Here is a 71,249-nt window from a genome sequence, read left to right as displayed (position 1 = left end):
TTTGAATGTTCAACTAGGAGAAACATCAAGACTTGTTTGGCTCGAGGTGGGGGCGGATCCACTGGTTGAATCTGGTAACTTAATGAGGGCTTACAACAAACCATCGGAAGTTACTAGGACACACCCATCTTCAAGCTCGACATCGGAAGAGATACTAGGACATCGGAAGAGATTTGGTCCGCTGGAATTGCTGGGTGCTGTTGAGGACTGAACTGCATTCCCATCGAGCTCGACAAAATGTACTATTGTAGAGTGACTATTTCTTGTTTGTTTTAACTTGTAGGCAATTCTAGGAGGGATGAATAGAGATGTTTGGATAACAATGTGAAAGAGAATCATCAGTTTCACCTTTTCCTTTCATAAGACAGATATGTTTCTTGTACCAGGCTCAAATGATAAATGATAATGATGAAGTTCTTTCAAGTATTTTTTATTGGTTTGTCCTCCATGACTAGTTTTTAATCCATGGAAAAAATGACAGCACCGCAGAGGAATTGGGAAGGATTCACAGAAATCATCTGTTGAAAGATTTAAACCAAGAATACAGAAAGCAATATGTTGAAATGAAATTCATACACTATGGCCATTAAGATGGAAAAAGTGAAAAGAAAATGAAATGTAAGTGTCAATATGATTATTCCCTAATTTCCTGGTGTTCTCCACTATAGAATTAATGTTTTTCTGTTCTTGCTTCATCTTAATTCTTTTTTATCTTGTAATTTGTCATTGTTGATGCAGGATGATTGCAAATCCTTGTTTCTTATATTTGTTATGCCTATAACAGGTAGCAACTGTTGGTTGTACAGCTTGGTGGGAGTTGACAACGCGGAAAGAAAGGTATTTAGTTTTTGCTGCTTAAAGAAAATAATTTGGACATACTCTCTGTTGGGATTCTTATTTTGTTCTTTTTACTTTCCACAGGATAAAGAAGGAATGGAATCTGGCACTAATAAATGTGCTGACAGTATCTGTCTGCAACGCCATTGTAGTTTGGTCATTAGCTCCATGTCGTTCATATGGGAACACATTTCGGTTTGATCTCCAAAATACCTTACAAAAGCTTCCCAACAACATATTTGAGAAGAGCTATCCACTCTGAGAATTTGATTTGCAGAAAAGAATCCATTCTTTCTTTTACAAGGCTGCACAGCTTTGCATCTGCTGGAGCTGTTCAAGGTGCTTTTTCAAAGTGTTCTGCCTCAAAAAAGGAAGGAAGGCAACACCACATTTTGTGTTGTTCATTCCAATTTATTCTCTTTGTCAGTCGGCTCTTTTACTCCGAGCAGTATATTTCTGCTGATGTAAGAAATTTCCACTTGAAGGAAAACAAGATAATGGTAACTTAATTTGCTATTTGTCTGAGTAATTTTTTCCTTTTTTCAAGTTATCAACATCTTACTGTGAAAAAAATCCACTGGTCGAATCTGGTAACTTAATGAGGGCTTACAACAAACCATCGGAAGATACTAGGACACAACCATCTTCAAATTGGTTCATCTCAAAAAAGGCTCTCGTATCGGGGCTAGGACTGTTGGGTATCAAACAAGGCGACAATGGGGATTCCACATCACCTCCAAAACCGAGAAGAAAGAGGGTTATCAGGAAAAAGGTGGTGGGTTGAACGTAATGTTCGCATATTCACTCCAGTGCCTCAAAAACCAATTGTGCATCCAAAAAGAGATTTGGTGGATTATTATTTCTGTAGGGATTTTCGCTGGAATTGCTAGGTACTGTTGAGGACCGAACTGCATTCCCGTCGAGCTCGACAAAATGTACTATTGTAGAGTGACTCTCTCGATTGTTTTAACTTGTAGGCAGGTTATATTTCAATTCTGGGAGGGATGATTAGAGATGTTGGATAACAATTTCAAAGAGAATCATCAGTTTTGCAAATATATTTCTTGTATCAGGCTCAAATGATAAATGATAACGATGAAATTCTTAAAAGGTATTTTTTTTTTTTGGTTCATCTTCCACGACTGGTTTTTAACCCATGGAAAACATGACAGCACCGCAAACTAACTACTCTACTGCAAAGGAAATGCATGTATCCGTAGCATACAACTAAAGGATATTGAATTTTAACTTCCACGACTATTTCTACTGGATAGACACCCAATAATCCACACTCCTCTAACATGTCCCTCACATACTTTTTTTGAATTCCTTTATAGTCACTCTAAGATAGTTCAACATCATCTATGCATACAACTAAAGCCACAACACCTAACTGTCTCCGCAGGACAGAAATAAAATGATCATAATGGTTCCTACAGAATCTAAACTTTATAAGCATTTAGCAAAAATATTCAAACTATGCTTTGGGACTCTGTTTAAGGCCATAAATAGACTTATTCAACCAATACATTTTCCTTGTCTTCCCTTGAGTAACATATTATTCAATGATGGACCCACTGCGGATTATTTCATGTGTCCCTATTAAGGACTTTCATTATTTGGTATGTGTTATGTGGGCCCATGCCCATTTCCGTTGTTGGTCTTGTATCTCTTTGATTGAGTCATTATTATTGAAGAAGGACTTCTCGGTTCTAATTGTTGTTAGCATTAATTATTGAGATGAAGAAGAAAGCACATGGTAGCCCCATAATACTATCTTCCGGCGATTACCTTTTACCCCCTTATTTGGCAGTTTGACTCCTACCTTTTGAGAGTCGGTGCCCAGTGTTCATACACCGTGATAGAGAAGTTTATAACTACACTGCTGAGCAATGCCTATAGACTCAGTACATATAGAAGATAAGAGTGTTCCCTACATCCAGCGTGAGTCAAGTCTATTATTCACCCAAGAGGTATTTTTTTAGCTACCCTGAGAAAGTGGGTAGACTCTGTGCCCTAGTGAAGTGCTACCTTTCTACCTTTGAAATTGAGCGGATGGTATTATTTACTATGACCCTTTGATTGGAGTATAGAACTTTGTCTTACGGCTAGGAGTGGTTTTTTCTCTCACCATTATTATGTCAGCTAGGTCTCTTGGAAAAGAACAAAAGAGACCACCACCAGTTTTAGGGGGAGTGTTGGAAGATATGGTGGACTATCATTTTATACGAGGAGATCCTATACACAATTTGCAACAAGTTGGGCGTTTATGTTATTCTCTGACACCCAGTTTGAGGAGGAGTGTTGGAAGGTGGGCCCAAACCCACACGGAAGGCCGACAAGTCTAAGTGTGTGGAAGATGGGCTAAAGCCACAAGGCCAAGAAAAACCCACACATCCAAGAAAGGTAGAAGATGGTCTCAAGCCCACAAACCAAGGAAAAAACCCACTTGCCCACGCAATGGTGGCATGATGGTAAATAATGAGTAATCTCATAAAAAGACATTGGTGTAATTGGTTTATGATTTATATATCTTATTCACTCTTACTAGGGTGAAGGGTATTCTTGTAATATTAGTACTTTTGGTATCTATAAATACAATTTAAGGAGGAGGGTTTGGACAAGTCCATTACCCTAATCTTCCTCTTTTTTGCTTCAAAATCGTCACTCTTCTTCATCTTTTCCTCCTGAAACCTATCTCTACAATTCTTCTTCTTCTTCTCACCCCTTAATCCTCTTCTATTGTGATTATACATCATGGAATCCTAAGTTTTAACATGTTTAACCATATATACCCACTTAAAGCCCATGGGGTTCTTAATTGAAGGAATAGGAACTATAGCCCATGTCTGATTCTCATATGGTTCCTGCATTTCTTATTCGATTGCCTCCTTCCATCTCGGATGCCTCAAAGCCTCCTGATAGGATTGTGATGCATATATGGAGGAAATAGAGGTAGGAAATTTACAATACGAAGAAGACTAACGATGGTGGGACACAAAATTGGATATGGGGTGAGAAGTAGAGGGCCTAGTGCAAGTTCGGGGATTTTTCCTATTGAATTTATGGAAAAGAGAAATACTTCATTAACTTGTTATAATCAGAGTACATGAACCTCTATTTATAATAGAGGAAAGTAGTAAAGTCCAATTACAATTAAACTACCTTTGTCCCAATTACACCTAAACTCTAACACTTAAAGATAAGTCCTAGCATGCATAATTAACTAACATGATATAAATAGAAGACTAACATGACTAAAATGCCTTTAAACTGAAACTCTTCTGTGAGACTTGCTTCCATAATAATTTTAGCTCTGTAAGACTTCTTATTGTGTAAAAACTCATCATGTCATAATTGTATGGGCCTGGGACTTCTCCTTGGTCTATGGGCCTTGTGCCCATTTTCCACATCTCTTGGATGTGTGGGCCTTGGTTTTATGGGTTTGGGCCCATCTTCCAACACACTTGGATATATGGGCCTTCCTTTGTCGTGTGGGCTTGGGCCTATCTTCCAACATTTCCTTAAGGCAATAGGTCGAATATCTTATTGTAGTCCAAATGTAATAGGAGGAGATGGACTTACCTCAATGGGATATGTAAGCTCCGTAGGGGTGGTATCGGCCAATGCTTCAGGGGGTTGAGGAGTTTCTGTAACACGAGGCCTAACCAATGGAGGAGAGGCTTGTACAGAGGAAAGACCCACAAGTGACCTTTGGAGAGTAGGATTATAGCAAATATAACCCTTCTACTATGAGAGTATTCTAAGAAGATACACTAGACAAATTTTGGATCAAGTTTATTTTCCTGTGGTGATGAAACATGAACAAAACTTGTACACTCGAAGACTTTCTAGGGAAGCAAAAAAGGGTTATCATTTGGAAACAATAATGAATATGGGGATATATGACCGAGAACGAATGAGGGTATCCCATTAATAAGAAAACACATAGTAAGTATGGCATGTTGCTATTAGAAGTTTGGTACTTTCATGGTATATAATAAGCCGTGAGCTACCTCTAGTAGATGACGGTTCTTCCGTTCTACTACACCATTTTGTTGAGGGGTGTAGATACAAGACGTCTGATGGATAATGCCATTTTCTTGACAAAAAAGAGTCAAGGTCACTAGAGAGATATTCTTTGGCATTATCAGAGCGAAATACTTTTATTTTTTGACCAAATTGAGTGACCACCATAGAATGAAGGACTTAAAGATGGAGAAAATTTCAGATCTCTCTTTAAAAAGAAATATCCATGTGGCAATCTCTACTTACTATCTTTCAAGATGCTTTCTTTAAACCAAAAGGTCTAACATCAAGGTGGCTCCTACACCACTAGATCCCAATTCAACCAGGTATCCCCCACGAGCACATGACCCTATTGCTGCCCACATGTTCTAAAGGGTGAAATTGAAATGTTGGTCAAGGAAATGCTTCAAGAAGGTATCATCAAACCAAGTAATGATCCTTACTCTTCCCCTATGCTATTGGTGAAAAATAAAGATTGAATCATGGAGGTTTTGTGTAGACTGCCATTCCCTTAACAACATTACTGTAAAAGATAAGTACATGATTCCTGTTATTATAGAGTTACTTGATGAATTGAGTGTAAACTAGATGTTTGCTTGGGTTGTCATCAAATCCAAGTAGTTGATAGTCTATAAAAGATAAGTACATGATTCCTGTTATTATTGAGTTACTTGATGAATTGAGTGTAAACTAGATGTTCGCTTGGGTTGTCATCAAATCCAAGTAGTTGATAGTGACACCAAGAACCGGCTTTTAAATTCACAATGAACAATATGAGTTTTTGGTAATGCCCATTGGCCCAACCTATGACCCAACTTCCTTTCACAGTATGATGAATGATGTGTTCTAACCATTCTTGTGGAAATTTGTATTAGTATTTTTTATGACATATTGGTTTAGAGTAAAAAATTTGGGGAACATCTACATCATCTTCTTAAGGTCTTGAGCATACTTCAATACCACCCCCTCTATGTCAAAATAAGTAAGTTCATTTTGTTTCACTGTCCACTATTTGGGATATGTGGTCTCTCAAGAAGGTATCTAATCGAACAAGATAAGATTCAAGCAATGTTAGATTGGCCCATACCCAAAACTTTGAAACAACTTTGAAGGTTCTTAGGTCTAACTAGATATTATCGCTATTTATCAAAGATTATGCCTCAATTGCTCAAGCTTTGACTATCTTACTAAAAAAGATGTTGTTATATGGGATGATGATGGTAAAATAGCTTTTGTGACTCTCCAACAAAAAAATATATGTTATGGTCCCTAGCCATGGATCGAGTTACTCAGCGTGGGATTTGTGAATCCAGCACTGTAATAGAGTTGCTGCTCTCGGTAAGGATGGAAAAGGAGTCTCATTTCTTTGGTTTGTTCTCGGATAGGAGGAAAGCAACCTCCTTTGTGGGGCTAGGCTGCTGTTCTCGGTAAGGGCAGAGAGCCCTTGCTGCTGCTGCTCGGACAAGATTGGAAAGGTCCCTTTTTTCTCACGGTTGAGAGGGTTTAAAACCCTCTCTGTTGTTGCACGGGTTAGGGGCTGAAAAGCCTCTAACTTGATAGTCCTTGTATCAAAGGTTAGGAGTTCCTAACCTTGTTTCTTGCTGGCCCTGAGACTGAGAACCTCTGAATTTTGGCTGCTCGTGGTATGGTGATTGAGAAGCCTCAAACCTCGCTCAGAAAGAGGGAGAGAACCCCTTTATGACTGCTGTGGATGGATGGGAGGCTGAAGCCTCTGATTGAGCTAGGAAAAGGGACAAAAATTCCCTTCTTCTCTTTGGTATGGAGCAAGGTAAACATAAATCAAAATAGGGAAGAGGGAAATTCAGATTCAAGAGGGAACCTGGACCTAGAGCTCATCAAGGAGACCTCCAACCCTAGAGCTCGTCAAGGAGAACTCGAAAGCCTGTTTAACCTAATTTAATGCTTGCCCTTTTTCCCATTCTCCTTGCCCTCTAAGTAGCGTTGACGCCAACCATATTTTTAGGGTTAATTGTTACAATTCTGCCCCTATGGCAATTTAACTTAAAAATAAGGCATAAAAAACGAATGTAAAACAATATGGAAAGAAAAATATTAAATCTATGACTCAATGCGCCTCCTTTGTATGACTCGGTTAGCTATTGAGTCCTCTGCAATGTACATTGCTCGTATATTGGCCATACCAAAATTTTTGAAACTCTTTGGGGCAGTCTTTGGGCATGATGGACAACCAATTTCTAAATATAGTCAACCTCTGAAGGGTAGGATGCTATTTTAGTCCATTTATGAAAAAGAGAACTATGCCCTAGTTCAATGACCCTATTTAATTGGGAGAAGGTTCAAGGATCAAACTGACAGCAATGAATTACTACTTCAATGCAACAACGGTGGCTGGTCAAAATAATGGGCTACATATTTGAAATTATCTATAAAAAGGAAGCGAGAGCACAATGGATGAAGTCTCTCCTGTCAGTATGACACTACTCTCCACTATCTCAGAGCTTTTGTTCCTCCCATGCTAAGTCACAATGCTCTCTTTTCCCAAGAGAAAAAAAAATCCTATGGCGGAATGAAAAGAGATGGGTCTTTTTCCATAAAATTTAATTGAATGTCACCTAGACCAGGAATTTTGCTGGGATAAATGATAGCGGAATTTAGAATTCATAAAAACTGAAAAGCAGAAGCCCACATTCATACATACCTCCAGCCATGGCAGACAAATTCTATGAATTTTCAGAAAACTTGTCTAGTTTATCCAATGTCCGATTGATGGAGAACACATATAGTTTTGCTAGACCAAATCCTTTTTCTCTTCAACGTGAAAAAACTTCACATACCAACTTCTCTAAACTCTTTAGCATTAAAAGAGGAGAAGTTGAAACTAATGGGCAGTTTACAGCTATCACACTTTTTCCTACATCTAAGGAAAAACCACCTCATAATGGTTCAACTTCAGAACAACATAGAAAATAATTCACTAATAGGATAATTAACAAAATAAAACAAACCAAAGAAATTAATGGGAGGTATATGACAAAGATACAAAATTATGGGGCTAAGAAAAAAACTCTAGAAATTTAAATGGCAAAAATTAAAACCAAGCTAACAAGAAGAAAAACCTCCATAATTTTGTAGAAACATCTTGTTTTTAGCGAGGTTACCTCATATATTTTGCTCTAATATCATGTTGAATTATAGAAAAACAAAATAATTCATTGAGTTGATTATAATTGAGTAAAATGAACCTTTATTTATAATAGAGAAAACATGTAGAATCATATTACAATGAAACCACCCTTGTCCCAGTTACTCTTGAAGTCTAATACTTAATAGTAAATCCTAATATAATTAAATAATTGAACATAAATTGAAGACTAACATAACTAAAATGTCTTTAACAAAGACACTTCTATGAGACTTCCTCCCATGAGACACATGTAAGACTCTACCATATTAATTCAGGCACTGTCAGACTTCTTACTTTGAGAGTCATGTAAAACTCTCTCATAATTTTCTTCAACAACAAGTACCAAAGATGTCGACGAAGGAGAAGTAGCATCATATAAGGTGATGAACATGACACTTTTTTCCTAGGATGATAGTGGGGAGATCTAGGAGTCTAGAGAGAGTCGAGAACTTATGTACTAGAGCAATGAATTCACTCTCAATGAAGTAGGAAGCCTCCTAGCCCCTTGTGATAAAAGCAAGCTTCCACATGGGAATCAAGAAGATGGGAACTGTAACCATTGTAGCTTGTAAGAGATCCATTATCAGTGTTGACTGAGATTTGGAATCCACTTATTTTAATGTATATTGTTCTCTGATAAGGTCATTTCTTCTCCTCAATCAACTTGATAGGAAATAAAGGGTCACATCCTAAAGATGACCAATGTAGAAAATAATTAAGGTAGAGCATAAAGTTGAAATGGAGCTATTTAATTCCTTTGATCAAAGTTGAAATAGAGCTATTTAATTCCTTTGATCTTTGACTTCTTTTGTTTTATTTAAATGACTCTAAAAGAGTAAAAAAAAAAAGAAAAAAATTATTGTTTTGTTGTTTAATGACTTTTCCTTCCACCCTCCTATCTTTATGTGAATAGGAAAATAATGAGAACCTCAATTAAGTATGAGTTTATGCCAACATAAGATTTATTTGAAATGAAATTCTCATCTCTCTACTATGTCTTTGTCACTCAGGTTAGTTTATTCCCCATATATTTTTATGTTTTTTGCATGATTTCTTTATGAGATTTTTTTTTTTACATATTTCTTTTTTTATTAATTTTTTACAATGATTATATGTTTCAAAATTTTGTGGTTATAGACTTTTAAAAAGTAATTTATGCTTTTAATAAATTGCATACTATATATTTAATGACTATTAGAGGTTACTTGTGAAATACTTTTTTAATGATTCAATATTTAATATTTTACATTTATTAAAATTTTAAATATTTTAGTGCTATTTAATTTTATAGAATTGTTATCAAACCCAAAATTGTGGATGATCGAAATAAAAACTTTGAGAATGATCAAAACCTGATTGACCAACCAGATTTACCAAGTAACTTATATAAGTTAGGGAGGAAGGGTCACTCCTTGTATCAGGATGACAAAGGGGCAAGTTCAATAGACCCATCTCATTTAATATAAATTTTTTTTGTATACTTGGTGGAGAGAGAACGAGTTTCCCCTAAAACACTCATTTTCCAAGATGACTAGTTCAATGCTATATTTACATATTCTGAATCAAACAATAATAAAAGATTAAATTTTATTGAAGGGGGGGGGGGGGGGAGGGGCGGAGGGGCTAGGCCCTACTCCATCCCCTATCTCCTTTGGCACATGAGAGAAAGAGAGGGCCAACCTTCTCCTTACCATGATAGAAGAAGGGAAGTTCATCCTCCTTCACCTCTTTCTACTTTTTATAGGGAAGGAAGATTTTTTTTTCGATGAAGGAGATAACACTAATATGTGTCTATAAGAGAAAAAAACACAAAATAAAGCTTTCCTCTTCCTTTTCTTACATATAGAGGGGAACTATTCCATTTTTTTTTTTTTTAGAAAAGACTGGACCCAGAATGATCCCTCATTTTATTTTTTAAAATATTTTAAAATAATATTTATTTTTAAAATTTCAATAACTATTTTACATTTAAAGTTATCTGATTGCATTGGTCATAATTAAAATTGAGTCGTGTTAAAAAATACATGTCTAGTTTGTTATCTTATATTAAAATTGTTGGAAGTTGGGCCTAAGCCCATACGACCAAGGAAGACCCACATATCCAAGTGTGTTGGAAGATGGGTCCAAGCCCATAAGACCAAGAAAGACCCACATATCCAAGAGTGTTGGAAGATGGGCCCAAGCTCATAAGATATGGGACCCACCATGATCACGTGAGGTGGCATAAGAAGTCTTACACAATAAGAAGTCTAATAGAGCCATAATTATTATGGAAGCAAGTCTCACAGAAAAGTTTCAGTTTAAAGGTATTTTAGTCATGTTAGTCTTCTATTTATATTGGGTTATTTAATTATGCTAGGACTTACCATTAAGTGTTAGAGTTTGGGTAAATTGGGACAAAGGTAGTTTAATTGTAATTGGACTCTACTACCTTCCTCTATTATAAATAGAGGTTCATGTATTATGATTATAATAAGTCAATGAAATATTTCTATTTTTCATTAATTCAACATGGTATCAGAGCAGGTTCTTTGAGTTGACTCGGTCAACCCATAGGGATAATGTGATCTTTTCTGATTTATTATCTCTAGCAGTTTAGGTTCGTATGTATCTTTTTTTAGTCCCTATACAAGTTATTTGATTTACATTTTTACCTTTATAATGAGCCTTTCATATTACAAATTATATATTTACGGAACAATATTTGAGTATAATTTCCAAGGAAAAATGATTTTTTCCAATCAGAGTTATCTACAAAGAAAAACCGATATTTGAAGCAGGTAAGGTCAGATTGCAAAAGAGGTTTGAGTAGCAGTAGAAAGTTTCAACTTCCAAACTATTTTATGCTATCAAGAACGAGACTTTATATGGAGAATTATATATAAAAAGAAATATATGTAAATTTATTTTCTTACCTATCCAACGAATTCTCGATCTGAGTTTTTTATATGGAGGTATTGATCATGGAAGACTCAATGGTCATGCTGGAAAAAGGGGAAAGGGTACTTAGTTGGTCAGAGACAAAAATCTATCAGATTATATATCTCAATAGAAATATATTGTATGAAGAGAATTTATACTTTTATGAAATGTATTTAAGTCTAGTTTTAGAAGGAGAAAATTTTATATCAATCTGATCTATATTTAAGGATATATTCGAATTGGAAGAAACAAAGGTCATACTGGTATCCTATTGCATTGAAAAATCCGAATTTAAGCCGATTGTTTTGCGTCACTTTTTGAGTCGCTGTTATTGATCAACTATATCAGGAAAATATCTCACTTACCCCTTTTTGGTTACTACATCTATGTTATTTGGTTCAAATTGGGAATACTACCATTACCTCCTAGTTTAAAGGGGAGAAGTACAAGAAGTACAAGAAAGAAGTATTTTATTCCATATATTGTGGTAAGTTTTATGTGACCAAAATATTCAAGAAAGGGGGAGCACAAAAGATGACACTTTTGCATCTAAGAATCAATTGTTTTTAGAAAAGAAAATTGAGATCCTGACTTGCAGTAATAATTGTGGTAATTATTGGTGATACCTGACTCGACTCGACTCGATTCTATTTCTCTGGTTGTATTATTATTTTGAGGTATTTACAACATATTCCTTGATCAACATATTATTTGGTGTAGATACTTGCATCGGATTACTTCATGGATCTTTTTACAAGGATTTTATTATTTTGGTTGGTGTTATATGGGCCTAGGCCTATTTGAGTTGTAATTATTGTGTCTCTTTGGATGAGACATTTTTTTTTGAAGAGGTGGTGGCCTCAACATCCTATCTTCCTCTTTACCCATTACTTATTGGTTATTTGACAACCTTACCCCTACCATCCTTTATTTGACTCTCACATACTTCTTTGGGCCAACTTCTTGCGTGTTGTTTCGGTTAGGAGTTTAAGACCATCATGGTTGGGTGTTTTAAGTCTATTGTGTATATATATATACCCATGGGTCTTATATCGTCGTCTTGTAAATGATAGGCATTACCCACTTATCACGTCTTTTATTGTCGTCTTGTGAATGACAGACATTTATCACATATCACATCTTTTATTGCCGTCTTGTGAATGATAAGCATTTATCACCCATTTATACCTGTGAGAGTTGGTGCCTGGGTTGGGACACCATGATGGAGGAGTTTATTACTACATATATATTACCGCCTTTAATTGGCATTTATTACTCCTACCACTTGAGAGTCGTTGTCCTGTGGAGGGACACGATGAAGGAGGAATTTTACTATACTTTTGAGCAGTGAGTATAGACCCACTACTTGCGAAAGATAGGAGTGCCACTACCTGAGAATGATAGGAGTGTGCCCTATATCCAGCATGGGTTATGACTGGAGCAATATCATACGGGTTAGAGTGATTTTACTCTCACTTATCTTATGCCCGTTGGGCCTCATGGAAGAGAGCACCAGCGTGAGGGGGAGTGTTGGAAGATAAGGACTACCATTTTATATGAGAAGATCCTATACATAATTTACAACAAGCTAGGGGTTCATGATGTTCCCTTACCCCCAGCTTGAGGGAGAGTGTTGGAAAATGGGCCCAACCCCAAACGACCAAGGAAGACCCACATATCCAAGTGTGTTAGAAGATGGGCCCAAGCCTGTAAGACAAAGGAAGACCCACATATCCAAGAGTGTTGGAAGATGGACCCAAACCCATAAGATATGAGACCCACCATGATCACGTGAGGTGACATACGAAGTCTTACACAATAAGACGTCTAACAGAGCCACAATTATTATGGAAGCAAGTCTCACAGAAAAGTTTTAGTTTAATAGTGTTTTAGTCATGTTAGTCTTTTATTTGTATACGGTTATTTGATTATGTTAAGACTTATCATTAAGTCTTAGAGTTTGGGTGTAATTAGGACAAATATAGTTTAATAGTAATTGGATTCTACTACCTTCCTCTATTATAAATAGAGGTTCATGTACTCTAATTATAATAAGTCAATGAAGTATTTTTTTTTTTCATAAATTTAATAAAAATCTAGTTTTTTAAAATTTTTGGTGCATATTTGAGGTCGAATGAAAATAGAGGGATCATCAACTTTGTTCTTCTATGGTAAATTCATAAACTTTAATTTTTTTTACAACTTTTCGGTGCATCTTTTGTTTTAATCCAAGCCAACACTTATAAGGCTATTTTTCTCAAATAGACACATCCTGTTTTTTACTCTTGTCTGAGTTTTTCCAAATTTTTTATAGATTGCTTGAAAATAAAATGGTTTTTCTTAATAATTGTCACATTGCAGTAATTGGATCCGACTGATGGTGTCAAGTCCGGAATTCGTAACAGAGTAATAATCTATAAATCACAATAGCTCCCTACACAGTTCCGTTTGTCTCTCTTTCTTCCCCTCGACCCTCCAGCAAGAACACCCTGAAGCCACCGAGAAATCGGGCTCAACACCTTGCGCCGGTAACCTCCTCCTCCACAAGGCCAAAACTGCCTGTTGAAAAGACTTCTGGATGGGGACGCTGCCGGTGCCACGTTTTGAACTCCCCGGGTCATGGAAGCACTTAGTCTTTCTTCACCACCTGGTCATGGAAGCACGAAGACAGAGAGAAGAAAAGAAGTCGGCGTTGAGTTCTTTCTAGGCGTTGCAAGAAATGGGTCTCAAACCCTGGCGCGGCCTCCTTCTCCCGAAAGAACCGCTATTGTAGTGACTCTCTTTTTTAATTCTTCTCTACCCTTACGTTTCTCTGTCTCCGTTCTTTTTCTCTCGATCTTAATTTCTTCCATTTTTTTTCCATTTTCTTTATTATTTTCATGTGTTTTTTTTTTTTTTCCTCGCCAAATGCAGAGCTCCAGTGCTGTGTTTCTTTCTTCCCCTTCCCGCGTTTTTTTTTTTTTTTTTGTCTTCACGATCGTCTAATGTTTCTTTTATTTTATTTTCTCGCCGTTCTCTTCCTCCCGATATTTCTTGCATTCTTCTTGTTGTTTTCCTTATTTTTTTTAGTTTCTTCCATTCTTTTTTTTTCTCGGCAAATACAGAGCTTCAGCGCTCTGATTCCCCTTTCTTGCAAGAGGGGTGGGCGTCAACATTTTATGCGCAGAGGAATGATTCCCCTCCGTCAGATGCTTTGGTTGTTTGCTCCTTTTTTATGATTTCCTGATGTTCTCCACTATAGGATTAATGTCTTTCTGTTCTTGCTTCACGTTAATTGCTATCAGTCTTGGTCTTGGTCTTCTGTAAATTCTTTTTTATCTTGTAATATGTCATTCTTGATGTAAAGAGGGATTCGCGGAAATATCTGTTGGAAGATTTAAACCAAGAATACAGAAAGCAATATGTTGAAATTAAAATCAGACGCTATGGCCATTAAGATGGAAAATGTGAAAAGAAAATGAAACTTAGTTCGATTTCATACATACATGTTCTTATGTAAAATGTAAAGGAGGATTCATAGAAATCATCTTGTGAAAGATTTAAACCAAGAATACAGAAAGCAATATGTTGAAATTAAATTCATACACTATGGCCATTAAGATGATAAAAGTGAAAAGAAATTGAAATGTAAGTGTCAATATGAGTATTCCCTAATTTCCTGGTGTTCTCCACTATAGAATTAATGTCTTTCTGTTCTTGCTTCATGTTAATTGCTATCAGTCTTGGTCTTCTCTAAATTCTTTTTTATCTTGTAATTTGTCATTGTTGATGCAGGATGATTGCAGATCCTTGTTTCTTATATTAGTTATGCCTAGAACAGGTAGCAACTGTTGGTTGTACAGCTTGGTGGGAGTTGACAACGCGCAAAGAAAGGTATTTAGTTTTTGCTTCTTAAAGAAAAGAATTTGCACTTAGTCTCTATTGGGAATCTTATTTTGTTCTTTTTACTTTCCACAGGATAAAGAAGGAATGGGATCTGGAACTAATAAATGTGGTGACAGTATCTTTCTGCAATGCCATTGTAGTTTGGTCATTAGCTCCATGTCATTCATATGGGAACACATTTCGGTTTTATCTCAAAAATACCTTACAAAATCTTCCCAACAACATATTCGAGAAGAGCTATCCACTTCAAGAATTTGATTTGCAGAAAAGGCAGAATAAAAAATGGGGTGGTAATAAAAAATGGCATTGCAGAATAAAAAATGACAATACTGTTTGTCAAAATAAAAAAACAGCTAACCTGGGTGGTAATACTATTCAGGGCAGAACCAGACTCCGATGGGGAGGACAATGCTCCATACGGAGACATTGAGTTATATTTCCAGCCATTGATCCCCATGTTATGCACCTTCGTGTGAGTTTCCTAATACCTGAAATACATGTTTTAGTTGTTGTTTTTGTTTTAAGTGTTGATGTTGTTTTCAGATATATCTTGTTGCTGTTTGAGAAATTGAGTTGAAGTTTTTATGAGCTGTTTGCTATTATTTCTTTACTGTGGAGAGGTTATCCTATTGTCTTAATCTTACTATGTAACCACTTATGAAGTGGATTCTCTTCTTTGATAAGCTGTGATGCCTCTTTCTGAAATACTGTTGCATAAATTACTGTTGTGTATACTGTTGTGATGCTTCTTCATCTCCCTCTTTTGATCACAAGGTTTCCTTGCCTATTGTTCCAGTGTTGCAGAAAGCTTCAAGGCCGTTGCCACTAAGAGTAGCTGCAATGTCCAAAATATTGGTATATATTTATTTATTTTGTCTCAAAGTAAACTATTTTGCCCCAGTATCCACTTGCTTTTCTATGTTGTATGTTACTTTTCTGCTCCAATATATGTTTTTGAATGATACAAGCCGGTGTTATATCTTGAGCCAATGTTATAAAACCACACCAGACTGTTTGGTTGGACTGGGTTTGACTAGAAACGACCCCTCTTCAAGGTAAGAGGATTATAAGACCTTGAGTATGGTCAAAACTTGGTTGGTTAGTCAGGTTATTGTTGCATGGAGGAACTTCCCTCATGTGACACAAAAACAGAGGGGGATGATGATAGGGAGAGTGGGGGATCCCCTCCCCACCATTTTGTGATGGCAGGTGGGTCCCTCCCTTGTTACAAAAGCTTAATTGGGAGGAGATGGAGCTCCCCCCCTCCCTCCCTCCTTTGCTCTAGCAGGGGAATGGTCTACACTATCCCCCATGTGTGGATGTCCACCCCAGCCTTTGTTTTCTTTGTTAAAAGAATGATGTTATTTCAGGTTCACTTGTGATCAAATATGGTCGACCCAGGATCAATCTAACCTGATCACTTCACAGGGTTGGTAATAGTGTTGGTTTTATAACATTGATACAAACAATGTTTATTACACCTGGCTCAGTCATGACTCGTAAAAGTGACTGGGTTTGGTTGAGCGCCGGTCAATCAACTTTGATCTCTGGTGGACCCACTGCTGACCTCAGCAGATGCCATAAGTATTTAAAAAATAACCATATATCAGGATAGATGTCTAGGCTTCCGTCTCTCCCCCTCACCTCCACTCTGTTACAGAGAGGCCTGGAAAGAGAGGGCTTCACCCTCTCCTCATTTCTTTTTGGTGTAGGTGGATGGCCTTCTCTGCCTTTAGAAAACCCGATACAGGGGCATAGTCTCCCCTTTCTCCTCTTTGCATGGTGGCAGAAGTTCAAAGGCCCATTGCTCACCTGCCGTGAAACGTGGGTTCCTCCCCCTTTTGTTTGTCCTTGAGGCTTGTAAGACAAGGGGGAGGCAGTGGCCCCATCTTTGGTGGTAGACTGAAGGGGGAGAAGGAAGCACGGTGGATGGGAGGGCTCTCCCTTGTTAGCAAATGAAAGGAAGAGGGGTGAGGCTATGCTTCCTCCCTCTTTATTTTGTCACTGTGGGAGGGGCCCTACCCTTCCCTCAGTCATGTGGAACTTCTGCATGTTGGTGCCCTCCCCTTGTGGGGTGCTGAAAGAGAGAGGAGGAGGGGGAGGGGGGGAGCCCTCTCCGTGGACTAATTATGCAGGGGAGGTCCATCCCCGTGTGGCCTGATCATTGAGCTGACTTTATCGCATCAGTTTGGTCAGCTGGGTAACTGTCAAAACACAGTTAGTTGGCTGTGTTTTGACTGGTTCTCAGGATTTGTTGAATCAGACCTGGTGGAGGGACCAGGTCCAATAACATTGGTTAAATCTGGTTGGTAACTGGTTTTTATTCTAATAAAACAGGAGAGGGAGAGGGGGGTGGGTGGGTTCCTGGGTCCAACTGAACCTGGTTCTATCGCAAGCCTCTCTTTGATAACTCTGGATACAAGACAAACATTTATTAGTAATTTCATGGTCATGCTTTTAATTCCTTTCTCTAAGGAAAGAACTTATTTAAGCTATTTGCATTAATTTTACCGGCATACACTTATTCTATGTTAATATGTTATAGAAATCCTCTTTGTATGATTAGATATAACTTGTTTCTGTTTCTGTGTAGGTCCCTACGTGGCTTGACAGACAAGGTGTTCATTTGCTTTCAATAGGTGTACTTGTTGTGTCCAGGACATGGATCTCTGATCGGATTGCATCATTGAATGGTGTGATTACAGTTTATTCACAGCCGTGCCATTGAAAATTATTAGTTCTCTTCTAGATTTAATTTGCATCTCAATTTTGTAGGAACCAGTGTGAAATATGTTCTGGAGCAGGACAAGGCTGCCTTTATTTGATTAATTGGTATTAGTATCCTCCAGAGTGCGGCAAATTCCATTGTTGCACCTTCACTAAGGTAGTTCTTTCTTTATTTCTTTTGAAAAGACTAGGGCAAGTCTTTTTTTTTTTTTTTTTTTTGAGGTAGATCTTTTATTGTTCTGGTTTGAAATTTGAATCCAATTCAATGCTTTTGGATACTTCCCATAGGCTGCTGACTTTGTAAGTGTCTTTTGTAGGTGAAAATTGTTTTCCTGAAAATTTTGAAATGCAAAAAAAAAAAAAAAAAAAAAAAAAAATTTAGCAGAATTAGAGAAGCTTTTTATTCAAAACAATATTGACATTATGTATGTTTTTATAAACTCAAAAGGGTCTTAAATTTGTTCTAAAAGGAGAAGTTCTTTTCTACCAAGAGGTTAGCATAAGATTTGTGTATGGAAAAAGAAAAAGAAAAGAATGTACACTAGGATAAAATACTTCCCTATATGGTTCTAGTCTGCACTACAGATCATGTTGTGCTGAGCCTACCTGAGGTGGTTTTCTTTTTTTAAATAAACTGTGCCTTTGATTGTACAAGCTTGCATCTTTTGTAATTTTTTTTCTTTTTTGTTTTTACGAGTAAGTTTTAAAGCTCATATGAGATTTAATTGGAAGTCAGAGCCATAATGGTCTGACAAAGATTCTTTGCTTGATGTTGGGTTGATTACTAGTACTCTTGATGCTTGCTTTGTCCCAATCTGCTTCTTTGCTTGAGACTCGATTGAAAGTTGTCAGAAAAAGGAGTTTTACATGTACATGCCAATTGTTTTGAACTTGTGTGTTGTCTTTTCTTGAAGTTCTATTAATGTATTTGAGTGTACATTGTTCAACTTATCTCATTGATGGTTGCTTTTAGTTCTCTATTCTTCACCTGCTTTCCTCTTTCATTTGCCACTCTGATCAATTCTGTGCAGAACACCAGAGAAGGGATGGTTCTTGATATTTGTTGCACTCAGGCTATTAGGAATGACTTATGGTTGTTCAAGTTTGCATTGATTTATTGGTTTGCCTGTACATTATTATTATTTTTTTTTTCTGCTCTTATATGTGACATGATTTTGTCACAAACATTTGAAAGGTCTTTTTTTTAAAAGAAAATGTGGTTAATGTACTTCACGCATTTGCTCCCTGTCAACTTGTAATATTATAGATGCAGTTCTTCATCTGTAATAATCACCTTCTATTTGTAATTAGTAGTTCTTTGTCATTTTCTTCACTGACTGCTGGAAGTACAATGACTCCTCTACAAGGCTCTGCTGCAATCTACGAGGAAACTAAAGTTTCAGATGGAGATATCATTTCTTTCACTGAAGTGGACATTATTACCCCGGGCCAAAAATTACTGGGTAGGAAGTTGACTTGTGATATAACACCAGGAAGGAATCTCCTTGTCACTGGTTAGTGAAATGATGATGGTTATTGTTACTTACTCGTTTTTGTGGAATTATTATTTATTTTGATTCATCTCTGTTTTAATGGTGTCATTATTGGTTATTTAGGACCCAATGGGTGTGGAAAAAGCTCAATCTTCAGAGTTCTTTGAGGCCTCTGGCCTATCGTTAGTGGAAAACTCAGAAGACCCATCCAAGATGTCACTGATGTGGTCACTCAATGTGGCATATTTGTTGTCCCTCAGCGGACTTATACATGCCTAGGAACACTTAGGGATCAAATAATTTATCCTTTATCTTGTGAAGAAGCAGAAGCCTAGGCACTGGAAAAATCTGGACAAGGGGAGGATTCATTCCCCTAATCAACCTATATTTTTTGTTTTACTTTTATTAGTCTGTTCTGCTACAATTATGCTCTTCCAGGTGCAAATAATTGATCTGAAAAAGGGCACCAGATCAGTCAGTTGTGTTTACTTGAACCAGATGTTTGACAGGATTTTAAAAGCTCAGACTCTGATTTAAGATTGGTCGGATAACTTGCTATTTTGTAGCCAAGTAACACTTGCAAATTGGTCTCCCTCACTCTGCTTGCCATACTCTTCTCTTACTCTTTAGCTCTATCTATCTTTGTTGGTTATTTGGTGTGATATGCTATAATCTAGTCAGAGAGTTTTGCACACTAAAGATTTTTTTTGTTTGATTGAAGTATTGCAAAAGGCGAAGAAATTTTTGCCAAGATTCATTCTCGTTGCTCAATCAGATTAACGAGGGCGCGATATAAGCAGCAGTTGCCCAAATAGGTTAAAATAAAGGCGGATGAAATTTCTGTACAGAAGAAGAAATGTGGACTCTGCCGTTTCTTTCACTGTTCGTGCCTTTCATATGCATGTATATTTTACATGTTTTTTTTTTTTTTGTTTTTGTTTTGTGCACCTGTTCTTGTAACTCGAATACTGTGTCAATATGTATTAGATATTTCTTCTTGCCCTCGACTTGTGTCTCTCTTCATTTATTTTTTTTAAACTGGCCCAGTTCTTAGAATCATTACAATCAAAATTAACTCTCTGTCGACCTGCAACCAAATCTTTACTTACGATCCCATGGCTTCCATTGATGTCGGTCAACCCATTCTTCTTGTTTCTTAGGTTCTCTGTTCTTTTTCTTCTTTTTATTACTCACCTCTTCTTGATACTTCTGGACCAGCGATTTTGATCTTTTAGATTGGTTATATTCATCCACCAAATCTGCATCTGAAGCAGTACGTCGCCTGTCTTCCACAGCTGCAGCCTCCAAGTAACTGCATAAAATAAAAGGTTACAATATTTTAAAACAAGAGTATTCTGACTATTAGCATAGAAGAATGTAATACTTCATCTTTGCTTTCTGAGTTTTGTCAAGAGGACTATCCGTCCAAACACTCGTATCCCCACGTCTTTTGCCATTCCTACTAAATGACGTAGCAGAGTGCATGCTCACACCCACCTGAAAACATAACAAGAACTTAAAACCAATGACAGGATAAAAACTTAAACAGAGAAAAGGAAGAAAACTAGGCTTAAGACTAGTTTGACATGAGACAACTACATTGCCTACTATTTCTTTCAGGTGGGAGTGTGGTCATCCACTCATCTCTTTTTGGTTCTGCCAAAAGCTCATCATCACCCACCATGGATATGCCTGTCATCACACGACTGAAGAACAGACAAGTCAAATTATTTAGAACATATTCAATGCAATTTCTGCACAGGGATCTGAACACTGGAAATGCTATAAGAAAACCTGAACAGCTGCTACCCAAACAAGTCAATCACATATTTCTTTTTAAGAGTTAGCTTCTTCCTTTCTTGTGTTGCTCTGTCAAATAGTCTCTCCCAAGAGTTTGACATGGCTAATTCCAAAAATTTCAGAATATGACTGCTGAAAAATACTGTAGAATGGTACTTTTGGTAATTTCTCATTGTTTGCACCTCCTAGAAATAGGCTTATCTTATTCGGTATTTTTATATTTTATCAAGTTTAAATTTTGTAAAGGTAGTTCTTGTTAGAGCTTTGAACCATGACCACAACTTTCTCCAAAACTTCTTCAAGTCTCACAGTAGCAGGGTCAGGTGCAGAAGTGGTCCTTCTACTGTACAAATTTCTTGCTCCAATCCCTTTGTGTCTAACTGCCTTAACTTCATGTCCTTTATCAAAACGCTTAAACCGGTTTCCCCTCTTCTTCCTTTCCTCTGGTGAATTAGTTAGGTTCATTGAAGCTGCATAATATGAAGTTAAACCTTGCTCCTTGTCACTACCACTTGAAGAACCATCATCATCGTCAAAACGTGGCTTGTTAACTGGCCTCTGGGTACTTTTGCTTTGGCAACTTAAGTTTGGTGAGAAAAAGACCTTCATGTGACTTTCTATTTCATCTTTGCTCTTTGACTTTCCAGTATCTACCACTCTCCCTTTCTTTGGAGTGGTCCCAACAAACATCTTTTATTGGATCATAATTAACAAAAGCCAGCTTCTCGACCAACTTGTTCTCAGGAAGTGGTTCCCACCAACTTTTGGTCTGTTTAGAGGGACTTTTTTTTATATTTGGACAATGAAGAAAGAAGAGGACTGTGACCTTGGTCCTTCACCAGGTTTGCCACTGGTAAAGGAAAAAGTGGTTCAATATCCTAATTTTGAGTGAAAAGTGTACCGTCAACAGATACTTTAGTTATTATCTCCTTCATAATATTTTGGCAAACTGCTTTCTGTGAGTTATCCTTGCAATGAGCCAAAGTCCTTTCCACATAGGTACGTAATGATGCAGGAAAAACTCCTGGCTTAACCCCAGTATCAGCAAATAAACCACTAGTGGAGGTTTTTAGATTAGGTTATGGGATTGAAACACTAATATAGGCAGGTTGAGATAGTGTATCTGTTGCAAAGGTATCCTTGTAGGCTTTGGTGGTACCCAAGGTTAAACAAACCCTTGTGCACCACCAAAGCCGACAATGATACCTTTGCAATGGATACACTATCTCAACCTGCCTATATCAATGTTTCAATCTCAGAACCTAATCTAAAAACCTCGGCTAGTGGTTCATTTGCTGATACTGTGCTTAAGCCGGGATCTTTTCCTGCGTCATTATGTGCCTATGTGGAAAGGAGTTTGGCTCGTTGCAAGGATGACTCACAGAAAACTGTTTGCCAAAATATTATGAAGGAGATTATAACTAAAGTATCTGTTTATGGTACACTTTTCACTCAAAATTGGGATATCGAACCACTTTTCCCTTAACCAGTGGTGAACTTAGTGAAGGACCAAGCTCACAGTCCTATTCTTTCTTCATTGTTATTAACTGTGGAGAGGTTTAAGCGTTTTGATAAAAGACATGAAGTTAAGGCAGTTAGACACAAAGGGATTGGAGTAGGAAATTTGTACAGTAGAAGGACCACTGCTCTCCTTATGAGTAAGAGGAATGAAGAGGGTCAAAGCTGAACTGTAGAGGACATGGACTGGGATGCATTAACTGTCAAAGGCACCTGCCAAGAAATAGAGCAACGCTACTTGCGTCTCATTTCTGCACTTGACCCTGCTACTGTGAGACCTGAAGAAGTTTTGGCGAAAGCTCTGGTCAGGTGAGACCTGAAGAAGTTTAAGCGTTTTTTTACAAGATGCAGTTTTTAAGATTATTTGCTTGAGTGCAGTATAGTAAAATCAACAATATCATCTTCATCACTCATTCAAAGAAAGCCATCCCTCAAATTATTTGCTTTTGCATGACATTTTTGTGGGTTCTCTGCCTGAGTCAACAGCAATTTAATCGTCAAATATGCAACTAGACACTTCTGCTAGATACCTTCCTGAGAATTGAGAGCATCTTTTAGTTCATATGCACTAAAGCAAAGTATAGAATTGCAGGATTAAGTCATAGGAAAACTGTAAGACAATCTTTCAACATTCCTTTTTGTTTGGATTTTGATTTATCAAATAATTGTACATGACTACATCTACCTGCCACTCACATTTCTATGAGGTAGTTATCTATGATCCAATTTTAAACAAAACATGAAGACAGATCCATCAACTCTGCAAAGGGTTCTAGGGCACAAACTAAACAAAACGAGCAACAATTCCTAGAGTGACTGTTCTTATCATGTTTTTTCTTTTTTTTTTTAACATTCTTCTCATCAAGTTTCATTTATAAAAAAAAAATCATCTACCAGTTCATTCTATCCAAAAGATCCAATGTATTGCTACTTCTTGTTCTTCTAGGAACAACAGTGACTGAGAAAGCATCACAAAATAAGAGCAAGAGATGCGAAGGAATCTTTTAAACCTTAAAAGCCAAATGAATTGATATCATAAGGAAGAAAAAGGGGATTGCTATTATTTCTTTTTCTATGGAGAGGTTATCCTATTGTCTTTATCTTACTACTTAACCACTTATGAAGTGGATTCTCTTCTTTGATAAGCTGTGATGCCTCTTTCTGAAATACTGTTGTGTAAATTGCATTTCTTGTTTTGCATCAATTTTTCCTAATGAATAGTCAATCAGTGTGTGTGTTCTTAACACATCAATCAGATTAGTAACTTAGTTTATTTCAGATTAAAGAACTGTATAGTTGGTATGATGTGGCTAGAAGAACAGAGATCATATACAGCTGCAGACTGCATTGCCCCAGCAAAAATCTTCTAAAGCGGCTTTCACGGTATTCTTTTATAAATTTCTTTGAAAAGAATGATTGACTAAAGTTCCAGGTTAATTGAGTAGAAAAGAAAGAAATGTAACAAATGGCACGTCTCAATGTGTTTGGTACAAAACTCACTAAGTCCTTTGTCTTTATGATAGTTGACCTAATTGCATCTCAACCAGTCCTAGTCTTTGATAGCTCTTATCCAGTTAGCCATATCTAAATTGGGATTCTTGCACCAACCTTTTACTTGAACCTCAAGCAGGCCACAGAAACACTCCTTAAAATTTCTCAATCCATGGAGAGGCCAGTGAAGCTCACCTTCCATAGACTCCAGGGTGCCCAATCAATAGACTCCAAGGTGCCCAATCAACTGCAGTAGGAGACAAGTAATAGCATCATGATTTCAGGCGACTCTCCACAACCAGCCGGCCCAACTTACATTTAAAGTTTCCATCAAAATTAAGCTTAATGAATCCATGGATGACCAAGGGGCAATAGTGGGATGATATTGTAAGAAAGACTAGCTACATGCTTCCAATTTCTCTGTATTACCGCACTATGGAGTTCTTTAAAATCTTGAAGAAGGTCAATCCCACAGTGGATCTGGTGAACAAATCTTCTAGTGATGTCTCTTCAAGTGACCAGGCAACTTCTGTCTGAGAGGGTCAACCTTATGTAAAATGTTTGACGTTGAATGTTGTGCCATAGCATGGCTTTTTGACTTGTCATAAATAGGCTTCATCACTGGCTTCATGGATGAAGTTTTTGCCAGTATCAATGGGTGGAGCCATAAATACGATTACAGAACATGATAGTTTAGACTTTAGGACACGTATCAAATATGTGAATGCTGTCCATATTTCATTTGTAGGTACCTCAAATGTGGTGTGTGGGCAGGGAAGCTGTTTTGCTTGGTCATGATTGTGGATTTCTTGTTGTGGCCTCTGTTAGAGCTGCTGCAGGTAGCTGCTTAATGTACTTTCACTTTTTTATTTTTGATTACTAATCTTGGTCCTGCATTTGAAATACTTAGTTTAATTAAATTGTATGGTTCAGCCATCAAAGAATATAGAGGAGGTACCTGAGAATTTGACGGCCATGTGCTAGCTGCTGTGCAGCAGCCCTCTGTTTGGTCACCTCAAACTCAATTTTGTGCGAGCTTGCATGGCAACCTGGAACTATGGGTAGGAAGCTTTATCAATTTCATTATCACTATCTATGAGAGCTTGCATGGCAACCTGGAACTTTGGGTGGGCAGCTTGCTCCATGACCATGATGGTTGGAGTCTGATTGATTTGCAGTTTCATGAAATTAGCTCTCAGCTTTCAATCCAATGAGCTTGTCTTCTGGTTTGTATTTTTGGTTGAGGAATCTTTTTTTTTTCATCCTCTTCTGTAATAAAGTTGCCGTTTGCCATTTACTACGGAAGACTGAACATTAACAAAAAAATTATTGTGACTTTTCATGGAACGTTTTATATGGATGAGGTGATTTACTTGAGAAATAGAGATATTGCAGTTGATCAATTTCATTATCACTATCTATGCCATTAATCTTCTTCAAGTGTCTAAACGCTGAATCATTACCGACTCAAGAAACCTACTTGTTATTTACAGAATCCATTTAGTGTTTTTCTCATATTTCCCTTATTTTTCGTTCATATTTTAAGAATTTTTCACCATTATTTTTTAAAAAAGAATCTATTTATTATTTTTAAAACAAAGGGGAGATTTATTTATTGAATCATTAGGGAGATTTTTTTTTATTACAATCTCATATCCTAATCCAATTTCAAATTTCAAGAATCATAATAATATATTCTTCATACACCATCTACCACTATTTCCACCCAATTTTTTTTATCATATTATTTGCTTCTATAAACTTTTTTTTATAGGATGGATATAGGACATGCTATCTGGATGGCCCCTTCCATAGTCATTACGATCTCATTAAGATTTTCTCTATTTCATATGATATTCCATCACCTCATCAACGACACCATACACAAAGAAAGTCCCTTCACAAGATAAGGTTTTATCTTGCATGACAACAAGTTGTATTTCCCCAATACAACTTGAGGGAGAATGTTATGAGAGAAATTAAATTAATTTCAAATTTTAAAATTATGAACTAAATTATGTAATAATTTAAAAAATTAATGACAAATCAAGATAAAATCTTATTGATTTTTTATTTTTTTAAATAAATAAAATTTGAATCCTTAATTAATAAATTAAATAATCCGTCTTTAACTTATAAATAGGCTTGTATTGATTGTAAAAAATCATTTCAATTCAATAAAATTTCCATGGACATAGAGACTTCAAGCATCTTCTGCAAAAACTTCTTGGTTTATCCTTCAATGGCTTCTCTCCTCCCATCTTCCTTGCTGTCGATGATGACAACATGGGAAGGTTTCTTTCCTGTCACTATTGCTGCAATGACTCTGAATGTCAATGATGGAATAAAGTGGGAATTCTAGACATAGTATGGCACAATAGGGCCCTAGGTTCTTTCCAAGGAGCAATGGGCCGGGTATGAAATAAGTGACCAAACAATAGGAGGTCGAGAAGGAGAGCTTACCTTAGAAGAAACTTGAGACGCCACAGGTATAGTGTTAGCCAATGCATCAGGGCACATGGTAGGTACATCAATACGGCTATGAGTTGCAGAGTCATCAATTGGCACATTAGGTTTCAAAAACTTGTTTGCTGCAAAAAAAGCCAGGTGGAGCATCAGTAGATGGGTAAAAGGGGTCAGTCCTCAAAGAATGACATCAGTAGAAACAAATAATTTTCGAAGAAGCAGATTAAAAAAGACATAACCTTTTTGAGTCCGAGAGTACCCCAAGAAAATACATTTAATTACCCTGAGATCCAATTTAGTAATTTGTAGGAAAGTATTGTGAACAAAATAGGTACACCCAAAAATTCTCAAAGGGAGAGAGAATGGCTTATCACCAGGAAAAAGATAAGAATATGGTGTCTGGTTACCAAACTCAAAAGAAGCTAGCCTGTTAATAAGATAACAAGCAGTGAGGATGGTATGGGGCCAGTAGAAGTGATGTACATGTTTATGATGGAGAAGAGCTCGAGCAACCTCAAGAAGGTGTCTATTTTTTTTTTCAAGAACACCATTTTGATGTGGTGTGTAAACACAAGAGGTTTTGTGAATTAAGGCTTTTTCTTGACAAAAGGATTAGAAATCTATAAACAGATATTCCTTGGCATTATTGGTACGAAGAATCTTTAAAGTAGTGTTAAAATGAGTAGACATTATGGAACAAAAGGACTTTAAAAGAGGTAAAGATTTTAGATCTTTCTTTTAAGAGGAACAACCATGTTGCTCGAGAGAAGTCATCCAAAAATATAAAAAAATACTTTCATCGGGAAACATTGGAAATGTTCATAGGCATCCATATATCAAAGTGAACTAAAGAGAATGGGGCAACACTTTTGGTTTCACCACTCGGAGAATAAGTATTGTAGTGGTGCTTACTCACTTGACAGTCTTCCCAGTTGATACTTGGATTGTAATGTAGGAACAATTTGTTTGAGTGACTGAAGAGATTGTATATGTTGAGCACTGGTGGTGGCAGTTAGTGCCGATGAGTGAAGATAATAGAGCCCCCCTGTTTCACGACATCCACCAATAACCTACTTTGTTTGCAAATCCTAAAGAACACAAGAAGTAGGAGAAAAAGTGATGGAACAATTAAACCGTTTTGTGAGTTGACTAACAAATAAGAGGCTTAATAGAAACTCAGGCACAAATAGGACATCTTTTAAATGAATAGTATGTGTAGCAAATATGGACCACACCCCACGTACCTTGGTTTGAGATCCATCAGCTATAGAAACAAATTTTTCAGATAATCAAGGAGGTATAGAATTTAAGAGGGTACCATTACCTGTCAAGTGCTTAGAAGACCTAGAGTCAATGATCTAGGATGGACAAGTAGCTGAGACCAAATCTGTTATAGGAGTAGCAGTAATAGGAGAATTCTTTGGCAAACTCTTAATCAAACGCTTAATCTACTGAAGTACTACAAATTTGTCGACAAAGACACTCTTCATTGTAATGCAAGCTGTCACCAGTCAATAATAATCCAAGGTAATAATTCAGGGTGTCAATCAAACCAAAGTCAAGAGATCGGGTTGAGATGACTAAAGCAAACGACTGGGTTGAGCAAAGTCAGGTAACAGAACAATATGGTTAAATTACGGGAAGAATCTATAGAGAACTCGAGACCCAGAACAATATAATAGAGGCAGAGAGCAAGTGGGCTGAATCAGACTCACTCAAGTTTGAGTTGACTCAGTTCGAGTTTAGCTGAGTCAAAATCGAGTCAAGTCCGAGTTGACAACAGTGACTCGATAGTTATTCACGACAGTGATTAATCTCAGCAGTAAATTCGAAATTTGTAAATCTGAGATGGGCAGGATAGGCAGCAACGATCAACAGATATCAACAATTCGTACAATTAGCCGAGTCGTATAACATACGATATCTGTCCAAATAGAGCAATAATCAGATGTTGTCCGAGTTATTGTAAAGCAAGACACAAATCTGAGAGCAAGATTACTAGCACGAAGTTGTGATCTTTTCGAACAGAGGAAGATCAAATATAATTTCAGAAACCAACAACAAGAACAACAACAATAGAAACGGAGTTCCAACAACTTGTAGTTCCAGCAATGGTGAAAAAACAAAGCTTCAATTTGGTCTTGAAATGAACAACAACAAAGAGACGATGATAATTAAGATACCAAAGCAGAAAAGACTTCAAAGTCCAACCTTCACTTAGCAGCAATAGATAATCGATGTGTTCTCTGGATGCCTATTGGCCAAGTAGACTTGTGTAAGTCTTGATCAAAGCATAGTAACTACAACTTGTAGTTCTCAAAGATGTCATCGGATCCTGAACAACAAAAGTAAACTTGAAGTCATCAGAATCCGAGTCATTCTAATGGTCTTCACCATCTTCTTTGGGTGTCTTTACTTTTGATTCTCCTCCTCTATAACAATGTTTTTCATTTGAAGAGAAGACAAAGACTGATGGAAAAGTATAGAAGAAGCAAAAGCAAGAATAGAATAAAAAACAATTGTAAGGAGGCTATGGATAATTCTAATCATAGAATAACAACATAGAAAATAATTCGCTAATAGGATAATTTAAAAAATTAAAAAAACCTAAGAAATTAATAGGAGATAGATGAGAAAGATACAAAATTCTAGGACTAAGAAAAAACTCTAGAAATTGAATAGGCAGAAATTAAAACTAAGCTAACAAGAAGAGACATTTATCGAAGAACAAAGAAAACATCTTGATTACCTCATAGATTTTGCTTTGATACTATGTTAAATTTCTTGAAAAGAGAAATAATTCATTGACTTGATTATAATTGAGTACAATGAACCTCTATTTATAATAGAGAAAACAAGTAGAATCATATTACAATGAAACTACCCTTTTCCCAGTTACATCCAAAGTCTAATACTTAAAAGTAAATTTTAATATAATTAAACAACTTAAACATTGAAGACTAACATAACTAAAACACCTTAACTAAGACTCTTCTATGAGACCTGTTCCTATGAGTTTCTTGTAAGACCACCACCATATTAATTCAGGTTTTGTGAGACTTCTTACTGTGAGAGTATTGTAAAACTCTCTCATACATGTTCTTCAACTGATAGTACCAATGATGTTGATGAACGAAATGTACCAACATATAAGGTGATGAACATGGCACTATTATTTTCATAGGATGACAATGGGGTGCTCTTGGGGTCTGGAGAGAGTCATGAACTTATGGACTAGAGCCATGAATTCACGCTCAATGAAGTAGGAAGCCTCCTAGCCAATGATGCCTTTGATAAGAGCAATCTTCTAGATGAGAATCAAGAAAATGGGAACTGTAACCGTAGTAGTTTGTGAGAGATCCATTATTAGTGATGACTTAGATTTGGAATCCTCTTATTTTAATGAATATTATTTTTTGATAGGTAGAGAAGAAGGTTGAAATAAAGTTATTTAATTCCTTTCACTTCTTTTGTTTTATTCAATGATGTGTACGATGTAAGTATAATTTCCTTTTAGAATGAAATTTGAAGATGATTTCAAGCTTCACCTAGGTTTCAATATCCCAACAAATTTCCTAAGTTATCTATCTTAGGCTAAATTAAGATCAATTGAAATTCTAAATCCAAAATTCACATTATAGAAGACAGAGAAAATTGGGAGAGAAATAGGAGGCAAGTTTGAGAGATATCAAGAGACAAAATTGATTTTGAGAGATGACCGTGAGAATTGGGATTTGGGTGAATCTAAAAGAGTAAAAAAAAAATAGTTTTATTGTTTTGTTGTTTAATGAATTTTCCTTCCTCCCTCCTATCTTTATGTGAAAAGGAAAACCATGGGAACCACAACTATGTATGAGTTTATGCAACCATAAGATTTATTTGAAATGGAATTTTCATCTCTCTATTTAGTCTTTCTTGGTCAGGTTAGTTTATTCTCCATAGTTTTTTGTTTTTTGCATGATTCTGGTATGAGTTTTTTTACCATTTTTTTTCTATTAATTTTTTGACAGTGATTATATGCTTCCAAAATTTATGATTATAGACTTTAAAAAAGTAATTTATGCTTTTAATAAATTGCATCGTAAATATTTAATCACTATCAGGGGTTACTTATGAAATACTTTTTTGATGATTCATTATTCAATGTTTTATATTTATTAATTATTTTAATGTTTTATATTTATTAATTATTTTAATGTTTTAGTGCTATTCAACTTCATAGAATTGTTATCAAACCCAAAATTGTGGATGTCTAACAAAGTATAATAAAATAAAAACTTTGAGAATGATCAAAACTTGATTGACCCACGAGATTTACCATGCAACCTATATAAGTAAGGGAAGAGGGTCACTCCTTGTATCGGGATGACAAAGGGGCAAGTTTGATAGACCCATCTCGTTAAATATAAAACAATTTCGTCTACCTGATGGGGAGAAAACGAATTTCCCCTAAAACACTCATTTATGATTGCGATAATATTACAATGTGGGACCCACCATGGTTGCATGAGCTGGTGGGACCCACCATGAGGATGTGAGAAGCCAAGATGAGTCAACACACAAACTGGCATGAGTTGGATGACGAGCTAGAATAAGTTGGCAGAATTATAAATTTAGTGGGACCCACAAAGATACCACAAGTTGGCATCTTTGTCCCATGAGCTGAAAGATCTAATGGGACCCACAAGAATATAGTGTGAGCTGGCATCCTCAACCTAGCCAGCTCGTGAAGAAGGAATTAGGAAAGTTAGTTTTTGGGTAAGTTAGAATTTGAGTAAGATATAAATTGAATTGAATTATAGTTGAAAAGTGTACATAAATTATATCACGCCTCTACTATAAATAGAGGAGCTTGTATTAAAAAAAAATCAATTAAAAAGCAAGGAGTTCTCTCCTCTTTTCTCATTCACGTGAAGCTCCTCTCTTCTCTTCTCTTTTCTTTTCTTCTCTTCTCTTTTCTTTTCTTCTCTTCTCTTCTTTTCTCTTTAGTTTTTTCTTCTCTAACCGAGAGCTATTTTTCCCTCTTCTCTTTTTCTCTTCTCTCTCCCCTTGCTTGATTTATTATTCATGGGGTCCTAAACTCAATAGATAATAAAGGGGTTAACCTTGAAAACTTGACTAGACCTGAGCTACAAGGCATAAATACGTACATATTCTACTAATTTACAAATATGGTTTTAGTCTAATTTCAATTATAGTATTAAAGTGTTATGGTCCCTTGTCATGGATCGGATAACTCGGTGTGGGATTGGTGAATCCAGAGTTGTTAGAGAGTTTTTGCTCTGGTTAGGAGGAAAAGACCTTCCTTTTTGCTGTTGCTCTAGGTAGAGACTTAGAGAGGCCTTGTGGCTGCTGGATTAGAGGTAAAAGATCCTCCTTTTACCAGCTATGTTGTTGTTCTCGGTAAGGGCTGGGAAGCCTCTTGCTGCTCACGAAAGGAGGGGGATGGCCCCTTGCTGCTCACGGCTAAGAGGGGTTAGCACCCTTCCAACTGCTGTCCAAGTTAGGGGCTGAGAAGCGTCTAACTTGGGCAGTCCATGGATTAGGGGTTAGAAGTCCCTAACCTTGCTGCTTTTTGGTTTAGAGGCTGGTGAACCTCTGGCCTTGCTGCTCTCATTCTAGGGGCTGGGAAAGCCTCTAGCTTTGCTCGAAAAAGAGAAGGAAATTCCTCTCTTGCTGTTGTGCCCTGATTAGAGGCTAAAGGCCTCTTGTTGAACTCGGAAAAGAGGAAGAATCCTTCCTTGTTCTCGGTGAAGAGTATTGTAAATTAGAAAATCAAAAAGAGAAGAAAGAAATTCAGATTCAAGAGGGAGCCTGGACCTAGAGCTCGTCGAGGAGACCTCCAAACCCTAGAGGTCGTCAAAGAGAACTCTGAACCCTGCTTAACCTAATTCAAGACTTGCCTTTTCTCATTCTCCTTCCCCTCTAAGTAGAGTTGATGCCAACATAGTTTAGGGTTTATGTTTACAATTCTGCCCCTATGGTAATTTAACTTAAATAATGCAATAAAACAAATTTAAAACAATATGGAAATAATGTAATTAACTCACTTAGTGCACTTCCTTCGGATGATTCGGTTAGCTATTGAGTCTTCAACATCTCCCCTCCCCCCTTTGGAGAAAGAGTTTGTCCTCAAGCTTGTAAGTTGGGTAGACCTACTTGAAGTTGTCCAACTGTTCCCATGTAGGTTCGGTGGTTGTCCAATGGACAAGGATCTCCCATTGATCATTAACTAATTTGGTTCGTAACACCGTGGCCGGTGTAATGATGACACGTCCATTGTCTACCAGAGGAAGGAACAGAGTGGACAGGGGGGGGAACCCATTGTAGGGTTTTAATTGGGACACATGAAACATATCGTGCAACTTGGCCGTGGCTGAAATTTGCAGCTGATAGGCCACTAGTCCCACTCGTCGAATAATTGGGAAAGGCCCAAAGTACTTTGGTGAGAGTTTATGACGCGACGGTCCTGCAATGGAGTGTTGTCTTTATGGTTGTAGTCGTAGCCAAACGAAGTCCCCTACCTCGTACGAGACGTCTTTGTGCCCATTGTTGTAGAAGTCTTTCATACGAACTTGTGCTTTTAGGAGGCGATCTGTAATATTCTGCAGTACCTGGTCGCGGTCCATGAAGGCCTGATCAAACGCTTCCACGCAGGTGGAACCTGGAGTATAAGAGAGAAGCCTAGGAGTAGGGGTGGCATCAAACCGAGCTGGTTCGCGAGCGGCTCGAGCGCGGCTCGTTAACGGTCTCGAGAGTTGGGACTAGGAGCGGGAGCAGAAATTGGATCAGGAGCGAGGGGGGAATTCTTCCTCCCCTTGTCACCGTCGAGCCCCTCCCGTCCGCTACTGTGGCCAACTCCATCGCCAGCCGCCTTCGATTTCTTCCCCCCCCCCCCCCCCCCCCCCGCTATTCTTCATCTTCTCAATGTTGTCTTCTATTTTATCTTCTTTGTTTTGTGCTTCTTTTGTCTTGCTTTCGCTTTTAATTCCTTGTTGAGTTTTTTTTTTTTTTTTTTACTTTTCTTTGTTAGGATGTCTACCCCTTGTTATTCGTCATTCCAATCACTGAGCAAGGAAGACGAGCTACAATAACTCAAAGCAAGGCACACCATAATTACTATTATTAATTTTTTATTTTAAATAACCATTGTTATTATTTATGTTTTGTTTTATTTTTTTATAATTTTTTTGTTTTTTATTTTATATTCATATTTTGGGTTTTTTCATTATGCAATACTTAGTATTTAATTACTTTCCAATTTTATTTTTTAATTATAAAGTATAATTAAAAATAATAATTTATTTTTATTTGCTTTCATTCCTTTTAAAATAGTTTTAGCTTTGTTTAATGTTTGGGTCAAGTGGAGTTTTTAAACACTCAACCTAACCTCAAGCCTCGACTTCAAAAACCAAGGTTTTTTCCACACCATTTCCTTTCCCTCAACTCCGTTCTTGCATCATTCCCTCCGACTATATTTTTAAGAACTCAACTCTACCCCGAACCCTTAACCTCAAACTCCAACTTCTAATTTAACAAAAAAATGCTAAAAAATGAACCTAGATCCACCCTGTTTCCCCACCCTAATTTGACAAATATTTTTTGTGTTATATTTTTGTATGTATAATTGTAATTTTTTTTATATTAAATAGGTGATTGAGTTATATTTGTATTATTTTTATTTTTATTATTACGATGTTTGTGTAGAACAATGTTTGTACAATTATTTCATATTTAGATATTAGAAAATTACAATTTGCTTATAAAGTAAGCGTTTGTTTAATTGTTATATTTAATATATTTTATTTATTAACTCATATTAATTTAATTTTCTAAAATTCAGATATATCAAAATATTTATTTAATAAATAATTTATGTACACTTTATACTACATTTTTCATTGTGCACACTAATATAAATAAGTATTTTACATTATATTTTTTATTATGTATACTAATATAAATAAATACTTGCACCCGCTTTTCCGCGAACTTGCACTAACATACCCTAATCTTATTTTTCTTAGAAAAGACTGGACCCAGAATGATCCGTGAAGTTAAAATGTTATTTTTTAACAGCCTTTCGGAGGGAGATGCGGCAAAGTTGGAAATGGTGGGTGCCGATTCCTCTGCAATTTTCCTTCTCCATCGGAGGTTTATTATTCATTTAAAAAGCGGAGGCGTGAGATTTAAGCAAAGCTGACTCTTTCTGGCGCTTTGACTAAAGCTGTCAACACAACGACTACCAATCAGAATAATTTCTAGAACGGCGAACGAGCGAAGAAAGGCGGCCAGAAGCTTGGAAGAAAGAGAGGATGATGACCTATAAATACCCGCTTCTTCCCTTCCTCTTCTCCTCGAGCGAATTCCATTTCATGGGCTCTTGTCTTTGGGACGTTTTCTGAACTGAGCCCTTTTTATTCTTTTTCTTATTCATTTTTCCTTTTTTCTATTATTCAGTGCTTTCTTTCTCTTCGTTTTTGTCCATCGAGGAAGAGAGAGAAAACTGATTTGGGGGCGATGGGGAAATACGTGGAGATGCTGGATGCTGGGGTCAGGATCGCGGCTCGCTTCCATTCTCACTGCCCTCAGACGGCGCGTATGTACTACAAGCCTCCCCCTACTGACGATCACTGCAACAAGACCAACGGCGACGGCGGTAGCGGCAACGGCGGCAAGGACATGACTGCTTCCTCTTCGCATTTTTTTCGCAACCTAAACGCCGTTTTTGGCGTGGATACAGCTGAAGTCATTCTTTATTCCGTTTTATGAGAGAATTATTTTTGTTCGAGAAGATTCAAGGCCCTTTTTAGGGGGTCTGTCGTGCTACTGGTTTTGTTGCTTATTTACTTGTGGGTTAACAAATTAATCATGAAATCAGTTTGATTTTTTCAGAGAATCGTTTTTGTGAAATTAAAAAAATCCAATCCCATTTTCGTGAATCTGATTCTTAGTTATAAACCATTCCCGTGAAAACCCACGTTAATCGATTTCAAACCTTGCCTGTACCCAAATGAAGTCCAATTGTTGAATCTGGCCAAAGTTTGTCCAATTGTCTTGCTCACTCTCATTCATTGGAAACTTCCAACCTCAACCTTACCAGAAGAAAAGTTTGATGATACATTTGGTTACGAAGATACAATTGCTTATGGATTTACAAGGCAGGACTAACTAAGAATTTACATTCCTTCCCCCCCCCCCCCCCAACTCACTCTACTTTCCGGACAGAATACACACAAACCAAAGAAAAGGGGTGAAAAATAAAGTCGTTCTTTCCTCTTTCCCCTTTCCCCAGAAGGGTTAATCAGAAACGTCCGAATCAAATCAATCACATTAGATGCCATTACATGGACTTGGACATCATTAATCTAGCTTCTGATTTATGAATTGCATCCAGTCAGGCGAGCTGCATTCTCGCTACCACCTCCATCTGATGATTTGTCAATGATGCGCACATTGTACTGTTCATAGACCCTTGCCCTATTTTCAGCCCACCAGTGTTCAGCCTGTTTTTCACTGAATCGCTTCCGACTGCATGACAAAATTTTAGCAAAGATAAGTCTCCACAAAATAGAACCTTTAAAATTGTATCTTCAGAGTCTGTATGCTTTCTAGGATTTTAATAGGAAGAGAAAGGAAAATAAAAAAAAATTGTAATAAAGATGAATTGCATGATTATACCGTTGGCATTTAAAAGTTCTTTTAGAACTTCCTTTGGCAGAATTCTCTTGGTAAAATTATGATTATGTCATAGGAATGCATGATACTAATAAGACTGCATCACCAGAAAAACAGCCATGGTCTTCCAGAGTTGTGCTTTGTTGAACAACCAGCAAAGACTAGCTCGACCTAACATTAGAAGGAGAAAAAGCACTGCAGATGCTAAGCCTACCTGAAGCGGACCCGTTTGAGATCTTTCACACCACCAGGTAAAGATGTGAGGGTAATGTACACACCAGGCTCATCTTGTTCAACCCATTCAGCTTCATGATTTGTTTCTGTATCTGGTGTTCTGGTCCCGTTCCTAGCCACCACTTCTGATTGCAGTAACTTGTTATGGCTCGTGTTACGATTGCTCATAGAGGTAGGTCCATTAGAAACAAGTATGCTGTTTGAACCATTTGAATCTGGCTCAACTGGGCACAGTGAACTACTGAGACGATCAACTTGTGCAGCTGAAACATCACTGGAAGCAGGACTAGTGCTGATAGACAATAGGGAAGATGGCCTGCTGCTTCTTGCAGCCCCCACAGGTAACCTCTCAGCCATGTCTTTCAGCTGCCAGAGATAAATGCAAAACCATAAACAAAGAGCCTAAGAATCCATGAGATGAGGCAATAGAAATTATTGCAATTTAAAAGTACTTTCTTGTTTGTTCTTTTCATATGGACTTTCAGCAATTTGAGTGAGACTGTGATCAAGAAGACAGATTGAAGCCAATTTAATGAAATAGAAATATATGGATTTTTCATGTCCAAACACCTTAAGTTTATGGCAGATAAATGGAACCTGTTAGAGAATAGCAACACGCCAACAAACTTACTTGAGTAGTGAGTGACTTAATCACTTCCTTTGCGGCTTTGCATTTTGCAGCCTCTTCACCAGCAATTGTGATTGCCTCCTTCAACTGTTTGGTTGTTCTTTCCAACTCAACTTCCTGAAGTTGGGCTTTTCGAGTGAGGCTCTCCACCTAAATTATATACAATTATATACACAGTTAACACCTTAGAAAAGCCGAGTTCAATTTCTTTAATTTCTCTTGAATGGCACAACTATCTATTAAAATGGAAAGAAGATAGAAAAAGCTAAAGGTTTCTACCAACAACCTACGTTTTTTTTTTTTTTTTTTATAAAAAGAACCCAGAACTTTCAAATTTTCTTGAAAAAAAAGCATACTCTCATATTCTTTCCCCAAATAAATAAGTTAGCTTATTTAGGAACAGAACAATTTGTGCTTTACATATAGGATTTCTACAAGAAAAGAGGAAAAATCAACTTCCTCAATATAATTAAACCAGAACATATATTATACCAAACTATTAGTCCAACCAATCCAGGGGTTGGGAAATGTGATTATAGGAAATAAAGTTTGGAAAAAAAAAAGGTATTGGATCAATTGATAAGCTATAAAGAAGGAAGCACATGTAGTTTTTATCAAGGGGCCTTCATTGATGAAGAAACCTTCCACAAGTCTAAAAGTACTTTTCCCAAGTCAGAGAAAAATATAAAAGATAAAGAAAATCCATGAAGGTTTGGAGGTGTGTGTGTCTGGGTGTGTGCATGTAGTAAAAAGGACTATGAACCTAAGTCCATATAAGTTTGTTAATCTCATGCATTCATAATTGGTGTCCATTTTAGATTCTTGTCTTATGTTTATCTTGTTCGTGATTAAATATAAATAATGGTATTTTTAAACAGCAAAGAAAATAACATTCTTGTAAATTTTTCCAAGGAAATAAAAAGCAGGGTGCAGATAAGAATGGCAGGACTATATGTTCGAAACCATAATTGCTGTTGACTTTCCCTTACATGTATATGTATAAACCGTTAAAGATCGTCAGAAAGTAAAGAAAATAGTGCAATTTTGATCTTGCAACGATCAATAAGTGATTAACAAAAACTGATCAGGTAGTCTTGCATGCATAGATCAATCAAAAACTATTTTTTTTTTTTCTTTTTTAGAATGTTAAACCCCATATCCTGGTGAGACTAGAATCCAAAACCTCAATATAGAAAACTCCAATTGTTGCCATTGAACCAGAGGCCCAATCCACTATTCCATAAGTCAGTGGCGGAGGGAGATCATCAGCTCTAGCAGGAAGCTAGTAAATTTTATGAGAATCTATTTACAGGTTCTAATCGTTGGGTATAAAATATCTACTCAACAAACACAGGATGTTAGGACGAACAGAGACTTATCTTTTAGCAAAGAATGAAGATTTTGGCATTTATGCGAAATAGCCCTTCTGTGCATGATCATAGATCCTCCTTTAACAGAGTTCATTTTACCGATTATGCTCAACTGCACATTAGCTTTCACAAATGGAGTGACAAAAAGGCCTTAAAAAAATACTGCACCCAAATCTGTTTGCAATGTGCAAACCAGAGAAATCTAAAGAAAAGAAATGAATTAGACAATCAATGCATGAAAAGAGAACATCCATAACCTAGTACTATTTGAACCCCAAACCAACCAATTTTATTCCCTGGCTTTTTGTCATACTGACCATGCCCACAAATGCAAAATTCAATTCACCGTGCATAAAACATTTTTCAGTTTGTCAGAGATCAAAGACAGATGGTATAAAAAAGGATTAAATCAACTACCTGTGCTCTTAACTGAAGAACCTCTTGGCTCAGGCTATCATTTGTCTTTTTAGCGACATCTATTATGATTTTGGGAGATGTCAACCCACCCAAAGTTGGTGTTGGGGTTGTAGATCGTGGAGGACTAGCTCTCCTAGAAATGGGTGATGTTGCTCGAGAAACAATTCTAGAACCTGGTACGGAAGCCGAGAAAAACTTCTTCGATGATCCAAACACTGGATTGAAAGATCTTGAAATGTTAAGACCACCCCACTGGGAACTTCCACTAGGGAGGGGAGAGACACGACTGCTATTAGACTCAAATTTCTTATTTCTCTTGGAGTATCTGCTGTCCACCTGCTTGAAAGACTCGATTGAAGTCAATCTTGAAAGTTGCACTTGGGATTTTGACTCAAACTTGTCCTCCTTCTCCACCAGCTCACTCACACCATGGTTCATATTTCCCCGTCTAGTCCCTGTAAACTGAGATGCTGAATCAGTTTCCATGGCTTTCCTCAGTTTATTGAAGCAAATATCACAAACCCGATAAGGTTTATTTGGGTTTGGTGCCATGGAGGCCTTCATAGCCTTCTTGCTGCTGCATGAGTGACAGAACACAAGGCCACAGTTATAGCAGTTATGACGTTTTCTTTTGAAATTAAATGGCAAGCGGCAGCCTGAGCACATTGATTGGTCCACACCTGAAACAGATTTATGAAGACAGATGACTGCAGTAAAATTGGTTCCACAAGCAATACTTTTGACTTGTTTGTCTTTCAAAGCTTCAACTAGTGTTGGTACATTCCTATCATCGGTATCCCCTTGGCCCAATCTACCATTCGCTCCCTTGCCCCATGTATAGACTTCGGTTCTTGAAGTTAATACAGCAACATGATAAGCACCACAAGATATCTCCTCAACAAAATTCTTTTGGAGTTTGCCTTCAACACGGTTGGGGATCTTGCCATCTGCCTGGGGGTTTCCCAACTGACCATAAACAGTGCTTCCCATCGTATAGACATGGCCAGAGGTTGTGAGTGCAACTGTTAGGCTGTGGCCACAAGCTACTTGGCAAAAATTTGGCTCCACCAGTGCAGCTACACAAGTAGGCACCAGTCTTGGCTCTTTATCACCATGCCCAAGTCTTCCTTTATCTCCATCTCCCCAACTGAATAATTTCCCTGAAGAACAATTGCTTGAACTCGAGGTGCCCACCATGACTTCCACAACTGCAGCAGTGTGCCAAACACCACAAGCTGCTCTCACAGTGCGCAGCCCCTTGAGAGATTCTACTTCCCTAGGTAAAATTACACTCCTTCGATCCCCATGACCCAATACACCAAAAGTCCCATCACCAAATGTGAACAACTGGCCTGAAGAAGTAACAATTGCTGTGTGCCACGGCCCACAAGAGATAGCTGACACATGGATACCCTCCAAGGGGCCATTAACTCTTTTCGGAACCCAGTGGCTCACTTCATTTCCATGGCCAAGGAGCCCAAAATTGTATGTACCATCACCCCATGTGTATAAATCTCCTGATAGTGTTACAGCGCAAGTGTGATTTTCTCCACATGCTACTAGTTCAATGTTCATATTAGCCAAAGCATCAATAAGCTTAGGATGCGATACATCACAATCTACTCCATGGCCTAGCCTGCCTCCAGCTTCCTCCCCCCAAGAGAAGATTTCTCCTTGCTTAGTAACTAAAGCTGCATGTTTTCCACCACAAGCTATATTGTGGACATCAAGTACTACAGCAGATTCTAATGCTTTAGGTAAAACGGAGTCCATTTTAATCCCAGAAGAACTGCCAACTTGATGAGTCCCACCACCTAGAACTCCATCCCCTGTACATTCTCCCCAAATAAAAACATCCCCTAAGGCGTCACCCTCATCTGGACCAGAGCCTTGGCTTGATGAGCTCACAGCACTAGAAAGGCTTACCCTAAAAGCATCCATGGAAATGCCCTTCATGTGGCCATTTATTCTATCTGAGCCACCAGATGATAAAGAATGCATTGACCCACCTGCAGAATCTGATGGAAAGAAACCCTTTGGTGGTACAGCAAATAATATCACATCAGAGAAGGCTTTGTCCAAAACGTTCTTAGGAGGGCTTTCATAAGGACTATGACCACGAACGGAGTCTCCTCCATCCTGAATAAAACACAACTTGCTTTAATTTGTAATACTTACAAGAATAGTCAATTCAAGTTCTTTTAAAAAGAGAATTGTCAATAAATAGTAAAAAGATAGTAAAATAAAAATTGCTCTACCCTGTGCAAACTATCGACACTACCAAAAGGTGAACTCAAAGGTGAACTTCTTCGGGTGTATGTTCTAGGACTATTGGCATCAGATGAAACTCCATCACTTCTTGATTCAGTTCTCCACTTACGCTGATGCCCTCGTGAAATTAATGCTTTTAAACCAACAAACCAGACTTCAGCTTCATCTTTATCCTTGCATATCTGGCAAGAATAAAACGATATCATCAGATGACACAAGACTGCAAAAGTTGAATGGACCAACAAATCTTTCAAAGGAGCTCTCGACAAAACATCTCCTAAGAGCATATGAGAGCACCATAATTAAATAAACAAACTGAATAAGAGAAGAAAGGCTTACCAGATCCAGTGATCGATCATTATATATTAAAGAAAATGATTGATATTCTTTCTCAGGCCGTGGATACCTCTGGAAAATAGCCTAAATGGAACAGCACATAATCCATCAATTTCATTTGTCTAGTCTCTGGAATTTATCTGAAATACTGAAAAATTTTCAACAGAAAATATTTTAGTCAAAAAAATGGTAAGCTTTTAAACAGGTTTAGCTGGACACAGAGGTTTACTTTGTTTTATTTTTGTTACATGTATTGGAAGGGTATTTTGGTCATTTCACAATATTCCGATTGTATCTAGAAGAGTGTCATTAGTTTCAGGAACTTTAGAAGTGTCTATAGTCCAATTTTCATAATCTTTGGACTTGTAGATATGAATATATATAAAGTGTACATGTTAGAGGGGTAAAGGAGTCTTTTCTTCTACAACTCACTTAAGTAAATAAAATTGGTTAGGGGGGCTCATGCCTTTACCCTAATCCAGAACTCACGTCTTCTCCAAAAGCTGCCTCCTCTTCTCTTCTCCTCCTCTCTCTCAACCCTATTTCTCTCAATATTTCACATGGTTTAGAGAGGCGTTTGGAGCATTCTTCTTCTCTCTTGAAGCCATCAATCTCATAAGAAATGGGATTTCAAATCTACAGTTTCAAATTTTTTTTTTAAATATTGATAATTTTATTTCACAGAACAAGAAGATACATCAAGGGAGACCTTCCCTAACAACAAGAGATAGAAGGGGGGGCCTAATTTAGCACACAAATCAACAACCGAATTGGCTGATCTAAGTATATGAGACAAAGTACAAGAAATGGTGGATAGAATGTCTAAAATATCAAGAAAAATCTGCCAATGACGCCATGGGGGGAAAGATGAGGTTGACCATCCGATGACTATCTTGGAGTCTCCCTCCACGATAAGGGGACCACTGAAGCGGTTCTGAAAAATTTTCAAGCCATGAAGGAGACTGGAGAGCTCAGCAATGGTGGAGTCAGCAATTCTGAGGGCCAGAGTAAGAGAGGATGGCAGTGCCCCCTAGATCAAAAATCACCCCACCAAATCCAGCCAAACCCAGGTTCCCAAAGGAGCTACCGTCAAATTTTAGCTTATAATATTCGGAGGGAGGAGGCTCCCAAACAGTAACTCGGGGGTGGGTAGAGGGGACAAACATCTGAGCGATAATCTTCCAATTGGTGCGAACCAGGGCACAAGAGAGGCAGACCAACTCTTTCCGGGTGCGGATCTAGGTAGATATGAGCCCAATGGCAGTGAAGGAAACCTCAACAACATAGCAGAAAGTACAATCAAACCATCTGGAGTTCCTTTCCTTCCAAAGGCACCAAGGAATGAAAGCAATGCAGGAAGCCAACAGAAGCTTGCCCAGAAGAAAAATGACACATGGTGCTCAGGTCAAGCGGGATGCAGAAGTTGAGTCCCATGTTGTCAATCATATAGGTCCAGACCTTCCAGGCGAAGTTACAGTGGAAGAGGAGGTGATTCACAGTTTCAACCACTGTCCTACAGAAAGGGCAGAGAGGATTGGGAGTGGTGTTGCCACGCCTAATAAGGTGGTCTGTAGTAAGGATCTTGTTGTGGCAGGCATTTCAAAGGAAAAACTTCACCTTGGGCGGGGCCGAGAGGCGCCAGGCAAGAGCAACCGGATGTGGGGCAGAAGGCTGGGTCCATCCCATAAGATGACGGTAGGTCGAGGAGGCCGAGAATCACCCGCTGCCATCAAGGAGCCAAATCATCTGGTCAGCCGTATGAGGGTGAACCATAACACTATCGAGACTGTCAATCAAGCCACAAACATAAATGGCTTCCTCATCAGTAAGGCTGCATCTAAGGCAGAGATTCCATGAGCCATCTAGCCAAGAGTCAGAAACAAATAAGTCGCGGTTGGTGGTAAGTTGAAGCAGTGGTGGGTAAGATGAGGCAAGAGAACATCACCCGACCACCAATCCATCCAGAAACGCAGACTGGAGCCATCTCCAACAAATAACCGAATGGCAGTGCGGAAAGAGGAGAACAAATGAAACATGGTCTTCCAGATGGGGGGAATCTATAGTTCCAATTACCATTCCGCTATTCCATAGCTGTTTCGTCTGATTATTTTTTAAGGCATTCCAATTCCATTTAATTACCTAGTTAACAACTGGATAAACAAGTATATGGATAACTAAACGGAAAATAGTAAAAATTAATAAAAAAACATATAAATTTCGTAAAAATTAGAAAAAAGATCATAACAACATGCTTATAATGTCTGAAAAATATTAAAAAGTCATATAACAACATACATAATAAGGTCCCCCTACATATGTATATAAGGAAAGTATAATAATACCCTTACATAATCGATAAATAGGTATGAAATAGGTATTATCAGATTCAGTTACATTTAATAAATGGTAAAACGGTAAACAGGTAAAATTACACGATTACATATACGGGTAATATCTTCCATTCTGTTTAAGAAATGGTGGACAGAAAATCAGGTAATCAGATAAAATTGACAGGATAAATTGGTAAGGTAGGGACAGGGTTGGTATTTCAACCCCTCGTGAGTTTTGCAGGGATGGGGTCATGGGTCGAGTGACCCAATCTGGCAGTATGGGGTCGGGCAACCCAATCTGTTGCCATCCCTACTAGGAAATCTTTGAAATTTTAATAAAAGAAATATATCAGTCATGTAGGACTACTCATCTTGGTACCATAAAATTGGGTCTGTTGTACACAAATCCAACATTTCTACTGAAGTCACATACTTAATATTCTATGTCCATCAAATTGTTCAGATTTTTTTTCTTTCTTTTGATAACAATGAGAAACAAGATTACACCATCAGATCATTGAGAGTTTCACCACCAGAAAAAAGATTTTCAAGAGATTCAGTTTCTTCCATTGAGCATTCTGACTTTGCTGGCATATCATGGTTTTCGTTTTTTAGACTTCAGATGGAACACATTGAGGATAATGGAGAGAGAAGAGAAAATGGAAGAAGCAGCCTTGGTAGAGTTGCATTGATCAGTCTCAAAACTCGGCATGATCCTTCTTTAATATATCACTTTAAGTATTTTCAATAAAAAGACAAAAATGCCCTTAAATAGGCCCATAACTCTCTCTATAAACATCAGAATTCAATGTAACTTAAAACACAAATATATGTGAAGTAACCTAACTTCTGGAACCATATGACAACTATATGAGATGGTCAAATGACCAAAATACCTGTATCAGTATTTTAACACCCCTTCTCAAGTTTGAGAGTGAATGTCAAAAAGTTCCAGCTTGATACAAAATCCTAAGTATTCATGCCTTCTAAGGGATTTAGTGAACACATCTCCAAGTTGTTCTAAGGACTTCACATAAGGAGTGACAACTTTCCCTTGTTTGATAGCATCTCTAATAAAATGACAATCAACCTCTATGTTCATCCTTAAGTGGAATACAAGGTTACTTGCAATGAATATAGCAGCCTGATTTTCACACTTCATACCAGTGGAACAGGAAATCCATATTCAATAATGATAAACTTGACCCACATAAGATCACTAACTATAAGCCATTGCCCTATATTTTGCCCCAGCATTAGATCAAATTACTACAGCCTGTTTCTTGCTCTTCGAATTCACCAAGTTACCTCCAACAAAACAATAGTAACCAATGATAGACCTCTTATCCATGATCTGCATCAGAATATATTCATAGATCAATCTTCTCATTTTGATACACAATAGACAGATGCCAAGAGCACTTTCAAATTTTTTAAGATTCTTTGAGCTGCTAACCAGTCTCGGGTTTTCCATAAACTAACTCATCACTCCCACTGCAAAGGATATATTAGGCCTAGTGATTGTAACATAAATCAATTTCCCTACTAGGCATCTTTACTAGGTATTGTCCTTGAGTACAAAACTATGAGAGTCATGAAGATCAACATTCATTTCCATGAGAGTCTCCACTGGCTTAGTGCCCAAGCGACCATATGCATACAAAATATCTACAATATACTTCCTTTGAGATAAAAACAACTCTCTTCGTACTCCGAGCCACTTCAATGCTAAGGTAATATTTCGACTGTCCCAAATCCTTGGTTCGAAAGTGTGTGGCCAAATACGTTTTCGCCTCTTCAATTCCTGCCAACTCACTTTTAGATAAGATGATGTCATCAACATAAACAACTAAAATAATAAATTCTATATTGGTCTTCCTCTTTAGTACAAACACATAATGGTCATAGTAACTTCTATAAAGCCCAAATCTCATCACAACAGTGCTGAATTTTTCAAACTCAACACTCTTGGGCTTTGTTTAAGCCCATAGATAGTTTTCTTCAACCAACCTGCTTTTGTTGTCTCCCCCTGAGGAACATACCTAGGAGGTTCCTCCTTTAAATCTCCATATAGGAATGCATTTTTGACATCCAACTAAAATAGTGGCCACCCTCGATTAACTTCCATAGAAACCAAAATACAAATGGAAGTGAATCGCGCCATAGGCGAAAAAGTTTCAAACACATCAACCTCGTATGTGTATAGCCTTGGCTACCAATTTGGCCTTATACTGCTCAATAGTCCCATCTGTTTTATATGTAATTGTATAGACTCAACGACACCCCACAATAGCTGCCCTAGAAGGTGGCTCACAGAGACTTCATGTGCCTCTAGAGACCAAAGCTTCCATTTCCTCATCCATAGCTCGTTTCATTCATAGCATCCTGCACTAAACAAGTTGTAGAAGACAACGACATAGCAAATAATTTGTATGATGGAGACAACAAACAAAGCAACCATATTTAGAAATAGGATGAGAGGTACATGACCTTTTACCTTTCTGAAGGGTAATGGGAAGGTCCAAATCAAACGAAACTGGACCTATAGGCAAAGAGGAAGATGGCTGGTCTTGAGTTGCGAGCTCACGAGTCGGAGTGTTATTAGGCACTGGTGCAGGTAACAGATGACGAGAACATCGATTATATACCTGAAGTAGTAGAAAGGAACCTGTAGGTGATGCATCCATAACAACAATGGGAACTAGGTTATCCACACAGGGTTCAAACGAAGATTGAGTCTATAGAAGTACAGAGTGTTTTCAAAAAATGTAACATCAAAAGAAATATGTCTTTATTTGAAATGGATCATAACATTTGTATCCTTTCTGATGACGTGAATAACTCAATAATACACACTTAACAGCTCGAGGAGACAATTTATCAGTAGATGTACTGAATAAATGGAAAAAAAAACATGTAGACCCAAAAATACGAGGAACAACATCAAATAATTTGCACTACGGTTTTAAGACCTACATAGGAACTTGTCCTTGCAAAACAGATGAAGACATTCAATTAATTAAGTAACACGATGTTAACATTGTCTCTCTCCAAAATGATTTAGGGACATTCATATGCAACAATAAAGTATGAGTCACTTCAAGGTGTCTGTTTTTACATTCAGCAACCCCATTTTGCTGGGGAGAATAGACACAGGAAGTCTTATGAGTAATCCCACACAAGGTACAAAAAAATGCATATCTCTTATAGAGAAATTCAAGGTCATTATTAGTACGAAAAATATTAACACGGGCACTAAACTGATTTGTTATTTCATTAAAGAAGTTCACAAATACATCAAACACTTCAGATTTTTCCTGTAGAAGATACAACTATGTGACTCTATTGAAGTCACTATGAACGACACAAAGTACTTAAAACCAAATGGACTAGGGACCCTACATAGACCCCATACATCAGAATGAATTAACTAAAAAATACGCGAAATGCGACTAGATCTAATAGGAAAATTAGTTCTACGATGTTTTCCCGATTGACACGACTCACAATCAAACAAAACATCAACATGCAAAGATAGAAAGGACTGACAAAGTTTACAAGTGATGGATGTTCCAACTGCAAGTGCCACAGGAGTGGAGATTCTTTTGTGCAAGTACTATAGTTGGTGGAGTAGAGACATCATCCAACAAATAGAGCCAGTCCTTCTCATATTCTAAACCAATCGTCCTCTTCGTCTACAAGTCTTGAAACAAACAAGAAGTAGTAGAGAACGTTACTCAACAATTGAGAGACTTAGTTATATGACTAACAGATAACAAATTAATACGACACTTAGGAACAAATAGACAAAATTTGAATGACATATAGGAGTGGATTGTATAGTACCCTCCCCCTAAAGTCGGGGAGGTAGAACCACAATAGGACTGAGAAGGATTAATGGATCGAAATAAAAAAGACATACCTAACATGGAGTAGAGGCTCTGAATCGATGATCTAAGAGGGAGAGTAGGGCACATTCAGTGCTGGCATACCTATGCCATTGTGACACTTGTTGAGGTAGAGGTATCCGGTTCAAGGGTAGTAGATGCAGTAGTAGTAGTGGTCAATTGACCAAGTCTCTAAAGTAATTGTTGAGTTTCTTCTTGATGACCTGAATAGGAAGGTGAGTCATGACTAGTCATATTAGAGTTTGCCCAATCTGGCTTTTCAAATTTCTCCCAACATTTATCTCAGGGTAGTAGATGCAATAGTAGTGGCCAATTGACCAAGTCTCTGAAGTAATTGTTGAATTTCTTCCTACGGACCTGAATAGGAAGGTGAGTCATGACTAGTCACATTAGAGTTTACCCAATCTGAATTTTCAAATTTCTCCCAACATTTATCTCATAAATAATTTGTCCTCCCATAGTGGATACACTTCCTATCCCCTCTATCATGATGACCACTACCACGAGTAGAGGAATCTTGGTCATGACTTCTACTATTGCTCCCACGACCTCGAGTCCCAAGGTTATTATAAGATAATTGGAGGTTGAGAGCAGTTGTATCAGAAAGTCATGTATCTTTCTCCTCTTGCCTGATACTATATTTTTTGTGCATATAACTCAATTAAAGGCCTGTTCAAGTGTTGTTACATCATCATTCGCTAGCAATTGAGCCCATATAGCATCATATTCTGATCCCAGACCATCAAGAAATTGAGCTACCTCAATCTGATTTTTCTCCTTTTGAATGTCTTCAACATTTGTAGTAAAAGGATGAAAGGTATTGATTTCCTATATAATACCTTTCATCCCAGTGAAGTAATCAGTAACTGACCGGTCACCCCTCTTCATATGAAATATCGGACATATAATTCATATATGCAAGACAATTACTCTCTTGGGATAAAATAGAAGCCAATGTATTCCACATCTCCTTGGTTGTCCCACTAAAAATCTTATTACTGAACCGGGACTCCATACTATTTACCAATCAAGTCATGACTTAATTATATTCAGCGATAGAGCCAGGAAGATCATCTCTAACGTATTTAGTTTTTCGTTTGGCCTTCAGGAACATAAGAATTGAGCGGGATCAATTTACATAGTTTGACCCATTCAATTTAATTGAGGTTATTTGTATAGAACTCAAATCCTTACTATCTGAGCTCTTGAAGTGTTTAAGGACAACAACTTGTTTGGTGGAATCTGCCATTTAAACCTTCCAATACACTCCAAATTAATCCCAGAAGATGTTCCAAGGATGCTCTGAACTCAAGGTAACAACAATTTAAATTCACCCAAACTAGTTCATGTGGGCCCCGCACTACAAAATTAGAGCATACCCACCTCAAGTCCTGCAGTAATATCACAATTAATCTTCAATCAGTCAAGATACATCACAACATAACATTTATCTCACAATCGGTATGATATGGCATAGGCATGATGATGCAGACACAGTAATGGCTGCGCAGAAAATTTGGAAGCAAAATGCTTCAACAAAAACCCTCAAGGGGCAGTAGGAAATAGTAATTGCTCAATCAGCAACAGTAGTCATCAACTTGATGGTAATGGCGGGAAAAGAAAAAAAAAATTGAAATGTTACCCTACCAGTAGAGAAATCGAACGAAACCCTTCCTTTAGGGTTGTGAGATCTGTAGAAGAACCTAAACTTAAAAAAGAAACTACCAAAAATGAATGCTACTGCATATGTAGGATTAAGAAGAAATAAGGAAATAAGAGAGGAGAATGGAGAGAGAAGAGAAAATGGAAGAAGCAGCTGCATTGATCAGTCTCAAACTCGAGCCTGATCCCTCTTTAATATATCACTAAAGTGATTTTCAGTAAAAAGACAAAAATACCCTTAAGTATAAATAGACCCATAACTCTCTCTCTACACGTCATAATTCAATGAAACTTGAAAGACAAATACATGCTAAGTAACCTAGCTTGCTGGAACCATATGACAACTATATGAGGTGGTCAAATGACAAAAATACCCCTGTATCAGTATTTTAACAAAAGTTAATCACAGGATAGAAAAGGGTCTTAGAATATGCACTCACAGTACGCTGTCCAGGTAATATTCTGGAGATGTGACTTAGCTTAAGGTGTTTTTCTTCTTTGCCAGAAAACCATATCAACACAGACTCATCCTGAAAAATAACCAGATACCCGCTTAGATAAAAGATATACCCAACAACAAAATTATGAGAGCATTTAAGTTTGTACACTATATACAACAAACCAATCGAAGGACATGAAAGAGAGAAAAATAAATCATCCATCACCAGATTATCTATAAATGTCCATGAGAAGCAGGAGCAGATTACTTATATCCAGGTCACTCTCTTAGCAATCTTACACATTAGCATATCACAACTCAAGCAAGATTTTGATAATTTTACGCATTCAAGAAGCCAAGCAAAATGCTACGTATGCTAACATCAATATGTAAATAACACCGCTTTTGATCACAGATATTTCTGCAGACAGATCAATAAAATGAAAACTGCAGTAATTGTTGTAGCACTTGATTAAGTGGTCAAACAAAAGAAATGTCACTGTGAAGTCGTAATCATTGACCTCAATTACATAGAAAAGAAGATTAAGGTAAGAACGTAAAAAGCAGAGAAGTAACTTCAACTTACATTTGCAAGCCTAAACGGACAAAACTTGGGCTTCCCTCGGCGCCCATATTTGAGCAAATATGCCCCTTTCTTAAGAGCAGTAATGGCCTGTCATAAAGATGAAGCCAATAGCCTAAATTAAAAAATAATCAGTATATACATTATCAAAACGGATAAGAACATGAAAGCGACTAAGATGTTAGAGAGAAAATAAGTAAACAAATTATACGCATACTGCACCTTGAATATCTAACAAATTCATTTTAAGTTCAGATCTGGTGCTCATGACCAGAAAGCTAGTAGCAAATTGAGTGCTCAAACAAGAGATAGAACATTTATGGCCTCAAAAAAAAAATATATATATAATGAGTTAAAGATTATATAAAAAGAACTTGCAGAGAAGGAAGGATATATATCTGGAATTTTTTTTAAAAAGTATATCTGGAAATTTTAAAAAGAAACTTGAGAATTAAAGGGCAACTTAACATAGCAGAACTGAAGCTCTAAGAAGGAAACCTTACGCAAGGGACCATATAGAGCATAGGAATTAGGCAAAAATAGGTGGGTGTATTTTTTGTTTTTAAATTCATAATTAGGTGGTTTCTAAGGAATCAGATAGCAACAAAAGACTTGCAGAGAATAGGGCATGAGTAAAACATTCAAGGCAAAGTACACCCAGAAGCTAAATGGATATCCAATAACAAAGACATGATTTTTACTTCATCTGACAAGTTTTAAAGCTGCCCTGTCATTATTCAAGCAAAAAACTCATTTCATTGCTTGCTTATACTCCTCTTTAAGTTGTACCACCCAGGGCCTTTTCTCTTCTTAATAATATTGTTAAATTGGGTCCAAGGCCCTATCCCAAAATGACCAGCCAACTTAGGAAACCTCTTTCCCAACTAATAAACTCAAGATATTCGTACTCACTAATCCATGTAGGACTATTCCTTAACACTCCCCCTCACGTGTAGACCCTCTTTTGTGGCTCTACAAGTGGATAATTTAGGAGTAGGTAGTTTAGGTGTAGGCCCTCTTTAGTGGCTTTACAAGTGGATAGTTTAGGTATAGGCCCTCTTTTGTGGCTCTACAAGTAGATAGTTTTTAGGTGCAGGCCCATATATGAGAACCCGACTCTGATACCATGTTAAAATTGGGCCCAAGGTCCTATCCCAAAATGACTGGCCAACTTAGGAAACCTCTTTCCCAACTAACAAACTCAAGATTTTTGTACTCACTAATTTATGTGGGACTATTCCTTAACAAATATTTTCCACTTTCTCTAATAATTCTAATATTAAAGAGTGCTGCAGTGTTTTTTTTTCTTTTTTTTTTTTGAAAAATGTGAATTTTATTAGTCACAAAGGAAAAATGCTGCAGCTTAAACACAACTTGTGCTTCAAACCTATGTATTACCACCTAACTACCAAAGATCAGCTTCCAAATATTCAGTACCTTCTTAGATCATCATAATAGCACTACTCATAGGACTAAAAAGAACAAAATAAGCTAAAGGTGAAAAATCCAGCTATAAACAAGGAAGAGAGAAAGAGGTTGCCATAAAATCTCTTAAAAGTTCAGGGAGTCTCCCAGAGAATTAGTCACTGTTTTTTTCTTTATTTTTTTCAGATGTTTGGCATTGTGATGTATCACAACCTTAATTCTACATTAGCCTTTTACTTCTTGAAGGAACAAGCTAGTCTCAGGGATTTCTTAGTGGCAATAGTCGAGTCTCTTTGCCCCCAAAAAAGAGCAGTAAGAGAGTGTCATTCCTTCCAAAAGGGCTAAGGCTTCAGCACCTGGAGTCTTTGGGCAAATAATAACACAAAACAGACATTCCTAAATGAATACTTATAAGCGCCAACACATGCTCAAACCCCTATTAGATCCAAAATTTTACAACACCTGAAGATACCAAATATACTAGCATCAACAGCCAATTAATTATAAAAACTATGTCACACAAAGAAGAAAGAAATTTGATAAGTCTAAAAACACCTTTAGAGAAACACCCATACAAGATTCTTTCCTTCCTTTTAGATCAGGGGAAGGGTAATTCATCAATGAACAGTTATAACTGACACAACACATGTCCTCACTATTTTTCTCAATAGAAAAAATTTCTTCACTTGATCATGTGGAGAGGTCTTATACTATACTATGTGGCCCAGCAATTACCTCCTATAACTGATCCCTGTGGAGATAACTCTGTTCACCAAATGCTACTATAATTTCTCCAACCTTACTCCATGGAAATAAACTTGCTGTACAGTAATGCATTGAATTTTAACATGCTAGTTTAATTTCTCCAATAATACTTAATGAAACCAAAATTGCCGAACAGAAATACATCCAAATTTTAACACACAACAGATATCAAAGATTTGACCCATATTGCTATAGCTTAGATACCTACTGGTATGTTTGGAACAGTTTAATCAGAGAGCTTTTAACTACATTCTTGAAAACATAGTCAACACACTCCAAAAAGGTTTATGGATCATTATCCTCACTTTCAATTATCCCATTCATTATTGCCAAGATGTGGCCTCTGAGGCATCTGGGTTAGGTCTGAACAATGGAATGATCTGAACAGAGAGGGAGAGGGTGAGAGTGACCCTAGAGGGGGGGCACCTCCCCCTCTCTGTTCAGATTGGTCTGTTTTCCGGACCTGATCCAAACTCGCCATTAAGCTAAGGCTTAAACTGCATTGTTCTCTGTCTCCATAGCTTTACCCTAACTTTTTGGTATCAACTACATGATTCTATCCTCCCATATAATGCAAGAGACTAAATTTGGCAGTCTCATGACTTCTTTTTGGCAAAATCTCAACCAATGTGAATCAACATCAAATATGATCAAACACTGGATGCTAAGCTATGACTACTAAATACATTCTGTAAATAATTCCTGAACTCCGTCAATGCACTCAAAAAGATTGCATTAATGAATAAAAAAATAAAACAGAATAATGAAACTCTGAAACTATCATGACTTGCAAATGCCCAAAAAAAGACTTACATTTGATACTATATGCAGAAATCCTACAAGTAAAACATGTGGAGAGTTGTAAACAATATTTCAACCCAACATGGTGCTTGTAGTTCGTTTGACTATTTAGTGCTAGACTAATTTCAAGTTTGCTACTCAGCTTAAGGCATAAATATGAGAGCTATCCAGGTCCTTGATGCAGCTAACCACTTAAGCATGTTGTATAGGTTCCCTTGCACACCTCAGCCCTTTATTACGCACTCATAAATCATGTACAGGAAATAATCATACCAATGCCAAAACCTAAACTAGTTTACAATTTTAAAAGAACATATTGATACTTCCAATCACTTGAAAAGGTTAACGCCCAATAAAATTAAATGACAGAAACAATACCTAATTCAAGTAACAGGGAGCATTCAAGTATTCTTTTTTCGGTACCATGTTGAACTCTTGAACTGATTAAGAATCAGAACCACACCACAAATATTTACTCTCTGAATGTGGTTACAACAGGGAGTACCTCACGAGTAAACCGAGAACTACAAAAATTGACGTCTATCCATCTCTGCATATTAACTACCAGCTACGTATAAAAAGCAAAACACAGATGAGCAAAGATAGCCATCACCGAACTGAAGTACAATTGCAAACCATAGTAAAAGTCATTCTTTTACTGAAAAAAAAAAAACTCAAGATATTCATGAAAAGCCACATTCACCTGTTCGATGTCCCTTTCCACAGGCCCCGTCCTTGTAAGATCTGTGGACATTTTCTCCGCTTTCGACATCAAAACACGAATTTCCAGGAGGTAAATAGGTTTTCCGAAGCTTCACCCATTCACAAAACAGAAACCTGTACCTCTCATTCATCCGTCCGTCCAAGCACGAGACAGAAGCATTTGAACTTGAAACTCATAAAAGGTGGCGGGAACAGCCGAGAAAAATGGACACCAATGGCAGGATCCGTCAAAATCTCAGACGGATTGCACTTGGACAGGGAATAATGTACAGATTTCCAGTTCAATAGAGACGCGGAAACGGAGAAGATAAGAAGAAGTACCTCAGAAAGTGGACTCTTTCAGGGATATCGGGCTGCTGAGGTCAAGGTTGCTGTGCGGGTGTGTGTGGAGTCCAACAGAGTGATAAAGACGATCAGTTGCAAAAACTTCAGAAAGACAGGTCTTTAACAGGGTCGATCGGAGGGGGAAAATAAAAACCAAAATATATGAGGAAAATTAAAAAGTTTAGAATAGGCAGGTAGTTTTCAAATGCCTCAGATGTTGCTCGTAATCTCGGAAACGCCACCAGTCCCCTACCTCTCTGCACAGCGCTGGAGTGACGACCGGAGTTACATCTGCCACGGACATTCGCGCATAAAATGGCCCCGATGAACAGGTAACCGGCCTAAAACTCGTGCGTAAAATGACGTTGTTATCCTGCATGTATCTGACATCTACGCTTCGAATAATAGAGCAATGATGTATTTTTTCAGTAATTTACGGAAATTTTCCAAAACTAGCCACGGCTGCGCGAGCATTTATATATTGGCAGACAGTAACTCAAAACTAGATTCCACTCCTCTCCAGAGCAATAACAAAGTGCTAAGGAGATCGGCAACCGAGTATTAAACAATAATCGCCGGCAACAGAGGACAAAAGCAGGTAGGCCAATGCACAGCCGCAAAAGCTTTTCATCAACTGGAAATTCCGGTCCAATTGGATCGCCAGAGCTGGACTGAGAAACGGATAGATCCGAGTAAAGCTGATGTACACAAGAGAAGCAGGTGGATCCCATTTCCCTATTCGCGACTTGCGAGAGAAGGCGGCTATTTGAAGCAGGAAAGTGGCAGAATCGTGATTAACTGAGGAAAGAAGAGTATTATGATGTGACGATGAAGAAAAAGTTGATGGCAACCAAAACCGAGGGGAACAGGCATCGGGCCTGAATTGAAGGACGAGCAGATAGACGACGTACACCAACTGAAAAAGTATCTGGCCGAACCCTAGCTGCTTATGCAAATATTCAATTCAATCCGGCATCCGGTTATAATTAAAACCAGTTGTTGCTAGTTAACCGAAGCTCTCCCGTCGTCTTCCTCGGGCTTTTCAATTTTATTAAAAGAGCAACAAGCAAGGGACGATGGCGACCGACATGTGTGGCTGGACCTCATTGGCGGAGAAAAAAAGAGGAGGAGATGGAGAAGGGAGGGAGACAGTTGACGACGGCGTGCGTTTTGGACTGATTAACAGCGACGGGAGTGACTTTGCCGGGACGGTGATTGATCGGCTTTTCAGTGGGACCGATCGAGGGGGTTGGCCACGTGAAATTCCGCTTCTGTTAGGTCCCGGTGGGGAGCATCAAAGTTTCCGGGGTGCTTCTCTTGTCGAGTAGTGGGAGTTACCGAGTAAGTGGCGACCACGTTTTAAACTGTACTCGAAACAGGGAAGGGTCAAGGGGACGACCCTAGACGAGACACTTCCTCTTTACGTTCCTCCCACTCCATTATATCGGAGTATATTCCACAGTCGACGAGCCCTTCATTGCCCATCCCTGAATATTCCTCGACAACTCCATCGCCCATCCCTGAATTCTCTTCAACAACCCCATCTCTGTCGCCATCTCGCCGGAACAACTTCGTCGCCTACCCCAGAAGTTCGTCTTCTCTCACAACCTCACGACGCTAGTTCTTCTTCAGTTCCGTTTTTTCTTTCCCCAATCTTTGTTTTGGGTGATTTCTGTATGATCTTAAGGATTTGATCTTGTTTTTCTGTTTCTATCTGAGGTGATGTCAGGCTTCATTTTAATGAGTGGCATATTTCATCGCTGCCCTTTTTCCTTCTAAATTCATTCATTGTGTAATTTAAACTGGAAGCATTGCAGATTTTGATTATTAGTTTTCTGACTGAAATTATATCATATATTGAGAATGATATCAGTTGAAAACGGTTTCGTTTTAGCAAATATGAATTGTTTGGGGGGGGGGGGGGGGGGGGTTGAACTTCAAGTTCATGTGATTACATGCTTCATACACTTGAAGCAGTTAGTGGTGAAGCGAATAATCCAGTTGACGTTTGCCCAAGGATTCCGCCCAAAAAATTGATTCATTCGCTTGAAGTCTTCGGGACGCTGCCTCTCGTGTCTCTCTTCCTCCCGAATTTTTTTTCCTCTCTCTCGCTCTCTTCTCCCTCTCGGCATCGTCTCCTTCTCCCTCTCGGCCTTCCTCTCTCTTCTCCCTCTCGCTCTCGTTCTCGGTGAAATTCCCATCTCCCTCTTGCTATCGGTCCATAACATCGCTACTCTCCCCCTTCGACCTTCCTCCCCTCTAGCCTCTACCTCTCTTTTTCCCCCTTCTCTTGCTCTCGACCCGCAATAGAAAACCCTGCTTCATTCTCGAGCATCATCTGCCTCCGTCTGCAAAAGTCGGACTCTCCTTGCAAATCTTCTTGACATATCGTCGGCTTCGAGCTTCGTTTTTGCGGCATTTTACTCGAAAAGGTTTCGTCTGCCCTAAACCAAAAAATTGAGCTATTTTTTGCTGCAATCTTCCCTAATGCATCATCCTCGAGCTTCCTCTGAGCCTCCCTGATATATCATCTCTTTTCAATGTTGTCTCAAACGAAAACTGATACAAGAATTTAAGACAGACGAAGAATAGACGAACAGAGAGGAGAAGATACAAGAAGGAAGATAGATTTCAAGATTAATCACACATATCCCCATTACATTTCTCATACAAGAAACTACCCACAACTCTGAAAAAGAAATAACCTCCTATGATCAAAGAACTAATTAACCCATTAAAATTAACTGAATAAATACTAATTAATAACTGTTAAACCACTAACTCACTACACAACAGCTTTAGTCATGTCCGGCCCTACCTTCGTGATCTTCTTCATGTGGCCATATCATTCCCCACCCCTTAAGAATCCTTGTCCTCAAGGATGAAATCAGGATAAGATCCTTGTCCTTAAGCTAGTATATAAGCCACCAGACCAACTTTCGTAATGACTTTGTTTGGAACCAAGAAACGTTGGCGAACTTCATGGAGCGTTTGGTTTTGGTTGATCGCCCTCAATATCCCCGATGCCCGTAGGGGAAAAATCCTCGATCATAAATAATTGTGGTCGTTCACAACGATGGCCTGGAACGAACTTCTCATCACAATAATAGCATAACCCCTTCTCTCGACGTTCTCGTGCCTCTTGGTTGGTTATTCGGCGGAAGGGTGTTGGTTGAGTATTAGAGCTTTGGTTTATGTGCTGGGTTGGTGGAGGTCCTAACACCCCAGCTATTGGTTTGGCTAAGACCTTTGGTGTCGCAAAAGTTGGTTGTGAAAGTAGTTGGTGATTTGGTTGCCTCTGCAGCTGATTGCGTTCCTCGATGAGCCGAGCCACTCCTATTGTATCGGCCAAGGTTCTAGGTTGTTTAATTTTAACATCGGTGCGAATGTTGTCTCGAAGTCCTGCAATAAAACAACCAATTAGAAATTTTTTCGGTAGGCCGTCCACTCGGTGGGAAAGCATTTCAAAAGCTTCTTGATAAGCTGCTACGGTTGTGGTTTGTTTAAGGCGATTCAAAGCTTTTGAAGGGTCCTCGTAGTCGGTTGGACCAAATCGAAGTTGCATAGCCTTGGTAAACTCATCCCATGCGAATGGTCCGCGAAATTTCGTCAACCACCTGTACCATTGCAAGGCGATGCCCTCTAAATGAAAGGAGGCTAGCTGAACTTGTAGTTCTAGTGCAATGTGTTTGAATTCAAAGTATTGCTCAGCTTTGTAAATCCATCCAGTTGGGTCGTCTCCGTTAAACTTTGGAAAGGACAACTTGAGGTGGTGATGAGAATGGTCATTTATAGTGTTTGAGTGAGAAATATGTGGGTGTGAGGATTCATCACGTGCAAATGGGTTGGTTTCAGAAAGACTAATGTTTTGGCTATGGAAGGCTCGAAGAGCCTAGAGCTCGGTTAACACGGCTTGTAAGGTTGCGTTCACCTGATCGAAACTTGACTCGTGTCGTGCCAAAATTTCGTTGACCTCGTTGCGGAACTCTGTGTTTGTTTTGTCGCGAGTATCCATAGATTGCAAACTTTTTTTTTTTCAAAAAAAAAATAAAAATAAATAAATAAATAAATAAATAATACTAGAATTGGTTAGGAAGAAAATATGATCGTTTTAGAATGAGAGAAGGAGATAGAAAGATAATGAAGTGTAAAGAAGAGAAAAAATAAGACAAAGGGCTATTTTTTAGAGAAAAAAAAATTGAACGGATTAAGGGAAGTTGACGACAGGAGGGAGAAAAATGAAAAAAATGAGAGGGACGCGGGGGCGGAAACAGAAGAGAAAAAAAAATTCTGATAGAAAGAAAAAAAAATGGAATTGATTAAGGGAAGTTGACGACGGGAGGGAGAAAAAATGGAAAAAATGTGAGGGCGCGGGGCGGAAACAGGAAGAGAGAAAAAAAATCTACTCTGGTTTTCAGAAACAAAAAATTTCGTCGATTCCGGCAGCGTTGAGGAAGATCTGTGGTCTGAGTCTCAGCGGCAACGGCAATGGCGAGGATGTAACGGCGATGGTTCTAATTCCTTTCCGAACAGAGATTTTCTCGGATTTCCGACGGCAGAAAGACGAAGAGTCAGAGGACGGCTTCGGTGGTAGAGGTCGAATTCCGGCAACGACAGCGTTGAGGAAGTCGGTGGCTCTGTTTTCTTCCCGAACAGAGATTTTCGATGCGGTTTTTCAGAATTTCTTCCCGGCGACAGAGGAAGGAAGTCGATTCTTGCAGAAGACAGTGACAAAGAGACACAGAAAGAAGGAAGGGAAGAATTTGATTTTTTGGGTAGAGAAGGGAAAATTGAAGAGCGTTGATAGAGAGAGATGTAGAGTTAGAAGAAGGAAACTCGCGAAATGGAATCCCGGAGTCGTAACAGCTCTGATACCACTGATACAAGAATTTAAGACGACGAATATAGATGAACAGAGAAGGAGAAGATACAAAAAGGAAGATAGATTTCAAGATTAATCACACATATCCCCATTACATTTCATCCCGGCTATATATAGCCATACAAGAAACTACCCACAACTCTGAAAAGGAAATAACCTCCCATGATCAAAGAACTGATTAACCCATTAAAATTAACTGAATAAACACTAATTAATAACTGCTAAACCACTAACCCACTACACAACAGCTTTACCCATGTCCGGCCCTACCTTCGTGATCTTCTTCATGTGGCCCTATCAAAAACCTACATCGTTTTCATCGTCCAGTCCATTATCTAGATGTTTTGGTTCCAATTCCCTAAGAAAATGGTGCCCAACTATCTTAGATCTCCGTTGCCTGGATTTTTGTTTGTCCAACCGCTACCAGTCTGATCCACTATAGGTTTTCTCATTTCTAACCTCTATTGCATTTTTTTTATTTTTCTTGGTTGGCTGCTATTTTTTCTCTCGAGTCCGGTTGCCTTCCATTGTAGGTTGTCTCTATATTTTCCCTATGTTTTCTAGCTCTCTCTCTCTCTCTCTCTCTCTAGTGTCTTTTATCGATGTTTTATATTATAAATAGGTGAACAGAAGGAACCGTAATTAATCCTCTTTCAAAATTCATCAAAAGAGGCCTTCGACTGTTTGCCCGAGTTGCATGCCTTGTTGCTCATATTCAATTGGCACAGTTTTAGAATTTGAAATGGAAACTGGTGAGATTTAATATTAAGCATTGCTCAGCAACACGTAAGTTTTAGTACAAATGGTAATTTAAACGACCCCAAGGCTATTCTAAGATCCTATTCCCCCAGAAGCTACAAGTTGGCTTGTTTACTCAACGATAAGATTAGTTTATCTGAAAATTATAGTCTACCATGACGAGAGATTCTCTAGAAGAAGTCTACAGGAATTTGGCTTAGGCATATCGTGTCTGCACTGAATTGCAAGTCTGTGCGGGAACTGCTGATTGGTGAGTCTATGCTCCAATCATGATCGTCGTCCCAACGGATATCACCTGTTCATCTTAATTCTGTATGAGATTCGGGAGAAGCTAATCTGGTTTCGAAGACCCTGACATGCGCTTCATGCACTTTTTCGAAGTGTAGCAGATGAAGTTATTTTAATAGTTTGAAGACAACTGAAAGGTACAGTTTCCTACCATGGATGGTTTTTACCACTTAGTGAGTTCGTTTCAGACAAACAAATCCATCCAATGTAAACGTAAGAAGAAATAAAAGGGTAATGCAGAAAGAATCATCGGTGAAGGGTGAACCAGGGTTTGTCCAATATTGAAGAAACGTTTCCGTATTCATGAGTTATACAGGCATATTGCCTTTTGTTTTCCGTTGAGAGCAGATACCCTTCTTCTACTCTTTCCCTGCTCCATCTCCGACTATTTTTGCAATAAAGGAGTTTGCATTTGAAGCAGATAGATAGCCTTTCTACTCTTTCCCTGCTCCATCTCCGACTATTTTGCAATAACGGAGTGGGCATTTGCAGCAGATAGATACCCTTCTTCCACTCTTTCCCTGCTCCATCTCCGACTATTTTTGCAATAACGGAGTGGGAATTTGCAGCAGATACCCCTTCTACTCTTTCCCTGCTCCGGCTATTTTTGCAATAACGGAATGGGCATTTGCATTCCTGCCTCTTTCAGCCATGCTTTCAATTAGTGAATCACATCAGATATTTGGTCGAAACAGTTGGCCTAATAAGGTTGGAGAGAGAGAGAGAGAGAGAGAGAGAGAGAGAGAGTGTTATTTCTCTTCCTCCGGAGATTCCAGCGTTGAGGAACGACCAGATATCGTCACAGCCTGCCCTCTTTCATCACAATAATACCTATTCCAGTCATTCTGTTGCTGTCTGAGACGTCGAAACTCCAGAGACTAATTTTAGCAGATCAAATCCATTAATGGATAGGGATGAGTTGGTAGTCCAATAGCAGCTCGGAACAGGAGATTGCTTTAATGTTCAAATAAAAAACAATTCAGCAAACTCTATTTGACATAAAAAAAAAAAAAGCAACTGATTCAACTATTAATGTGCCTGCGTCTGCATAGTATCATCCCTGATTATTTACTTCTATTAATATATAGGACCAATTTCGTCCAGTTGCTGTAATCTAATTTTCTGCTCCATTTGGACTCTGTAAATCCAAACTCTCAACTTATACAGGAGTAACAGAAAATTTTCTTTTGGAGACGAAAAAGTTTTTCACTTGATTTCTTTTGATTTCTCTTGCTTTTAGGAAGATTAGAAAGGATAAGAAAACGAGTTTCCTGAGGCTCTAATAATAAACTACAAAAAAAAAAAAACCCAAGCTTATGTCCTTCTTGTAATCCTCTAGAACCATAGACTCTTCGTAAGATTAAGGTAATAATATAATAAGAGAATGAAGAAGACGAAGAGAAGACCACGCGCCATCCGCTAGACAAACCCACGAAGCACACGAACGTGGACTGCTCTCTCAGCTTTGGCGCGTGGAGAATGTGCAAAGCACGAGCTCCCCTCAGCTAATCGTACGCCTGAACCTGCTCCTCTCTTCTCATTTTTATCATATCTTATCCCTCCGTAAAGATTAAAAGAAACTTGGGCTTCGTCTTTGTGTGTGTGTGTCTGAGAGAGAGAGAGAGAGAGAGAGAGAGAGAGAGAGATCTTGTAGAAGGTAAAATTGTCTGTAAATGACTCCTTCCCCTTTCATGGTTATTCACGATTTGACTAGTTTCGAATTTTTTGCTTCAGGGTTGCTGGTATATATACAAGCAGTGAACCTCTGTGCTTTTTATATCCCTGAAAGATCAATTCCTCCGAGCACTTAATCTCCGGTATCGTTTCTGAAAATGTGTGCTCTCTCTCCTCCTTGGTTTCCAAACTATGGCTGGCCCGTGGAATTGGAGACGATCAATGATCCCAAGAGCTGGCCCATGGATGACGCTTTTGCTAGTTACAGCTGCAGAGGGGAAGTGTCTTCGGAATCTCTGCTTCGAATCTCTTCTTCTCCACCGGAGGCTGATGTCGAGGTTCTTACCCCGAGGAACTCTGGCGATGATCCCTCCACCGTGAAGAAACTCAGTCATAATGCAAATGAACGTGACCGGAGAAAGAAGCTTAACAGTCTCTATGCTTCTCTACGATCGTTGCTCCCTGGATCCGATCAGACGGTAATGCTTCTTCTTCGTCTTTGACTCAAGGATGGAAGACAGTCCTATATCTTGTTCACGAAGAATCAGCTATTCTAGGACTGTTGTTGTAACTTGTATGTGATCTCCGGCTGCTTAGATTTTGATAGAAGTTTCTTTGTTATTTTTCAGAAGAAATTGAGCATTCCGACTACAGTCTCACGGGTTCTGAAATACATACCGGAGCTGCAAAAACAAGTGGAGCTGTTGACACAGAGGAAGGAAGAGATCCTTTCAAAGATGTCAAGACAAGGCGATAAAACACATCCGAGCGGTGGCAAGAGAGGGCCGACGGTGGTGTCATCTTTTCCCACGATAGTGGTCAGCCCAATCGATGACAGAGAACTGATCGTGCAAATATACACGATTGATGTCAAGAGAAGTCCTCTCTCTAAAGTTCTGTTGAATCTGGAAGAGGAGGGCCTTCGAGTGCTCAATGCCTCGGCTTTCGCCTTTCTTGGTGACAGAGTTTTCTATAATCTCCATCTACAGGTGAGCCTCCTTCGTCTTCACCCACCATTGGCTTTACATTTTTGCTTTCTTTCAGTTAATATATTTACACTTTCTGTGCTGCTATTGTTAATTCGACAGGTTAAGGGAACACCAACAATGGAGTGTGGAATGTTGAGCGAGAAGCTTCTCTCTTTATATCGAAGCAAGACGGAGGAGATGTGATTTCTGTTTAGTTCTGTAAAGAGTAATAGAGCCTCCACATGAAGTAAGAAACCACTTGAAATCTGCTTGGTTTTGATATCTGTAGCAAAAATCCAGTTTATAGTGACGAAAAAATCGAGTAAACAAGGAGAAGAGAACGAATATCTTTGACATTTTCTCCCAGCAAATCAAGAGGGGAAAGTTGCAGCGATCTTCAGCTGAAGTAACAGTGAGATCACTTTAATATGATAAAAAAGCTTCAGTAGAAGAGCATATTTGTGAGGTATTAGAATTCTTGTTCTATAGATAAAATTATAGATGCAGAAATGTTTAAAATTTTTCTCTTTTAATATCAATCATTTAATTTAATGGATAAAACTATTAATATATTAGAAGAGATAGGTTAGTAAATCATTGGGACAAAAAATCCTCATGTTTAAGATTCTTTTGATCATTGATAAGAAGTGCTTTATAAACATAAAAAAAAAAGAGGGTATCTCATTTAGGTTTTCTTTGCCTACTATAACTAGTTATTTCAGTTCTCTACTGCCTGCTTTAACTTTAACTTTAACTTTAACTTCAGCTCTATTGATTGGTTTGAGAAAAGAACTATTTGGAACTAGTTGAATGAACAAGAAAACAAGTATTTCTATGAAATTCCTGGTATTCTATAGTAGCTTTCCAAACTGATTGGGTGATTCGGATTAATTACAGATAAATGTTACCTCTATTTTTCTTCCCTTTCAAACAACTTGAAATGATCGATGTTTTTCTATTTGGATAACATCTCTTTTTTTTTTTTTTTTTTTGATTGACCTCCTCCTAAATCTATAAGAGGTCAAATGCAAGTCGATCTATAGTAGTTGTCCAAACCGATTGGGTGATTCGGATTAATTACAGATAAATGTTACCTCTATTTTTCTTCCCTTTCAAACAACTTGAAATGATCGATGTTTTTCTATTTGGATAACATCTCTTTTTTTTTTTTTTTTTGATTGACCTCCTCCTAAATCTATAAGAGGTCAAATGCAAGTCGATCTATAGTAGTTGTCCAAACCGATTGGGTGATTCGGATTAATTACAGATAAATGTTACCTCTATTTTTCTTCCCTTTCAAACAACTTGAAATGATCGATGTTTTTCTATTTGGATAACATCTCTTTCGATCTATAGTAGTTGTCCAAACCGATTGGGTGATTCAGATTAATTACAAATAAATGTTACCTCTATTTTTCTTCCCTTTCAAACAACTTGAAATGATCGATGTTTTTCTATTCGGATAACATCACTCGTTTTTTTTTTTTTTTTTGATTGACCTCCTCCTAAATCTGTAGGAGGTCAAATGCAAGTCGATCTATAGTAGCTGTCCAAATTGATTGGGTGATTCAGATTAATTACAGATAAATGTTACTTCTATTTTTCTTCCCTTTCAAACAACTTGAAATGATTGATGTTTTTCTATTTGGATAACATCTCTTTTTTTTTTACCTCCTCCTAAATCTATAGGAAGTCAACTACAAGTCGATCTATAGTAGTTGTCCAAACAGATTGGGTGATTCAGATTAATTACAGATAAATGTTACCTCTACTTTTCTTCCCTTTCAAACAACTTGAAATGATCGATGTTTTTCTATTCGGATAACATCACTCGTTTTTTTTTTTTTTTGATTGACCTCCTCCTAAATCTGTAGGAGGTCAAATGCAAGTCGATCTATAGTAGCTGTCCAAATTGATTAGGTGATTCAGATTAATTACAGATAAATGTTACTTCTATTTTTCTTCCCTTTCAAACAACTTGAAATGATTGATGTTTTTCTATTTGGATAACATCTCTTTTTTTTTTTTTTTTTTGATTGACCTCCTCCTAAATCTGTAGTTCAAGTTAATGAAGTTATTTTATTTTATTGTAATTCAACATTCCATTATTACTGCCTGTGAGAGAAGTAATAGATAGGGATGAAAGCATTTGAACCCATGACATTTTGTACTCAAAACAAACTGCATATCTTTCCATTGGTATATGGTGTCATTTGTCATTGTAGAGAATACATATCTTATTTTCCACATCATTATTTCCTATATCTATATGCAAGAGAATTTCTCTTGCCATTTCTCCTTTTTCGTTTAATTTAATAAGATTTTTATATACAGATGAAACTTAACATATAAGTAAATGAACATTTATTGGTAATTTTCAGGATGAAAAAGAAAGGGGTCATCTTTTTCGATTTTAGTAACAATTCACCTATTGAATCACTCTACATATCCATTTTTAGGGGTTTTACATACAAATACAGGTGATCTTTAACTATATGTATAAATGATATAGTTATATACCATCTATGTGGTATTAATTGTATTTTAATAAAGAAAGAGGATTTTCATTGTCGAACTAAAGGCACATCTCTTTGTGGCACCTATGTTAAGTACTTTATGGTTTAGATCTTTAGTGAGTCTATTGATAGAGATCAATTGTTTGTTCCCTGATACATTGGTATTCCCCTTTATTTAATTCTAGTTATTGACATGGGAAGGGATAAAGAAGAAGAAAAATTACAGATAGACTAAACTCTCTATGATTGTGATCAAATTCTCTTGTTTTGATCCTTCAATATAGGAAAGGAAGGAAAAAAAAGAATATAGGGGGAGCCAAACTAGAAATATGGGTCTAGGGGGTTCGAGACCATACAATATATTAAATGAAATACTCAAAATATGGAATAGTTGATAATTAAAAAAAATTATTACTTATCTTATGATTACTCTATTCATTGAAACCAAGTCTGTCATAATTGGACTTCAAGTTAGCAACTTCCATTTTTTATTCCTTTCTTCTTATTGGATTTGAATAAAAAATGGAAGAATGGAGTGAATTCGAAATCTAGAGGTCCATGGCCAAGAGTAAAGAAGTCGAGGTCAAAGTTATTTTGGAATGTACTAGTTGTGCCAGAAAGGGTTTCGATAAAAAATCAAAGGGCATTTCTAGATATATACTCAAAAGAGTCTTGTTGAATAATATGATGTAATTAGTTTAGTTAGTTCTTATTTATAGCTCTCTATTATTGAGTAGACTCAAGGGCATGAATGTAATTTTTGTTTTAACTTTCATTATAAATATTAAAGAGAGAGGAGTTCCTCCACGAATTGGTCCTCTCTCTTCTTCTCCTTCTCTCTTACTTTCCCTCACACACTCATTACCTTCTTCTTCTCAAACTCTCACTATCTTCTCTTCTCACAAAACTACAACCTAAAATTTAACATGGTATCAGAATAGGGATTCAAGGGTTTATATTTTGAAGTTACTCAAAAATTTCATATGCACAAGGAAGACCAATATTGATGCCATGGAAGACTCTAATAGCCATTTTTAGTTCAGCCACTAGGAAGGATTTTTTATTTCTTCAAGTAAGCCACAACCAGAAACATAAGTCATGAATTTTTTTTATTCTTTTCCTTACATCCTTGATTCAATAAGGATTAATTCAAGTTGATGAAAGTTTTCCTTGACTTAGTGAAGCATTCCTCTCCATCTTCATGCACACCATAGGAAGCTGCTATAAAAAATTTCTATTTTTTTCTAGTTTGTGTCAACTCCTTGATTCCTTCAACTCAGAAGTTTTTTCATCAAATTTGTTTGCCTTATACAAATTCAAAAATTCATATTTAATGACTTTTCAAGCCTCTTTTTTATTTGAAAAGTTTTGTAATTTTTATAAGCTGAAACACTATAGTAGGCTTTGATGAATTTGAACAAAGCTGTGTTAGTTTATTTGCATGCAAGAGTTCTTATTTGTATCTTAGTTGATTGAGTCTGCCCCTTGAATAATTTTTAGTATTAAGCTGAATCTTTTTCACGTCTTAAATCATGGTCCTATGCAAGCCTTGAGAAAATTCGAATTATGCTCTTGTATGCTCTCTTTTGGTTCTTACTCACTTTGGTATTTGACTAGTCTTATCCTTCTTGTTGAGGAATTGCTTCTTTCTTATCGAGTTGGGTCTATACTATTTAGTAAGCCATAATCCCTATCTCAATATAGTTGAAAATTTTCATCTTCCCATGAGTTTGGGAAACATCAGTTTTTATGAATTATCACCATTCCATTGAAAGGCATATCCAATTATCTAGCGCAATCTCAATATATTAAAATATTTCTAATTACTCGTGATTTGGATAACCATCTCACAAAGTCACCCTTCTCCAAAGCGAAAAATATGTTAATTATAAAAAGTGGCTAAAAGAAGACACATAAGTCATTAACCAACTGATCAATAGTTTGGAAGAGTTTGTGGCTAATAATGTTGTACGTTTGATTCAGAGGGTTCTTGAAAGAGTAGAAAATTGTCTAACATACTGATATAGTTGTTCAAGAAAAATAAAGGAAGGTGTTTACCTTGCTAATTTACAATCATACCTTGAAGTGGCCAAGAAACAGATTTTAAGTACTTATTTAATGATACTTGTGCTACATTGCTTCAAATTTTAGACAAACCAATTGAGTTATAAACTACATCATTTGAAATATCAGCCATGGTCAGTCAAGGTAGAGGATATACATATTCAGGTAAAAGTCTAGGCTGAGGTTTTGGCAAAGGTCGAGGCAGAGGTCATAATTTTGGAGAGTTCTCTTGAGATTCTTCAGTTTCTCGGATTGGCTCCTACTTTGGGTTAAATAATCACTTAACTGAGAGATGCTAGAAGTTGCATGGAAAACCAGCCAATATGAATCAAGTTGTTAGTGTCCTAAAGAACAAAGAAGGTAGTTCTTTCAGCTCCAGAAAATCTTAGGAAGACTATGAATTTCTCCAAAAACTTAAGAACCTACTGGCCTCAACCTTATCTTCTTGTACTCCTCTTACAACCATTGCTACTACAGGTACATGCATGATATTGTTAAATTCTAGGGTTTAATCCATAGGAACCTGATTTGAGAAGAAGAAGAAGAAGGAAGGAAGGAAGACGAGCAGAGAGTTTCTAAGAGGCACGAGTTGGAGTGAAGATTAGGGTTTAGAGAAGAGCTCAATAAGCCTCCTCCCCCTCACTATGTTACTTATATATGTGGGCTTGAATGCCCTAGTCTTCACTTATAACTCTCAATTTATAACTAATTACAACCTATGCCACTCACTCTCTTGATTACATGATATACCACTTGAATATCTTTAACACTCCCCCTCAAGTAGATGAAAAAACATAAAATATTTTGAGCTTGGTGCATGCATTTGTGAGTGACTTTACAACAATAGCTTTTGTAAAGATGTTTGCTAATTGATTCCTCAAAGGTATATACTGCATAAATTTTAATCCAACTTGAAGTTTTTCCCAAATGAAGTGAGGTCTATCTCAATATGCTTTGGTCCTTTCATAAAAGTCTGGTTTGGTTGCAATATGGATAGTTGCCTGATTATCATAACGAAGTTGCATAGGCCCGATTATATTGAATCCCTACTTAGTCATGAATGACTCAGCCATAGCAACTCACTTACTGCTAGTGCCATAACCTTGAATTCAACGTCAACACTCGATCTTGACACCATATTTTGTTTCTTGCTCCACTAAGTGACTAGATTATCTCCAACTATTGTGCAATAATTAGAGGTAGATTTCCAATAATCAGGAGACCCGACCCAATCTACATCAGCGAAGCCTTCAATTTCTGTGTACCCATGACATTTATATGGTAATCTTTGCCTTGGATTCTTCTTTAAGTACCAAAGGATTCTTTCCAATGATTCCCAATAAGATTGTTAAGGTTGATGCATATATTGAATGATAAAACTGACTGGGTAGGATATATCTGGTCTCGTGACTATGAGATAGATCAGTTTCTAACTAACCACTGAAATCGACCAACATCAACATCATTCCCAGTTCCACCTTGTAGCTTAATATTAGGTTCCATGGGTGTAATAGCTGGCTTATATCCAAACATTCTGATTTCCTTCAATAGATCAACTACATACTTCCTCTGTGATAGAATTATACCATGCCTGGACTGAAGAACTTCAATCCCTATGAAGTACTTGAGAAGTCTGAGGTCCTTGGTTTGGAAATCCTTGCTTAGGTTCTGTTTAACCTCCTGAATGCCACTAAGATCACTACCTATAATAACAATGTCATCCACATACACAACCATAGGATGGTCATTGTTTTTGGTGAACATTGAATGGTCACACGTCTTAAACACAAACTTTGTAACAACAACGGTAAATTTATCAAACCAAACCTGAGGAGACTATTTTAAACCATAAATTGCCTTATTCAGTTGACATACTTGCTCCCTCTCAACCATATAACCTGGTGGTTGGCTCATCTAGTCTTCTTTAGATAGACCAAACAAAGTTCATTTTGGTAGCGGAGGAAAAGGTTTCATCATAATTTTTTTATTTTCAAGACTCCATGGATTAGATTCTAGAGAAAAGGAGAGAAGCCATGTTGGGGAGAAAACAAGAGGAAGAAAGAGGTTGTGGACTTGTCTTAACCCTCCCCCTGAAACTCAATTTATAGATGCATAAAACTACAATATTATAATTAAACCCCTAAAACTTAAATTAATTATATCAGTACCATTTTTATGAGATGACTCTATAATTACCATCATGCCACCACTCTTGGATGCGTGGGTCTTCCTTGGGAAACAATGATCATGAAGTTGGGAAACAATGAAACTTGGTCATGACAAAGAAGCTTCTATACTTGGCAACGAGTAGACCAAAGGCAAACAACAACCATTCAAGGAACAAACTACAGCTTAATCCAATGAGTGTCTCCCTTTGAAGACAAACATATATATATATATATATATCCAGAGACAAAATCTGATTGATAGAAACAATAAACACTAAACTTCCTCAAATTGGGTTTGGCATATTTCTCCTATGAAGCTCTCCAACACTCCTGCTACTGTATGTTCTGCTTCTTTGGCATGATTTGAAGTATAATCAACAACCCAAATTTGAGTCATGAGAGATGTAAACAAAGAGGACCAAAGAGGGCATAAAAATAGTATTTAATATCTCCAAGCAGAATGATGTTCACAAATAAGTCAATAAATTGGGAAGTATGCATTTTAGTAAGGAACTTAGAACCCACCTAGAAGAAACTCTATTAGAGGGACAAACCATTGAAACTTGTGCTGGGGATATAAACAAGTTTAAGATAGCAAGACTTGAAGGAGAATAACGCTAACAAAGATTAATGAAGAAACTTAAGGCAAAAAGGCAAAATCTAAAAGCAAAGAAAGCAAAAATAGTAAAGAAAGAAAGAGAACAATAAAAACTGACAAACTTATCTCTATTTCTTCTCCTTCTTTTTTCTTCTTCCTCTTCTTCTTCTTCTCCATCTTTTTCTTCTCTTGCTCCAAGTTAGAATCTTTCCTTCTCTAATACCAGGTTAGAATTCTGAGAATGCAATGGAATTAGGACTAAGACGTTTGGAAGATTGAGAGTGAGAGCATGAGAATATCCATTGATTGTGTAGAATGAGTACTTTGGTGTTCTATTAATAGAAAAAACAACCGGAAGCAAAGTAAAAGTAAACTACATAAGTCCAAATTACACCCAAACAACTATTAAAGATAAGATCTAAAACAGGTAAACAATTATTACATAAAAAAAAAACTACTAGTACTAAAAGACCTCTTAGTGAGACTTCTTGGCATGAGACTCATAAAAGACTAAGCCTTATTAATTCCTTGATTGTGAGACTACTTGTCTTGTGAGTCATGTAAGACACTTCTATTTTTATGTTTTTAAACCTGCTATCTCTGTCAGAATTATCTATTGGCCACGATCAACTAGTTTATATTGGCAGTTGGCCACATCCAACCTTCACCAATTGATGGTTGGTCATTGTTCGCCTTTATCACTGATGTTTCACTAGAAATGACCTCACACTTTTTTTTTATTTAAAGCAAAAAAAAAACTTGATTTAATACTAAATTAGAGAATTATTTGACACTTAGGTGTCTTAATTAAACACCTTATAAAAATCCATATTTTCATTAAACATGTAAATCAAGGATTTTAGAGAAGTCCTAGCTCTAATACCAATTGGTTTCCCAAAAATAGTTCTAATTTTTTTAAATAAATTATTTTTTGTAATAATAAAAAAAAAAAAAAAAAATATATATATATATAGAGAGAGAGAGAGAGAGAGAGAGAGAGAGAGAGAGAGTTGAAGATACATAGCTCTATATAGAAGTTCCTCCTTTGTTTGAAAGTCTACCAATCCTCTTTGATGACTACTCCTTGATAGTAGGCCCCTGTGG

At 37.5% G+C, this 71,249-nt stretch overlaps 5 protein-coding genes across 7 annotated transcripts; 2 read left to right on the top strand and 3 right to left on the bottom strand.

Annotated features, from left to right (window-relative positions):
* Positions 1 to 13,441: 13,441 nt before the first annotated feature.
* On the top strand, positions 13,442 to 20,027 carry LOC137960430 (uncharacterized). Of its 3 annotated transcripts, none has more exons than XM_068808060.1 (9): positions 13,442 to 13,723; positions 14,729 to 14,827; positions 14,912 to 14,954; positions 15,219 to 15,311; positions 15,636 to 15,694; positions 17,433 to 17,532; positions 17,615 to 17,723; positions 18,934 to 19,080; positions 19,183 to 20,027. In XM_068808060.1, exons 1-4 carry the CDS (start codon positions 13,574 to 13,576, stop codon positions 15,287 to 15,289), a joined length of 363 nt encoding a protein of 120 aa, XP_068664161.1. In that variant the 5' UTR covers positions 13,442 to 13,573; the 3' UTR covers positions 15,290 to 15,311; positions 15,636 to 15,694; positions 17,433 to 17,532; positions 17,615 to 17,723; positions 18,934 to 19,080; positions 19,183 to 20,027. The 3 variants fall into 3 exon arrangements, 2 of the variants coding, with proteins under 2 accessions (XP_068664161.1, XP_068664162.1); XM_068808061.1 differs by having other exon boundaries at positions 15,614 to 15,694; XR_011114160.1 differs by lacking the exon at positions 13,442 to 13,723 and having other exon boundaries at positions 14,734 to 14,827; positions 14,912 to 15,311; positions 19,781 to 20,027.
* Positions 20,028 to 20,160: 133 nt separating this feature from the next.
* On the bottom strand, positions 20,161 to 21,549 carry LOC137959337 (SAC3 family protein A-like). The gene is made up of 3 exons (XM_068806742.1): positions 21,130 to 21,549; positions 20,444 to 20,556; positions 20,161 to 20,371 (listed from the first exon to the last, which is right to left on the bottom strand). Exons 1-3 carry the CDS (start codon positions 21,547 to 21,549, stop codon positions 20,161 to 20,163), a joined length of 744 nt encoding a protein of 247 aa, XP_068662843.1.
* Positions 21,550 to 35,399: 13,850 nt separating this feature from the next.
* Positions 35,400 to 54,631, bottom strand: LOC137960626 (PH, RCC1 and FYVE domains-containing protein 1-like). The gene is made up of 9 exons (XM_068808289.1): positions 53,885 to 54,631; positions 50,194 to 50,280; positions 49,609 to 49,698; positions 41,272 to 41,352; positions 40,920 to 41,114; positions 38,662 to 40,800; positions 36,878 to 37,024; positions 36,227 to 36,612; positions 35,400 to 35,865 (listed from the first exon to the last, which is right to left on the bottom strand). Exons 1-9 carry the CDS (start codon positions 53,951 to 53,953, stop codon positions 35,715 to 35,717), a joined length of 3,345 nt encoding a protein of 1,114 aa, XP_068664390.1. The 5' UTR covers positions 53,954 to 54,631; the 3' UTR covers positions 35,400 to 35,714.
* A 7,337-nt stretch (positions 54,632 to 61,968) lies between these two features.
* On the top strand, positions 61,969 to 63,003 carry LOC137959336 (transcription factor ORG2-like). Its single transcript, XM_068806741.1, has 3 exons — positions 61,969 to 62,310; positions 62,461 to 62,820; positions 62,920 to 63,003. The coding sequence occupies exons 1-3, from the start codon at positions 61,990 to 61,992 to the stop codon at positions 63,001 to 63,003; spliced, it is 765 nt and encodes a 254-aa protein (XP_068662842.1). The 5' UTR covers positions 61,969 to 61,989.
* A 5,798-nt stretch (positions 63,004 to 68,801) lies between these two features.
* Positions 68,802 to 69,116, bottom strand: LOC137959335 (uncharacterized mitochondrial protein AtMg00810-like). The gene has a single exon (XM_068806740.1). It carries the CDS (start codon positions 69,114 to 69,116, stop codon positions 68,802 to 68,804), a length of 315 nt encoding a protein of 104 aa, XP_068662841.1.
* Between the last annotated feature and the right edge of the window lie 2,133 nt (positions 69,117 to 71,249).

The sequence above is a fragment of the Aristolochia californica genome, unplaced genomic scaffold (genome assembly GCF_029961685.1).
Source record: "Aristolochia californica isolate CCGP_79_NKW_82.1479 unplaced genomic scaffold, dmAriCali1.0.hap1 SCAF_3, whole genome shotgun sequence".
In the NCBI taxonomy this organism is placed as follows: domain Eukaryota; kingdom Viridiplantae; phylum Streptophyta; class Magnoliopsida; order Piperales; family Aristolochiaceae; genus Aristolochia; species Aristolochia californica.
Note: the sequence above shows the minus strand (reverse complement) of the source record. Positions and strands in the feature narration are given on the sequence as shown.

Bases quoted from the DNA above. Each gene is read 5' to 3' on its own strand.
- LOC137960430 (XM_068808060.1), top strand. From the start codon at position 13,574: ATGGAAGCACTTAGTCTTTCTTCACCACCTGGTCATGGAAGCACGAAG. The intron at 14,828-14,911 runs GTATTTAGTTTT...TACTTTCCACAG, and splicing joins TTGACAACGCGCAAAGAAAG to GATAAAGAAGGAATGGGATC. The intron at 14,955-15,218 runs GTATCTTTCTGC...AATACTATTCAG, and splicing joins AACTAATAAATGTGGTGACA to GGCAGAACCAGACTCCGATG.
- LOC137959337 (XM_068806742.1), bottom strand. From the start codon at position 21,549: ATGTTTGTTGGGACCACTCCAAAGAAAGGGAGAGTGGTAGATACTGGA. The intron at 20,557-21,129 runs GTTCAAAGCTCT...TTATGTTTTCAG, and splicing joins TGGAGAAAGTTGTGGTCATG to GTGGGTGTGAGCATGCACTC. The intron at 20,372-20,443 runs GTATTACATTCT...TATTTTATGCAG, and splicing joins ACTCAGAAAGCAAAGATGAA to TTACTTGGAGGCTGCAGCTG.
- LOC137960626 (XM_068808289.1), bottom strand. From the start codon at position 53,953: ATGTCGAAAGCGGAGAAAATGTCCACAGATCTTACAAGGACGGGGCCT. The intron at 49,699-50,193 runs GTAAGTTGAAGT...GTTATTTTTCAG, and splicing joins GTCCGTTTAGGCTTGCAAAT to GATGAGTCTGTGTTGATATG. The intron at 36,613-36,877 runs GTAAGTTTGTTG...TATCTCTGGCAG, and splicing joins TTAAGTCACTCACTACTCAA to CTGAAAGACATGGCTGAGAG.
- LOC137959336 (XM_068806741.1), top strand. From the start codon at position 61,990: ATGTGTGCTCTCTCTCCTCCTTGGTTTCCAAACTATGGCTGGCCCGTG. The intron at 62,311-62,460 runs GTAATGCTTCTT...GTTATTTTTCAG, and splicing joins TCCCTGGATCCGATCAGACG to AAGAAATTGAGCATTCCGAC. The intron at 62,821-62,919 runs GTGAGCCTCCTT...TTAATTCGACAG, and splicing joins TCTATAATCTCCATCTACAG to GTTAAGGGAACACCAACAAT.
- LOC137959335 (XM_068806740.1), bottom strand. From the start codon at position 69,116: ATGGTTGTGTATGTGGATGACATTGTTATTATAGGTAGTGATCTTAGT.